The sequence below is a fragment of the Anolis carolinensis genome, chromosome 5 (assembly GCF_035594765.1).
Source record: "Anolis carolinensis isolate JA03-04 chromosome 5, rAnoCar3.1.pri, whole genome shotgun sequence".
Lineage (NCBI taxonomy): Eukaryota > Metazoa > Chordata > Lepidosauria > Squamata > Dactyloidae > Anolis > Anolis carolinensis.
In genome coordinates this window covers 52,977,568-53,038,345 of record NC_085845.1, presented here as the reverse complement: position 1 = coordinate 53,038,345, position 60,778 = coordinate 52,977,568, and the positions used below count along the sequence as shown (strand labels likewise).

Genomic DNA, 60,778 nt, shown 5'->3' with positions numbered 1-60,778 from the left:
AACTAATTTGATTTGACTAATTTGGAATGACTAACATATACAGAATGGATTACTGTCTGAGTTTGAAACATAAAGGTGCTGCTGCTGATGATGAGGAGGAGGAGGGTGCCTCTTGTTTAAAGCAAAATGAAGTTTCCTGTGGTCACCCTAAACAAGTGTTGCTGTTTTAGCATAGTACAGGCCCAGAAGACAAATGACAGACTGTTATGTTATGATGTTTCATCCAGAAAATCAATGAAACCATTAAAATTACGAAGTTATTTGTTTGCAAACAAGGAAATACCAAAAAGTGTTGGAAATAGCAGCCTCCCAAGCCTTTCACTATTTATTTGTTAATGTATATATTTGCTAACTTATAATCTATGTGTATGCTGAATTGCCAATTTGATTTACCTCTTTTGTGTGGGAGGGATTATAGACATGTGATTGTACTGAGCATGTTCAGACTCAGTACTCCATTTTATGTTCAGTTGCTGTTTGGACTTTAGTAGAAAAGTAGGTGTTTGGTCTTCAATGAAAGCAGGTTGCTATCTAGATTTCAGTGGCTACAGTGTGATTGTGGACTTCAGTGTATTAAGTCTGCTTTAGACCTCAGTGGAGGTGGATGCATGTATATATTATGCATTTCAGTGAATACAACTATACCTAAAGACTATGGACTATTGTTTAAGAATGATATCCTGTGTACTCAGCACAGAGAACTACATCCTATCTATAACTGAACTTTAATAAGAAATTTGCCTGTGTGGTGAATTAAGTTAAGTAAACAAGATATGTTACTTTCAAAGAAGACTTTGTTTTTATCTCTGAGTGCATATTTTAGGCTAAAAGATTTTAAAGGGAGTGTATATGTTTTGGGCAAATGCAACAATGATTTTAACTTTAAAGAAACAAACATCCTCTGCTAACCAAATATATTTTTAGAGTGGCATGTGTTTATCCTTGGCAGTTTAAAGTCATGTTTCTTCAGTCTAACAACCAAGTTACCTGTGTGCCATTACATGAATGCTTGTGAATATCACTTGTTCAAAGAGTTGACTTCTAACAAGGTCATACTTTTCTTGACTAGTAGTTTTCAAAAGGTGGTTTCCACGTGTTAATGGAGATTCACATTTGTCAAACAGATGTGACATCATTTTTACCTTTTCAATAAGGTTAGGGTGCAGTTATTTCCAATAGGTTATGGAATTTCCAATAGAAAGAGCATCATTTTTTCTAAAGTAAGGAATAGAAATTTCACAGAAATAGGAAAATGGTAAAAAAAAAAAAAGAATCACCCATCGAACTGAAACAGAGACATTTCAAAAATCAGATTTTCTTAGTTTATTACACCAACAAAGAGTTATCTGGGGAGGACATATCACTTATTGCACAATTGAAATATTTCAGTGTAGTTTTGGTGAAAAATGTCCTGTTCCTAATGCAATCAAAAACTGGAAATAAAATAAAGCACAATTTATCATTAAGATCTGGGGAGGCTCTGCTCTCAGTCCCACGTCCTTTGCAGGTGCAGTTGGTGGGGATGGCTGTGGAACTCCCTCCCCAGTGAAATCAGATCAGCTCTCTCCCTCCTAACCTTTAGAAAGAAATTAAAAACTTGGTGGTGGGACCAAGCCTTTGGAGAGTAATCTGTGAAATAGGTGGATGTGAAAAAAGTGCAATAAGACTGGAATGGCTCCTGGATTATGATTTTGGATCTGTGCGATTTTAGTATTCGATTTTGATGTATTGATGTTGATTTTTTGATTTTTATGTATTTTAAGGTATATGTTTATTGTATTTGTGTGTTTGTTTGTATGGCATTTAACTGTTGCCAATTTGGAAGCCGCTCTGCATCCCCTTTGGGGTGAGATAGAGCAGGGTATAAATGTAGTACATAAATAAATAATTGTCTTCCTAAGTAGAAGAAAAGTTTAAGTAACAACTAATCCACTTTTATGTTAAAAGATAATCCCACTTTGTAAATTCCTGGTATTGTTTAATACAAAGGCACCCCAAATAGCTATTTCTGTGTTGGTTTTAGGAAATCATGCATAAATCAGTGTCTACAAAAACAGTTTAAAAAGTATATTGTTGCCTTCCCTGCTTTTTTGTACCAGGAGCCTCTGATGGCATAGTGTGTTAAAGCCTTGTGACTTGAAAGTTGGGTTGCTGACTTGAAGGCTGCCAGGTTTGAATCCAATCTGGGGAGAGCTCCCTCTATCAGCTCCAGCTCCTTGCGGGGACATGAGAGAAGCCTCCCATAAAGATGATAAAAATATCTAAACATCTGGGCATCCCCTGGGCAACATCCTTGCAGACAGCCAATTCTCTCACACCAGAAGCGACTTGCCGTTTCTGAAGTCACTCCTGACACAAAAAACTGCTTTTTTGTAAAACAACAACAACGTTATCTCATTTCCAAGATGTAGTTTATTTTCAAACACCACAATATTTATACATATCAATAGAAACTGGATATAAAATAACACTGGTTTGTAGCCAAGTTCAAGATACTGCAAAAATCTGTAAACATTAAAGTGCAAGTATGCAACTTTATATACATATTAGGACATCCAGTGTAAACATAAATAACTAATCATGTAATCATCAACACTATCTCCATCTTCACGATGCTTCATCTTATAAGATCTGACTTTGTCAGCTCTAAAACTGAATAACGTAATGCCTTCTCCAAATATTTTAGCTTTTGTATTATACAATGCAATCCTATGCTTGCCTTGCTTTTGGAGAAACAGAGATAGATTTGTATCCTCAAAAAAAGCATTCCCTTGCTTCTCTTTTTTCTATGTCCATAAACTTTGCAATTTAAATATCATAATTGAATTGTCAAGCTACAAAAGCAATTGTTTGACCATTTTACGTCTTTAAATATCCCACTCGTACGTACATTCAACCTATCAGCACATAGGCAGCTAAGAAAAGATTCTTATGTCACCTTAAAAACTAATATGTTGTTTGTAGCTTATTGTTTTAGTCCTCAGATTGTGACGTGTTGTCGCAATAATAACGATCTTTCCTTGTTCTCACCCTCCAGTTCCTGGTGATAGTTTTCCCAGAGAGACTGTTAAGAGATGTGTATCGCTGATTTTTCTACAATATTAAATCCGGAACAGAGAGTCTGTTTTTTAAGAGGCAAAGTTTCCATGATTGGAAAGCCGAATGTGCAAATGTTCATACTTGTGTCTTGCTTGGAATCGGCTTCACGTGTATAAACTCTGGCTTTCTGAGTGTGTTGGCATTGATTCTTCAGAGCAATCTGTATAATGACCAGGTTTGGTCATTTTGGGGGAACCCTTTTCAGTAGGCCACATCTCAACGCAAATAAGTGATGGTCCATAGATTTTTTGACTATCTTTGTTTCCAGAGAACCGTCTTTGCCTGTAATTCTGCCAGACTTGCTCAACCATCTCTCTGAAAGGTCTGGTGGTCAATGTATACAGAAGAGGATTTAAGGCGCTGTTTATTGGCAAGATAAAAATCACAACCCAGGAAGTTATAGAACCTAAAAGGGAAGAAGAATACTTAATTGTGTCAATATATATTAATGAAGCATTTAATGTTGTAATTATGGGCTCTTACACAACCAATTTCCCTTATTATGAGTCTATGCAAGTTTTGAAGTCTTACCAATTTTCTATTAGAAGAAAAAAAATTACTTTTCTGTGAGAAGAAAATTTTGCAGCATTTTGTTGTACTTGATGTTGAAGTGCCCCTTTTGCCCTCTTCTATAATTAAGGCGTCACTAATGTTTCCCCCTTTTCACAGTGAAAAACAGGAGCCCCTGGTGGCGCAGTGGGTTAAACCCTTGTGCTGGCAGGACTGATGACTTGAAGGTTGGGTTGCTGACCTGAAGGTTGTCGGTTCAAATCCAACCAGGAGAGAGCACGGATGAGCTCCCTCTATCAGCTCCAGCTCTATGGGGTGACATGAGAGAAGCTTCCCACAAGGATGGTAAAAACATCAAAACATCAAAACATCTGGGCGTCCCCTGGGCAACGTCTTTGCAGACGGCCAAGTCTCTCACAATAGAAGTAACTTGCCGTTTCTCAAGTCACTCCTGACACGAAAAAAAGTGAAAAATGAAACTAAATAAATTAACAATACCTGGAATTTCCACTTGAAGTAAAGAAAGCAGTTTTAATATAAATATGGGTATCCAACATAGCGCATCTGTAAACACAATGAAGAAAAACCTCTTGGCAAGCGTAATTTCTTTCTTCATATGATTCCGTATTTCCATTGCAGTAATGGCTGTCTGATGAATACTATAAAACATACTTCCATAGGAGAACACTATGATGATGAATGCTACCAAGTTAACACCTGTTGTGGAAGACAAAGATGTATTATTTCTTTTACTGGCTTGCTATAACAAATTGCAATACAAACTCACTAGATTATGACTCTAGCCAAAAGATTATGGTAAGACAATAGAAAATATTCCAAACTGGAATTTAAACAGATTGCACAAAAATCCTTTCACATACAGTTTACTCCTGCTTCTCCCCAAGATTTCTCGATTTAAGTTGCTGATAATTTTAACTATTGCTAAACCACGAAGAACTAGAAATCCTTAAGCTCAGCCAGTAGATCCTGATTTCCATCTTGCCCATGCTGATGTACAAGTCATCAGTTACTATAATAATAATAATAATAATAATAATAATAATAATAATAATAATAATAAACTTTATTTGTATTCTGCCTTATTTCCCCGAGGGGATTCAGGGCGGATTCCAACATACAACGGCAAACATTCAATGCCTCCATAAAACAAGCAAATGCTGACATAATACTCCAGAGGAACTCTGCATATGAAAATAACATTAAAAACTTAACATCAAATTAAAACCTAACACCAGGAAATTAAATCTAACATCAATAATAATAATAATAATAATAATAATAATAATAACAACAACAACTTTATTTTTGTATCCCGCCTCCATTTCCCCGAAGGGACTCAGGGCGGTTTACATGGGGACAAGCCTGGTCAGACATAGATTAAAAACACAATGCAATAAAATTCATAAACAGCATCATAATAACATAGAAGCAACATCATAAAAAACCAATAGCTTGAAATGCTGGTAGAAAAAGCACAGGAGCTGAAATAAATTAGGGCTTGAAGCGCAATGTCATTTAGAAATGCTAGATCTATAGGGCACTGATAAAGTGCATGAGCTGATAATAAGTTATAGTTGGGGGGCAGTTTTCTGGTGAAATTAAACTAGACGTAGTCAAACAAAATTATATAACGGCATACAATCTAAGCAAACATCCATATTAATTTACAACAGCCAACTAGAGTTTACAAAACAGTGTGGGTTGGTTGTATAGTCAAATGATAGTCATTGGACTGGCATGGACTAAAAAAGTCCAAATCCGAAATAGTTCTCAACCAGGGACTCGGTAGTGATTTCTCATTATCTAATCATCTTCCTCGTCATATGCTAGTGAGCATAAGTAGGTCTTCAGCTGTTTTTGAACGAGAGGAGGGAGGGGGCCAGCTTTGTTTCTTTAGGAAGGAAGTTCCAGAGGTGGGGGCGGGGTGATCACAGAGAAGGCCCTCTCTCTTGTTCCCACCATCCATACTTGACATGGGGTGGGACTGAGAGCAGGGCCTCCTCTGCTGACCGCAGTGCCCAGGCTGGTTTGTAAAGGGAGATGTGATCGGTCAGGTAGCCTAGACCTGAGCCATTTAGGGCTTTAAAGGTAATGATCAGCACTTTGTATTTAGCGCGGAAGCCAACCGGGCTAAATAAACTTTTTATAAACTAGTACGAACAAGGATTTACTTACCTAGAAAAATGATAACAGAATAAATCTGTCCTCCAGCACTTTCAGACTTCTCAGAATGAAGAGGGAAGCAGACCCCATTAGTGCCATAGTAATTTTGAAAAAAATCCTTATTGCTTAGTGGAATGAAGGCCACTACAAACCCTATAAGCCATATGAGAACCAAAACTGAAATTGTTCCGTATTTTCCTGGCCTCAAAAATCTAAAAGGGTAAACGATGCAGATGTATTTTTCCAAAGTCAAGTAAGTTAACAGCAAAACAGAGACTTCTGTGGATAAAATGGCTAAAGATCCCACCAGCTGGCAATGGATACTGTCCATCCATAACTGAGCGTGTTTATTGTATTCTCCACGATATTTCAAGTCAAAAACAGCAATCACAAATAAGTATATACCCATCAGGCAATCAGCACCTATTGAAGAAAATGTATGTTAGCATTACTTATTTGTGACTATTGTATTTCATTTTTTGATTACTTCTTGCAAAAAATAGAAATTTCTACAGAAAGCCAGATTGGGCGGGGAATACTTGTACATGTATGATGAAGTGCCACTCAATTGATAGTAAGTCTAAATTTCCTCCTTAGAAATTATATTTAAATATTTGTAAATAGATTTTAACTCCCCAATCCAAGCAATCAATATCTGAAGTTTCATTTATACATGTTTAACAAAAATGTGCCCTCTTGAGCATTTTCTACATTTTCCAGCGTGACTCTATAGAATTATTTGGCTGGAAATCCTTTATTTCAATAAAGTTTGCTACTATCCACTATTTCTCATATCCACAAAACGTCCAGGAGGTATCTTCAATGGATATGGGTGTCATACTATATATTACTGGCAGTAGTTATGTTGGTGTCAGTGACTGATAAAGAGCATTCAGGGCAAAACTTGGAAAATTATTTGATTTATAGCAAGTCTTGGAAAAATGAATGATAGGTGTTGACACCACAGGAAAAAAAGAGTAAATTGACAACAGTGAATTGATACTGGAGTGTAAGGCAGAATTGGATCTTTAGAATCCAAAGACCCCAACTAACTTACAGATGATGCTTCTAAACTACATTAGCACAGAATTGGCATTGTTATCAGGGCCGTAGCCAGAAAAAAAATTCGGGAGGGGTTTTGAAAATTTCGGGGGGGGGGGTTTAACCCCTAGCACACACCCCTCCCCGCTACAAACCTGTCAATATCTGCTTGAAATAGTGCCTGGAGGGACTCTTAATGTTTTGTGTCTCATAGACTTAGCATGGGGATTTGGTTAACCAGTTAAAATTCATGAGTAAACCAGGTTTTTTTTATAACCTGAAAAATTTCCGGGGGGGGGGGGGGTTGAACCTCTAACCCCCCCCCCCCCCCCCGCTACAGGCCTGGTTGTTATCCATTTATTTCAAAACTGCAATAAAAAAAATGAAGCTTCGTTGCATCCCTCCATTTTATCATACATTGACTTCTGATTGTCATGAAACTGTAAACATCAGAAAACTTTTGTCCTCCAAAGTAACTCCTAAGTTTTGTTTCCAGCTTTATTCTTAGTATTATCCTATTCAAATTTAGATGGAAATCATCAGCACCTTTATAAAGCCAAGCCTGAATATTTTTTGCAAGCACATACACAACTTTATTCTGTCTGGGTTTTAGTGGGTATGGTTAGGCATTTGAGGTCTAGGATTCTGTATCTATTTTAGGTTTTATGATTGTTTTGTTAGATTGTAACACAGTAATAATCCTTGTTATAATTTTTAATGCAAGAGAATACTCACAGCAGAGAGACATTATTGATAGAGCATGGAGTTTGTTTTCTGATCGAATGTAAGGTCTCATGCAGATCACAAAGATGTTTCCAAAGCAAGTAACAGCAGACACAACCCAGACAAATACTCTCTGTATAATGCTAGCCAATAGGTTTTCAAAGGACGAGATTCCATCAGTATTTGGTTTGCAACTGCGCACATGTGGAGCATAGCAACAATACTGAAATTTTTTAAAATATCTGAAAATACAAAAAGAAGAGTGATATTTTCAGTATCAACTTAATGTACATAGATTTGTAACAGAAAGATACAAACCTGATGGACAACCTACATTTTTAATGTATACCATATTGTTTATGAGGATCTGTTATACAGAATATTATATCTTTTGCAGAAATTGCTATTACAGTAGAGTCTCACTTATCCAACACTCGCTTATCCAACGTTCTGGATTATCCAACGCATTTTTGTGGTCAATGTTTTCAATATATCGTGATATTTTGGTGCTAAATTCGTAAATACAGTAATTACTACATAGCATTACTGCATATTGAACTACTTTTTCTGTCAATTTTGTTGTATAACATGATGTTTTGGTTCTTAATTTGTAAAATCATAACCTAATTTGATGTTTAATAGGCTTTTCCTTAATCTCTCCTTATTATCCAACATATTTACTTATCCAACGTTCTGCCAGCCCGTTTACGTTGGATAAGTGAGACTCTACTGTACCTCTGAATTCCAATGGAGGTGTGTTCCAGGATTAAAGCATTTAGTTATTTATTTACAGTATTTATATTCTGCCCTTCTCACCCCGAAGGGGACTCAGGGCGGATCACAATGCACACATACACAGCAAACATTCAATGCCATTTTTAGACATACAAGACAGATAGACAGATAGAAGTACAGTAGAGTCTCACTTATCCAACACTCGCTTATCCAACGTTCTGGATTATCCAATGCATTTTTATAGTCAATGTTTTCAATACATCATGATATTTTGGTGCTAAATTCGTAAATACTGTAATTACTACATAGCATTACTGTGTATTGAACTACTTTTTCTGTCAAATTTGTTGTATAACATGATGTTTTGGTGCTTAATTTATAAAATCATAACCTACTTTGATGTTTAATAGGCATTTCCTTAATCTCTCCTTATTATCCAACATATTCGCTTATCCAACTTTCTGCCAGCCTGCTTATGTGGGATAAGCGAGACTCTACTGTATTTCAGTATCTTCAAATTTCTGTGCCTGGAGGTTATGTCCAATTCCAGCCACAGGAGGGTGCTGTTGCTTCATCCACTATGATGCTGAGCCCTTTTGATAATAGTATTTCCTCCTGGTCCTTTGATCGCTGGTATTTTTATGGTGTTGTAAAATACCTCTCCGCTTTTTTTTAAAGCAGTGCCTCATTTCTCTACTCACAGCTCAGCAGTTTTCAAACAGCTTAGTTGGATAGTAAGCTAGGCTTAACAGTTGGGTGCTCAATCCAACTCGGCCTTCGAACTTGCCACCTTCCGGTCGGCAGTGATCTATTGCTGCTGTGCTACAGCACAGCCCATTTCTGTACAAAGAGATTTATATGCTTGTGCAGAAAGAATTGTGTAGCATGAAATGCAGAAGGACAGCTTGCTGATAAAGTTCATATTGGTCAAGTTTGTTTTTCTATTTGCAAGGTTCTAGTAGAAGCTGCTAATCAAATAGAGAATGTTGCCTTATATTGAGTGCTCAAGCAAAGCTCACTATTATTTACACTGTTTGGCAGCAGCTTTCTTAGGGCCCTTCCACACAACCATATAACCCAGAATATCAAGACAGATAATCCACAATATCTGCTTTGAACTGGGTTATCTGAATCCACACTGCCATATAATCTAGTTCAATGTGGATTTTGTTCAACTGTGTGAAGGGGCCTAAGTTTTCAGACAACAGTTTTTTTTCATCCTGGAAGTGCTGGAGAATGAAGCAGGCACTCTTAATGAAGCAGTGTGTATAACAGACTCACCAAAATTACACATTTCAAATCACTAGACAGTAAACCTATGGAGTAGGGATGGGATAACCCTTGGCCCTTCAGATGTTTTGGCATACAAGCCCATCAGCTAATGGTAAGAGATAGTGAAGTTCTAATCTAACCCTTGGACTGGTGTATAGCTAGGCTGGTCTGGGGAGGCAAGGCTTCTAGACTGTGAACGAGTCAGGGACATTAGATGTCATCTGTCCTTCCATAGAAAGAAAAATGTATGAAGAATACAGTGGTGGAATTCAGTCAATGGATGGATGGATGGACTCTGTTAATGAAGCCATGGTCTTGAATCTGTTGGGCTATTGGTGGTTGTGTGAGTTGGAGGTCTTCCATCCACAGGATCACAATACGTCAAAGTCAACTTGAAAGTAGTTCATGCAACATAACACAAAATGCATCTGAATGTAATTGTGTAAATTCAGAGTTAACACTACTTTGTCCCTAGGAATACTTGTGGACTACCCAACTCTCTCTTACCAGCAGAATGACTCCCCAAAACTGACATGTTTGAATAGTTTCTTAGTTAAAGCCTCCTTACAAAGGAGAATGTGTATACTTTTTTAAACAATCCACAACATGGCATTTCTCTCTGTTAGAATAACTTGCTATAGTAGATGGTTAGAATTCTGATAAATAACCATTACATTAAATTAAAACATGTATATAGGTTACTTACATATGAGAAAGCTGTCTAAGTCGGCCAAACATTCTTCTTTGGATGTTTGGAATCTCAACACCTTCTAGACTTCTATATATAGAAAGAAGAAAGAAATTTTAGGTATCTCAATAAGGTGAAAAGTTGGGAAAGAAATGGCAGAAAACATATGAATAATTCATACATTTCAAAGGTATTGCACAAACAAGATAAAGACAGGAAAGGTGAAAAATGTTAATGCAGTAAATAATATTTCAGTCCAGTTAATAATCGAGACAGCTATGTCCACCTGCCTTGACCAACATGACTCAAGATGTGCCTGCTCAGAAATGAACTTATTTGATTATATGGGGCACAAAAACATTGTCTTAGTATGATTTCCCCTTAAAAGTATCCATGCATAAGATTAACATAACAAAACATCATAAGGACAACACATACTTACAGTGACCTGAGTTTTATAAGATAATCAAACTGATCTGCTTGTATATTTTGTATTGGATTGTATGAAAGATCTCTGCAAAAAAGAATGTGGTAAAACAATTACATTATAATTCTATGCAGACAATCCCTGGATTACAAACAAGATATAGGTTCTGTGGATTTATTCTTAAATTGAATTTGTATGTACATTTTTAAGTGTAACTCCCACCAAATATAGAGTTTTGGATAGCAAAGGGAAGGGTCAACACCCTTATAACATTTATTTTGATGTCTGTGCCCTGTTCAGAAATTTTCACCTCATTTCTTGTCTCTGTCACAACTGAATTTTGAAAATTTTGTGTTGTCGTGAAAACAAAGATTGGTGATATAGTTTCAGTGGAGCCAACTTTTTCCCATGATAACTCTTCCAAGAGTGACTTTCCCTTACTACTGTAGTGGTAGATTTTTTTTTTCTCACTTCCTGTTGTTTCACCCCTGTTTGTAATTAGGAGTCATATGTAATTCAGATGCTTGTAACATGTGCTAAATATTACAATGTCTCGGTTACATGATGGATTAAGCACTGCATAACTATTTGTTAATTTTTTGTTACATAGGACTTGAAGGAACTATAGCATGTTAATTTGAAAACTGGATAATTAAAAACAATAGTTAACTAGAAATGTTCATTAAATTCACTTCTCTTCTAAACAGTTCCTTTATTCAGTATATTGATTTTATATGAGTTCACCATTTTCATGAGAAAGAAGCAAGAAATATTTAATGATCAAAATATTGCTTTCAAATGAAAAACATTCTTACAGTTTTGAGAGTTCTTTCAGATCTTTAAATAGTTTTGGAGGAAGCCATTCATTCTTGTTGATAGCCAAATCTCTATGAAAGGAAAAAGAGAACTTTGTTCACAACAATACAGATTGTTTTTTTTTTTTACTTTACCCCTACAATATATACTATATGACAGTAGAACAATAAGCCATAGACTAAACTTCTTCATTTTGTCTCATCCAGTCCCTCACCCCCATCCGAACCATACCCTAAAGCAAAATACTACAGATTGGTTAACACCAAAGTTTATAATTTAAGGATCAACTAAATTATATGTCTTTTCAAATAAAATGAAATGGGTCGCAATTTAAGTAGACATTCAGAGAACTTGGTATGTGAAATGTAAAAGGAGCCAAACTAGACAAGTTATTAAATGAATGATAGCATTTAACAGGAGCTTAGGGTAAGCCCATCTGGGCAGGGTCAGTAATACAGAAGCAGTATTTTTCCAGCTGCCATCGTAGCCTGGTCACAAAAGCTCTCATTTGTGCCAAGGATGGCTTGGCCCTAGCTGATTTGGGACTGGGGCACCCAGAAAATGGATTGCAATTATTTTTGGATGGGGCATCTGGGGCAGTCCCAGATCACTGCAATCGAATGATTAAGCAGACATCATTCATTGCCTCATTCCTTCAGTTAAATAAAGTCTAGAGTACTAAACATTCTTTATGACAGGTAGATAATATACTATTCACAGTAGAGTCTCGCTTATCCAACAGAAACAGGCTGGCAGAATGTCAGATAAATGAAAATGTCGGATAATACGGAGGCTTCTGGGAGTTGAAATCCATATCTCTATCCTGGCAGAGATCAGTGGTGAGTGTGTTCTCTTTCTGTTTGGTTTTCTAGACTCAAGGAGAGACTGCCCACATGACTTTGCTTTGCCCGCCTTTATGGCCTCACTGTCTCTCCATTGGTGTTGTCGTTCCACTCGGCTGCACTGACACTGAAATACTCAAGCTCCTCCATTAAGCTTCACTGGCTACACTCCCTCCTATGTAAACATGACCCCTCCTTCCAACTTGGACTGAACCATTGGTGCGCACGGAGGGGGGGGGGAGTGGCAGAACTGTTATCCTCTGGCTCCTCCTTTGGAGTCTGCACAGTGGTACTTGCCAAAATGGGGAAGAAATAAATAAACTTAAAACATGACCTGTAAAGGGGAAATGCTGGAGGAAAAGGGGGTGGGGTGTTGGATAAGAGCGTCGGATAAGATGGAATGTCGGATAAGTAAAGGTTGGATAAGCGAGACTCCACTGTAACTAAATGCAGTGAATAAAAATTGCTAAGAGAGATAAAACTAGCCTACTTACAGTTCTACTAATCTTTGCAGAGCAGCAAAGCTATTTTCATTTAAAGTGCTGATTCTGTTTCTTCTCAAGATTCTGAAATAATACAAATATATATTCAGTGTATTTTACAAAACAATTTTCAACAACCGAATTCTCGAGACCATTAAAAGAATCCAAGCCCTTGTCTGTGTGCCTCCAGTGGGAGAGGTTGGGTTGACGTTTATACAGACTCCTTTCCAAGATATTCCCATCTGTTTTCTCTATGTAGGGAAACACAGATGAATATTTAAGGATGTTGCTTTCTTTTTCAATAATAAATGCTTCTTACTTACAGCACTGTTAAACTCCTACAGGATATGAAAGTGCCATTTCTTAAATTATGGATATCATTGCCTTCAAGGTCTCTGGAAAAAAAAGTAAAAATACTATATGTCAATTCCTAAAAGCAATGCCTATAGCAGAATATCCTGGTATTCTTGTTGATGTCATCTTTCCTAGGGTCCTTCCACACAGCCATATAACCCAGAATATCAAGGCAGAATAACCCACAATATCTGTTTTGAACTGGAATATCTGAGTCCACACTGCCATATATCCCAGTTCAAAGCAGATAATGTGGGATTTTATTCAGCTGTGTAGAGGGGGGCTGGGTTATCTGAGTCTGCACTGCCATATATTCCAGTTCAAAGCAGATAATGTGAGATTTTATTCAGCTGTGTGGAAGAGGCCATACTTTTAGTAATAGAAACTGAATGTCACCACAAACATCTGGATTTTAACAAAAAAATAACAAAGCAACTGCCATTAAAAACAGTTGCTGCATTTCATTTTGAGCATTGTAGAAGACCTTTGTGAATAAGAATGAAATGTTCATAATTCAGAAAAAACATTCAAGAAGAGGAGGAAAAGGAAGAAGAAGGAGAAGAAGAATGGACTCACAGCCAATTCAGTCTTGGCATATATCGGCAAAGATGTTTGTCAGGCAATTGGGCAAGAGTATTGTACCTCAAATCTCTGGAAAAAAAGAATAAGAATATTATTAGGCTGATGTTGCTGTTTATTTGTTCAGTTGCTTCTGAGTCTTCGTGACCTCATGGACCAGCCCACACCAGAGCTCCCTGTTGTCCGTGGCCACCCCCAGCTCCTTCAAGCTCAAGCCAGTCACTTCAAGGATACCATCCATCCATCTTGCCCTTGGTTGGCCCCTCTTCCTTTTTCCTTCCATTTTCCCTAGCATCATTCTCTACTCCAAGCTTTCCTGTCTTCTCATGATGTGGCCAAAGTACTTCATCTTTGCCTCTAATATCCTTCCTTCCAGTGAGCAGCCGGGCATTTTTTCCTGGAGGATGGAGTGGTTTGATCTTCTTGCGGTCCAAGGCACTCTCAGAATTTTCCTCCAACACCATAGTTCAAAAACGTCTATCTTCCTTCGCTCAGTCTTCCTTATGGTTTAGCTCTCTCATCCATAGGTTACTACGGGGAATATCATTGCTTTAACTATATGGACCTTCATTGCCAGTGTGATGTTTCTACTCTTCACTATTTTATTGAGATTGGCCATTGCTCTCCCAAGAAGTAAACATCTTCTAATTTCCTGGCGGCAGTTTGCGTCTGCAGTAATCTTCGTGCCTAGAGATACAAAGTCTGTCACTGCCTCCACGTTTTCTCCCTCTGTTTGCCAGTTATCAATCCGTCTGGTTGCCAATCTTGGTTTTCTTGATGTTTAACTGCAACCTAGCTTTTGCACTTTCTTCTTTCACCTTGGTTATAAAGCACCTCAGTTCCTCCTCTCTTTCAGCCATCAGAGTAGTATCAGCTGTATATCTAAGGTTGTTAGTGTTTCTTCCAGCAATATTAACTTCAGCCTTGGATTCATCAAGCTCCGCACGTCACATGATGTATTTTGAATACAAGTTGAATAGATAGGGTGAGAGGATACAGCCCTGCCGTAGTGCTTCCCCTATCTTGAACCAGTCTGTTGTTCCGTGGTCTGTTCTGACTGTTGCTACTTGATCATTATACAGATTCCTCAGGAGACAGACAAGGTTGTCTTGGTGGGGATACCACCAAGAACTTGCCACAATTTATTATGATCCACACAGTCAAAAGCTTTAGAAGCTGAAATTGAAATTCCAAATGAGATGCTGCCACACTTGCTCTGAAGTCCTTATTCAAGAGGAACACAAGTATTGCCCCACTTGAATCTTTAACAATCAAGAAATAGCACACTGTTAGAACGTCTGTTGATGAATTTATTCATTAATCACCCGAGTATAGTCTATTTAAGCATCTCAGAGTTTTGCTGGAAGATTGTGATGACTTATGGGCCATGTAGTCCCGTTCCTAGTACTGTTGTGACAGATGAAGAGGAAAACTTGGGTTTCCCACCGTTTCTGCCAGATTTGGAGCCCTTGCAGCTGCAGGATGTTTGTCCACAAGAAGTCAGCCAAACAAGCCTTGTGGAAAAATCTCCCCCATTTTCTCGCCGCCTTTATTATAATCAAGATAGGCACGCTCGGGAGGCGACTCGCCGAAGCGCCCGGATAGCTGCCAGACAATTAGATGATTAAGTCTATTTCCCTTGGGAAAGTTTAAGGAGTCTCGCATCTGGACAGTATAGGTTTCGGTTCTTGTTCCCCAGAGAAAGTGTGCTTTGGCGGGAAAACAAGATCCTATATAGATGTTGGCCACAAAGGATTCCTTGCGGAGTCAATTCGTCAGCTTCGGGAGTAGATTGTGTGTAGACTACGCTACTCCAGTTTCCAGGACCTTGCTCTCGTTCCAGCCCTGCCTTGTTCCCCGGACCTCGCCACGGATTTCGCCACGGACCCTGTTCTTGCTCCTCGCTTCTTGTTGCCTTGAATCAAGCCTCGTTTGCCAAGAATCTAGTTTGCTTCCTAGCCTTGCATTAAGCTCCATGGACTAAAGGACCTTGTCATCTCCCCTCACTTTGCTTGGCAAAGTGTGAGTTTCGGTTATTGGATTACAACTTTGGACCTTAATATTTCATATTGGACATTGTTTTCTTGGACTAATTTTGACCTTTCCTGAAAGGTCTACTTCTGAACTATTTTCTACACTTGCTTTTATTAACTTTATATATTTCCTCAATAAAGATATTAGATAGATTCTGGCCTCTGTGTATGGTTATTGGTGCTCTGCAGCCTGGGTCCTGACAAAGATGGGAACACCATTATATTCCCCTGTGACCAGTCAGATGTCTATGGGAACCCACAAGCAGGATGTGTATGATAAAATCTTCTACTCGTGTCCCTTAGCAGTTGGTACATTGGAAGCTGTGTTGAAACAATAATTAGTTTGGAATCTTTAATATATTGGTTTGATCTTTGTTGGCAATGACAACCTTCTTCAAGCCTTCTCTAGTAATGTTTATCTATGATCCTGTTGCTTACTGTTTCCTGTATATATGTTCAGTTTTGCAGCTTCCTTTACTCTATCTTTCCTGAGAAGTTGTATAAGGGGTTGCAGACCACGTGCCCTCACTCTCTTCTTTTGTCTATATGACCTGTTGATAGCTGTTTTGTTATAAGAGAGATGCCCTTGCCGAATGGCACAGAAAATTATCTCAAAAATATCTGAACTGAACAGAGAAGTTTTTAACTTGTATATGCTGAACACATGAAGGTTGTGAGTAAACCAAATATGTTTTTTTTATTAAAGTCTACTTCATTTTTGTCTTTTGAGTGCATGACATAAAACAAGTTGTTTTATGGGAGAGTATATATAGGGCGCTGAAAAAAACTTCCGAAGAACTGCTGTATTTTTATGCACTGACAAAATCTCTGTTTTCCTAACAGATCAGAAATAACAGGTTATTCAGTCTAACAACTGAAACCATTGCCTTGCATAATTATATCTGGTTGTATACTACAAAAGAAGATTCTACTCTCAAGGGTTTTGGGCTCTCCTCTGAAAGGTCATGCTTTTCTAAAAAGTTTTGATCTCCAAAAGGTGTTTTCCAAAAGTTTATAAATGCCATTTTCCAAAAATCTTGAGTCATAGACAAATACATAAAACAATATGTGGAAATGTATTGTTTGAAGGACACCTATCAATGCATCTATACAGTATAAGTGGTATTATAAAACAGTAGAATTTTAAATTTGTTTTTTAAGAAATACAAACACGGAAATTAATTTGGGTATCTTGGAGCATTTTGTATAAAGAATCCCCTTTTTATAGGCAATACCATTGTATCAAAATTAATGATATGAATGGAAACATCAGTGTGTCTTCAGGAAAGCATACAAATAACAGAAACACAAGGAAGACATTGTAGGAGCAGGAACCCAGCAATGAAGCACAAATTGCACATATTGCTGTATGCATGTTAAGATTCCACAGGGAACCATTCTTTTCCATTATGAGTAATTTCTAGTATGAGCAATTATTAATAAGCTCTAAATTGATTAATCAACTGAATTGTGCTACTTCACATTCTGTTCCCTAGTATTATTTGCTTTAATTATAATCTCATTAAGTTGGAAGAATGGTCAGAGATAATTAAATATTCCTTTTGTTTCTTTAGCAGATGAAATATCAGTAGGGAGAAAGGTCAACTTTTTGATTAAAGCACCTATAATAATGAAATTAAATTCCCAAAAGGCACCAGATCCTATTTGATTTTGTAAATGAAGCAGGATCAGTTCTGGATAGTACTTGGTTTGGAGACTACCAATGAATATCAGGTGCTGTGGGCTATAGAGGAAGGCACTGATAAACCCACTTCTGAGCATTTCTTGCCTAAGAAAACCCTACAAAATTCACAGGATTGCCATAAGTTGACAGATGACTTGAAGACACACTATATTGGCATTTTTCAATCTGAGGGTCGGGACCCCTGAAGGGGTCATGAGGGAGTGTCAGAGGGGGCACCAAAGACCATCAGAAAACTCATATTTTTGATGGTCTTGGGAACCCCTTTGGCAGAGAAGGCTGAAGATCATTCTTCCTGTCCTTCTCTTCCTTTTTGGAAACAGACAGGGAATCTTCCCACCAAAAACCCAATTTGCTCAATTTTATTGTTGGTGAGGTTCAAGAGGCTCTTTTATTGTAGGTGAACTACAAATCCCAGCAACTCCAACTCTCAAATGTCAAGATCTATTTTCCCCAAACTCCACCAGTGTTCACATTTGGCATATTGAGTATTCATGCCAAGTTTGGTCCAGATCCATTATTGTTTTGAGTCCACAGTGCTCTCTGGATGTAGATGAACTACAGCTTCAAAACTCAGGATCAATGCCCACCAAGCCCTTCCAGTATTTTCTGTTGGTCATAGGAGTTCTGTCTGCCAAGTTTGGTTCAATTCCATCATTGCTGGAGTTCAGAATGCTCTCTGATTGTAGGTTAACTATAAATCCCAGCAACTACAACTCCCAAATGACAAAACCACCCCCCCCCCCAATCCCACCAGTATTCAAATTTGGGCGTTTTGGATATTTGTGCCAAATTTGGTCCAGTGAATGAAAATACGTACATCCTGCATATGATATTTACATTGATTCATAACAGTAGCAAAATTACAGTTAGAAAGTAGCAATGAAAATCATTTTATGGTTGGGGGTCACCACAAGTATTAGCGAGTCGCGGCATTAGGAAGGTTGAGAACCACTGCACTATATCCATATCTATAATCATAGAAACCAACATGTATTCTCAGTTTCTGGATAAGAAATTCTCAATTGCTTATCCAGAGCACATGATACAATCATTGCACAACATAGTTTTATAAGGTGTTTTTTTTAAAATCCACTTGTGATGTTTTCAAAATTAATGTTTAATACTTACAGGAGAATAAGTGAGTTCAGTCCATAAAATGTTAATGGAGTGATGCATTTCACTGTATTGTTTTCAATTATACTGTAAATCAGGAAAAAAATACATCTTAGGTTAAAAAGATCGCTTTTGGAAATTAGCATGTTTTCCCCAGAATTTTAATTAGTATCCCTTTAAAAATATAGAAACGGATTGTCATGATATTAATTTTCAGGAAATGACATCTATTGTCATATCTATGGGATTTCTACAGGCTTCTCCAATGCCGAAGAAAAACTCACCAAGTACATAACAATTCCATTTTAATGTCATCTCAGCATTGATTCTGATGAGAATGACCACACTGAAAGTATTTGTATACTTTTGTTGTAAGAGGCAATCTTATTCACAAAATGCTTGTGTGAGTGTGGAGGATCAGACAGCTGGTGGTATTGGCCTTCTGAATAAAGGTGGGGGAGAAGCAATAGAGGTCTATTAATATCCCCGGGTTGTTAAAACCCATTGACAAGTTCTGTTCTTATTTCAAAATGACAGAAACATTACTAACTAGACAGATTAGATTTTTTTTAAAAAAAATAGGGTCACATGAACAATTTTCTTGTCAGTTTATGCAGTGACTTGATTTGCTTTTTGTCACTGCAAAGAATAGTGTCATGAAGTTGCTGTACATCACAGATCCTGCCAGGACAATATTTCATTTGAAAAGACACAGAGGAACAATTTGTCTTCAGAATAGTGACAGGTGACATCTCCTGCTCTGCCTCTTGTTCCTAAATTATGATTACCAGTAAAATGAATTTCTCTTAAGATAAAAATGGTAACAATGTCAAGATTTCTAGCTAACCTAACTCTTCAAAAAGTGTAGAAGCAGATCTAATTATAGTGGCATAAAAGAGGAAAGTCAGACAAAATATTTTCAATTACTTTGCCTGACCAGACTGAGCATTAGTTCAGATCAATTTCTTTAAAAAACAAAACTGGGAGTAAGTATTCACAAAATCAACATGCAATCAATGTTTTTAGTGCTACACCAAATTTTCATGAGTTTCTTTTTCATTTTATAATAGCTTGGGTACCCGGCGATGCCTGGATTATTTGAAAAGGGCATTGTTTGTTTTTGGGTGTTAGTAATATCAGTTTGGTCATATGTTATGCTATGTCATTTGTTATGCTCCCATTAGAAAATACATAAGGATGTGAGTGAACTACAATTTCCCAAAATCTTGGGTCAACCCTCCCCAAACCCCCTCCCCCAGTATTCACAGTTGGCCATGTTGGGTCTGTGTGCCAAGTTTGGTCCAGATCTGTCATTGGTGGGGTTCAGAGGGCTCAAGGAATGCAGGTGAACAATACATCCCAGTCCCTGCAACTCCTATAAACCATGGTGAATTATCCCCAAACCTCTTTAGTGTGTTCAGTTGCTGATCAATTCCTTTGTTTGCTGTGTGCCATAAGAAAGGGGTAAGAAAGGGTTAAGGGAGATGCAATGGGCAGGGTCATGCAAATGGAGAGAGAAAGGAACATTGGGAACTATAGCCTGTTTCTTTGTGAGTTTCACCTGTGCCACATACACACATACAGATTTTCACTTTTATTATGTGTATAGATTTTTTTTTTGAGCAGGTTGTCACATCTAGAATTGTAAAGTCTTTCCAAAGGTGTTAAATGGCAAAACTGAGATCTTGTGGAAGCACTTGCTCAGACATGGGAGAGATTATATTTTAAATTCCTTCATTTGGTTCTTTGGAAATAAGTTCCCCTGAAGTTCAGCCCTCATTAGTGTCATCTTAAACAATGTGATTAATTAAAAGGACATTGTCTCTTTCATTTTGCCCACAGCGAGACATTCCAGAGGATACATCTCTAACCCAGGATTGGTTTCCTATGAAAGAGTGTTATTAAAGTCTTGTAATAATTGAGTTTATTTGCAAGTTTCCACACGGAGCAAATGCAGACATTTGTTGAACAGCCCAACATACAGCTAAACTCCTCTGCTCCCACATCAGGGACCTCATTACATTTGAGGTTTTTAGCATCCTAGGGTGCTTGGAAGACGCTGGAAGGATGGAACCTGCCGGATGCCATCAGATGACACAAAGCTATTTCTGGTGGAGCTCCATCCTTTCAGTGTGGTAGGACACTTCCCAGAGAACACGGGAGGGTTCCCATAGGAAATAATGAGGTGAGCATGGGGATAAGCAGAGGGGCAATGTTTCCCCCTGTGGGATGGATAAGGGGGCAATGCGGGCGATGCAGGGCACGGGGTGATGAGTTCCCACGCTGCCTGCCAGATTTGCCACACTACTTGGCAAGTCGCCTATTATCACCTGCAAATTGGACCTCAATGTGATGAGGTCCCTGGAGAGAGATGGACAGCACTCCATACATTGTTATCTTACAGTATAATTTGAACTTTTCTTCCAAAACTAAGATTTATTTTGTTTATTCTACTGATTACACATTAATTAATTAATTAATTAATTAATTAATTAATTCTACACATTAGATCAATGGTTCTCAACTTGTGGACTGTGGCCCACTGAGAACAAAAATCTGGTCCATGAACCTCCTTCCTTTTTCTGTAGAACTAGCCATTGCATTGGATAGACTACATCAGCTCTAGATTATTAAATATGGTTTTCTGTGGGTGAGCAGATGGCGACTACTGGATGACATATGTTCTGTATCAGAAACTAGAGCTTATGAGGTCTATCCAATGTAATTTTCTGAATCAGCACCTCAAATAACCAAACCAAATCTAAAGTGGTCCAAAAACTGATTTGTAACCCTTTTGATACTAATGTTGGAGAGTGGTCCCTGGTCGAAGTGGTCCCTGGTCAAAGTGGTCCCTGGTCAAAAAAAGGTTGGGAACCACTGCATACAATAATCTTTAGCAGTAATGCTGAGGAAAAATTACATCTTCATTGTACTCAAAGGTGATTGATCTTTTTAGTGACAAGAGGCATATATTTCTACTAAGATAAATGGTTAGAGCTGCATGTAGCCTGTGGTGGGAAGATTCAAAGGCAAGTGTGGATGGGGTCAATCTTTCTCTCGCTGTAGATGTCTCCTTTCCCCACTCATTTCATGCATCCCTCCAGAGAAAGTCAGTACAGTGATTCTAGTGCACCCTCAAAAATGTAGAAACAACATTCTTGGTTTCAATGGGATCAATGCAGGATGAAAAGGTATTAAAGCTCAGTGACATTAAGATAACTGGTGGGAGAGAATTTAAAGAAACTATTGCTCATTCACAATATTTCAAAAGTTCTCACCCCTTATTGCTTATTGCTACATAGGAAAAAATAATCTGTTCCCAGCCATGCAGATAATGAATTGAATAGTGATGGACTAGATAAAACTCATAGGCTGCATAGAGACCAGTCAGGGGATGTGAGCTGCCCATTGTGTCCTTGTCCTTTAGAAGGCTTAAAGAAGTTATTTACTTCCCATGAAAATAGGTCTGCTGTTAGTTTACCAAAAAAGGTACTCAGCAACTTTTCCAGGACAATTAAGAGGGCTCCAACAATACTTCCTGCTCTATTCGCCTCCAAATGCCAAAATTCACAATAAAGCAATTTCCCAGTGAATTTTAGTCCCCCAAAACAGCAGTGTCTAACAAAAACATAAAAGTGGTGATGAAAAAGATATCCCATATTCCTGATATTTGAAGGTGCTCACATTTGATATCAGATTTGAAGGAATACACATGCAGCTTCAAGAGTAAACATGATTACTCAGATTATTTTCTCTGAATCACTTATTCCCCAATCATATTTATTTGGGATTGCAGCATTAATCTAATAGAAAGCTAATACGTACAGCCATTCAAGCTTATGTAGATCTTCAAAGACATGGGGCTTCAAAAAAGTTATCTTATTGTGATTCAGATATCTGAAATAAGATCAAAGACAGCACAATGGTTAATATCTGTCGTTGAGCTACTCCTTGTTATTCATTATTCATTCTTGTTGTTGATGTTGTGCTTAATCCTTCCAGTAAGTTGCTCAGAATGGTATTTGAACTCCTGTGATAAAATTGGATTTCTCATAGCTATGCCAAATGTTCTTGGCATTTATCCCACTGACTTTGTAAACATACTCTTCTTTAGCAGTATACTACAGTTCAACAGTTAACATCTACTTGGTGTCAAAATCACCATTAATTGGATGATTTTGAGAATTTATTAAGAAAGGCAGATATCACGTGACAGTGAAATCCTGAAGTGCTTTCTAAAATTATTTAAGTGATAATGTGTGGATTGTTCTTGTGCTAAACTGCAGAGGCAATACCTACAGCTTTGTCAGATTGTAGAGTCCTCTGAAAGCCTGTCCCGATACGGTGCTTATGTTATTGTTTTGGAGATACCTGTGAAGATAATGACAATATCTGATCATTAAAAATTCTTTACATGGCATTAACTCTTTCATTCATTTTCTCAGACATCCTATGAAGTGTTGTTGGGTGCCTTCAAGTTGTTTCTGACTTATGGTGACACTAACAATATTAATACCAAACAGTAGGGAAAATAAGGGGTTGGAAGGATCAAGACAATTCACACAATCTTATTTATTTTTTGTCCATCCAATAATTTCATACACATGTGTGAGATTATTGGATGAAATGTAACTGTTAATACAGTACCTAAATTACATTTATTTTTAATTTAACTACCTCCTTGGAAAGTGAGTAGTTTTTTTGCAGAAAAACTTTGGGCTTTCACTACTACTGGAGCCCATTGTCATGTTGTGGGAGACAGGAAGCAAATAAGTGCTTCTTCTTGCATGGCTGGTAATGAACTGAACTGACATAGGTCTGACTCCTGTAGGCCAATTAGGTAGCTTTCTGGATATGGAACAGAGCAGAGGGTGAATTTGTTCCATACGAGTTAATTTTCAAGCTAGAAATAAGGGTCTCCACTTAGGATTTCAGCAAGGTCCTTGGTGATGCCTACATCGAGTTTCAGTGCTCATTATGTTGTTATGGGCAAAAGTGTGCTGCCAGCTAATAAGTCTGGGAAGGAACCAGTCATGACTAGGTTATATCTTCTTCCTAACAATATTTATAAGTTGCTTCTATTATCATTAGAACTTCTCACTGCATTGAGTAGGCATACAGGTGTTGATGTTATAAAACTGAATCCACTGTAAGTGGAGATGGGTTTCCTAGTTAAATTAGAGATGAAAAAATATGGCCGATAGAGTGCATGCAGCCTTCCATTTTGTACCCTCCAGCACCCCCCCCCCCCAATGAAACACTTTTATTTTCAGATTTCTTGTGCATAGGCATCTTCCAGTCCCCACCCCAAAAACCAGTGGAAAATGGGAACTGGAAGTGATACTTTGGTCAGATTTCAGGATCTAGAAGACAAGGATCATTGTCTGTTTGAAGACACATGCTCAATATTATGCAAACATTGTGAGCAATAAACAGTCAGTACATAGTAGAGTTGAGCCTGGATACCGTTTCATCTGTTTCTTTCGTGTATTTGTATGGTTCCATCCATTCAGATGGTTGTATGGAATGGTACAACCCACTCTGGAATGGAAAGAGCAGTGAAATGGAAAAAAGGGGGGAACGGTAGCCATTTGGTCGGCCAATTTTCGGCATGCTGGCTGTAGGCCCTGACTGGCAGGGCACCACACTTGACAGCCAAGCACTGTGCTCAAAGCTCATAGTCCCGGCTGGCAGAGCTATAGCCGAGCAATCGATGTTCATAGGCCTTTTTGCAGAAAAAACTATGGCAGGAGCAAGTCAGAAACTCAGGTTTTTAAGCCATAGTCCCAATTATCACATGAGAAATGTAAGCTGTGAGCTCACCTTTAGTCACTACATCACAAAACAATAGGTTTCATGGTTGATATTTGCAATAGAATATTTGAAGTTCAAACAGTGTCTTACAGGTATTTTAGATCCTGATATATCTTGAAGCCATTGGCAACCAGCTTTGTCAGCAGATTCATTTGCAGGGATCTGCAATTAAAATAATAACAATAATGTTAATGGATTAGAGTGCACACTGCATTACATTCAAATACGCCTACAGGTGACTTATGTTGGGCTTCTGATGTAGCACAAATATATGCAAGTGTTCTCAGATGTTGCACATATATAGGCTATATCAAATACAGACACCACCCTTTATTCCTTTTGACTTTATTTCACCATTGTACAACAGGTGAACTTGGGGCTAGTTGTATAACCAGTTTTGCAACTGTGAAATTCAATTTGCCAATTTTTGTGTGGAAACCACCCTGAATCCGTTTGGGGAGATAGGGAAAGTTATAAATAAATAAATACATAAATATTATTATTTAAATGAATAACATTTCTACAGTGGTGTAAGGATCAACATGCTGTTTGGTGACATTTATAGTGATTAAAAAGGCAACTTTTACATCCCATTTTTGTAATGCTTGTTAGCTTGTTAGCTTCTCCTTACCCAGATAGTTGTATAAAAAGAGTAGAAATTATACCGAAGAATGTCAACTTTTCAATTTTAGGTTATATGAATTAATAGCTTCCTGAGTTACCCAGTGACTGAAACATAGTTATCACCATTTCATTTTAGAACATTTTTTACATTCCTCGGGTTCTAAAGACAAGTCATCTTTTCTGTACTGAATCATCATAAACCCTAGAGGGCCGTCCAGTACTACAAATAATTTGGATGAGGTACTCAGTATAGTGGTTTTTAAAAAAAATCTCTTAATTGTTATGTGTGAGACAATTATATTTTCATGACTGGAACAGGACTGCAGTACATCCTGTACTACAAATCCTATACAGCATAAAAATTACAATTAGTTTCTTGTGAAAGAAGAAACATAAAGCCCACAATAAACAACTTCAGCCTGAATCCTTATTACAAAACTGTCATGAATACTTTTAATTGCGTATTTCCACATGATGTAAGCCTTGCAACTCTTACAACCTCATCAGACAGGGCTAGATTCGATGGCAAATGCCAATCTAGCCCCGGTCACCCATGGAGCCAGCCATTTCCATTCAGTTGAAAATGTTTTTCTACTTGTAATTTCTTACAAACTGACCTTTATAACTTTTGATTCAAATGATTTTCTAAATTGTCATCAAGAGAAAAGAAAAATGGCTTAATGGGGAGCTCCAGATTTTATATGGTTTCTGAGAGTAATATTGTGTATAATCATGTTCTCAGGGCCAAAACAGCTCACTTAATATATTCAGCAAAATGTATTTTCCTACTTACATCAGTGTTATATTTGAAGAAACCAAAGGAATGGAGTCCAAACTGGCATAATTACAGTCTAGCTCTAAGCCACGACACAAACATTCTTTCGGCACAGAATCAAGCACTAGGTAAAGAAAATGTCATGGTTAAGGCAGATTTATGAGGAAGGATGGATAGTAGGGGCAAATGTAGAAAGAAAAGAAATAAGGTTATGACATAATGATTGTCTAATACTTGCACCCACATATGCATATTTCGACTTCTAAATCCTCTTTGGTGGTTCTACTGGGAGACAATTCTGCTAAGTGAAACAAGATGATTAGGCCACCAGAAAAGACAATTGCAACAGTAATCCCCCAGCTGCAGTGCTTTTGAAAAAAAAAGGCCCCTAAATTATGAATGATATAAATTACATGAATTGCGAGATGCTGCTCCATTGGAACATACAGTTTCTGTGTGTGCTGTTGTCCTTTACTAATCCTTTCATGAATTATCTTTGAAATGTTGCCTAACAAACCCCGGACTTCAGGAAACCATTCCTCAAATTACCATGGACTGGGAGATAGGAGGGGAACACATAATGAACTTGTGTCAGAGCCTGGGGTACTTTTCCTGTTTTCACCTGATATGAACTGGGAACGTTTTCCTCACCTATGCTCCAAACAAGACCCATTCTTGTGAGACCCATTGAAATGAGTGACTACCAAAAGCACCTATTGTTTATCTTTAATTAACCGCTTTGTGTTCACCAGAGCCAGACCATTAAGCCCATCATGAACTCATTGCCAGTTGCCACATTTCATCCTCTCCAATCACACCCCTTTCTTGGGCAGCTTGAGAAACAGACAGACACTTCAAAATACTCTAATTACAGTTTTATTAAAATTCCTACCAAAGAAAGAGCCAACCAGTAATAATGTCAGAGGAAATCCTGGACCAACCACTGAGCATATCCTAGCTGAACACATCTGGACCAATCAGAAGCTTGTGCGGGAATCCTGAACAGCTGTCAAATGTAATAAATATGCGCTGTATTTGCAAGTGTGGTATGTCAGTTCTTTGGAGTGCTTTCTCCACTGGCATCCTCTCTGGTCAGTGAGAATAAACCTCTGTTCTTGCCTTCCACTGGTCTGTGTCTCATTCAGTCTTCTGGAAAGCTAGATATACCAGGCCTCCAAACCTTCAGTTCTTGCGGAAACTGAAATCACAACAGCAGCACACCCTCTGCAGCCCCTTCCTTGTGGTCTTCATTAATTCCATTTTTTAATATTTGGGCTATTTTATATTTGAAGACACATGAAATCCCCCTTTTCCCCGTTCATTTTTTATCCGAGGAAGCTGTTTCAATACATTTTAAGTTATCTTGTTTATTAAGATACATCTATCTAAAAATTCTAAAAATGAATTGCTGTTTCTTTTGAAACTTCATTCTGTTTCACCATAATTGGGCATTGTTCCAGGGTTTAATGGTTTTAGCTTTTACAGTTTAATGCTTGCCCTTCCTTCCTCCACTCATGCACACATTCACTCACACTACTTACGGCACTCTTCAATTTCCTCTTCAAAAACATATTCCGATAGCTTTTTCTTGTAAATTACATCCAGTTGTTGGGGCCACCCAGTGTTATCACCTATTAAAAATTATACAGAAAGTGATCAAGTGGCCGTTGTTTCATCTTTAAAAATGCACCCTAAAGGCTAAACTACTGGTTCACCTTAACCAGTAGTAAAGTAGTAATGATGCTCATGGGATTGAAGACCCCAAATCTCTAGATCAGCAGGGATTTAGATATCACCTGTCACCCTCTAAGATATTGCTATTCTCTTGATTTAGCTGCAATCCTTGCAATATCTGGAGAAGAAATGGATTTTCCTAGTAATTGTTCTGAACTATCCCTACCGTAATCTAAAATATTTTCCAAATACTTATTTCAAGTAGAAATGTAAACCAATAGAATTTGTTTTCCCAATCCATACACTCACCAGCACAATTAATAAATATTCCACATTTTCAATATATGAGATCCAGGCAGCTTACTGTGAGGTTAAAACAAGCTTCTGTTAAACCAGGTTTAGGATTTCCCATGGGAGTGGTGACATAAAGACCATCCTGGTAAAGGATTGCACTTCACATTTTATTACCACTCCGCCACTCAAAACTAGAAGACGACGATTACATTATTTTGACTTGTTTAATGAGTCTGATATGTTTACTGAATCAAGGCTTCTTGTTTAATCAGCCCTTGAAAGAGTTCCTGTGACGGCGCGAGTGGCGCCATCTATATGTCAAGCTATAAGTTGCAAGATTTGAATTGTTGTATCATGCCTGATTTTGCCCTTACCCTGTAAATGTAGTTGGATTGGTTATTTATATCTGTCAATCAATGTTGTTTGCACCTGTTATATTGCTCACCCAGCTCAACTGTTTGGCTCCACCTCTTCCTGGAGTAGGACAGTGTTTTCCTCCTTTTCATTCCACCAGCAAGCTCTCTATCGGATGGACGTGAGAGAGAGACTTGGCACTAAAAGCCCTTGCAAAGTTACCTCTCAGCACCAATTCTGAGGTTCTTACCCTTGGGACTTACACTTCATGTTCAGGGCCAACCTGAACGATGTTGAGGAGTCTCAAGCGCCTTCACATCAGTCCTTTGGCAACAGAGGAAGACTGTATCTTCAGACATAGGTCATTGGACTGAGGCTGAGTTTGCTCCGGCATTCACAGCCAGAGAAAGAGGCAACTGGAAAAGCTCCACGGACTTAAAACAATCAAAGACTGTAATGTATATTTTCTTTTACCCCCTTTGTGAACAATAAACCCAGTTTTTGAGTTATCTACAGTGTTTTGGTCCTTGGGAGTTCCAGTTTCCCTAAAGGAGGGCAAGAAGCAATCCCCTGGGGAAAGATGTCACGTCCATGCCTCTTTCACTAAGAGTTATAGCCCCAGGCGCGACGGCACAGTCCCATTGATTCAATTGGTTTGCTCTAGATGTGTGTGTAGATGTTTCAAAGCTGTCTGTTAATTTATGCCAGTCCCATTATTTTCATAGGGTCTTTATAGGCAGGGGAGAGGTAGTTTGCTATCTTCTTCTGATAAAATATAGCCTACTGCACCTGGTATTTGTTGGTAATCTCCCATGTAAATACAAACCAGAGCTTTACCCTACTTAGTTTCTAAGGTCAGATGGGATCTGTTGGTGTTGTTAGACCATTGCTCTAAATTGGTTTAACAAAATGTTTTAGCTAAGAGCACGTAAATACTATAGTAGGTGTTGCCAGATTGAAACCTGAAGAGGGCTCAAATATCTTTAATGGTTGTGAGGAAGAAAGAATTCCAGCTGGTATTGTTTGTCATGGACTAGACAATAAGTAACACATGTTGAAACACCTTCATCTACACAATGATTAAAGGTGTCATTTTCACAATGACAACCTACTTACCTAAAATTAAATAGTTTCACTTTCTGCCTCCTAAACTCATATTGGGAGTGTGGGGAGATTTCAAAACAGTAATAAGACAAAATGGATGATGAATCCTTTAAAGAAACTTTGCATGTCCAAGTACGCAAAGGAACAAGATTTCTGGAGCAATGTAACTATCAGACATACAGTAGAGTCTCACTTATCCAACACTCGCTTATCCAACGTTCTGGATTATCCAACGCATTTTTGTAGTCAGTGTTTTTAATATATCGTGATATTTTGGTGCTAAATTCGTAAATACAGTAATTACTACATAGCATTACTGCATATTGAACTACTTTTTCTGTCAAATTTGTTGTATAACATGATGTTTTGGTGCTTAATTTGTAAAATCATAACCTAATTTGATGTTTATTAGGCTTTTCCTTAATCTCTCCTTATTATCCAACATATTCGCTTATCCAACGTTCTGCTGGCCCGTTTATGTTGGATAAGCGCGACTCTACTCTACATTAAAAACCCAGTTCTGGTAGCAACCATTGCAGTGCCTCTATATAGCAAGGTGAATGGCATGAGTACCAACAGAAAGGCAAATGCCTAATACAGGAACAATACACTCCATTCTCATTTATCATATTTGTATGATGTTCTCTGTATTTTATAAAATTTATATTCATATTATTCATTCTGGCATGCACAAGGCTGCAGCTTTGCACGCTTCCCTGACAAAGACAATATCATGAGATAAAGGACTCCTTTTTGGCATGCTGCATTCTTACAGATTTAGGACTGAGTCTACCAAGAAGGCCTTCCACACAAATCTGACTGGAGTAAGTGCTACTCTTCATACTGGATATGAATTTTAAAAGGTTTCAGTCTTATATCAAAATATACCTGGGGGTAAGTTCCATAAAAATCAATAGGACTTAATTCTGAGTAGATACTGTATACACAGTATAGACTTTCACTAAAATATAGGACAATTATAGGTGTTCTTGTGCCCTCAGTCCTCCTCCCTTCTTTGTCTCCTCATTTTCATTCACAAGTCGATTACAGTCAAGATCATAATGGCAACACCTTTAATTTCTTTGCTAGGAATATCAAAAAATATCCAGAGGTAAATGCGTTTTAGCAAATGTATTTGAGGAGAGAACTTAGTAACTGAGGAAATGCATATTTGATCCATAAATCATTATGGTCTTCATTATGTCTGATGTGCAGATGAAGGATGTGATCATACATTGAGTAGATTAGAAAATGTTCTCCCAGTACTGCCAAAAATGAATAATGATCATGCTGGGCTTCTAATTTCAGAGGGCCAGTAGCAACTCAGGTGCCCAAAATGTTATTTCTGCCTAAATTATTTAATTGACTGAAATGCTGGCCAGATATTGGCTTTGATCAAGGAATATCCTAATGCTATTAGAAAACCTTTTCTGCCCAGGGAAGTACTGTTTCCAACTGAGCAGAAGTTCATTACATAGTCCGTTATCCAAGTTCTTGAACTGGTTTTCTGTATGAGCAAAACATTTCATAAATAATTTTTCCAAAAAGGATGGGGCACTAGTTTTATATGCAGTATTGCTTTATTTTGGCCATACAGCACACTTCTTGTGTTATATCACAATTCCAAATGTATTATTGACTGCACTTGAATATGTTTTCTACTACCATTGTATGGGAGCTCTCAGTCCATTAAAGTCAGCTACTCTTCTTTGGATCCAAATGAAGCCGTTTTATCACATTGGAATGTTTCCCCCTGAAACAGGATAAATCTTGAGATGGGACATATTAGTGTGAATTATTTTGAAGAGGGAAATGGCAAACCTTCTTTTAAACATTTTATTACATTTATTTTCAAGAGTACTTAGAATTGCTTTGATGTCCACCAAGAATCACAAAATAATGCATAATAAAACTGCAAAAAGGGAACAAGATAGTTTTTAACACAAGGAAAACAAATGATTTTAAAATCCAGAGTCTGAAAAATTGTAGTAACATTTTGTATTTATATTTATATTGGAAACATGAACCTATGGTAGAAGACAGCGTTTTGATTCTCTAAAAAGATAAAGTGGAAAACTTACATTGCTTCTCACAGAAAATTCACAATTGGTAAGAAAAGAGATAGATAAAAGGCATTATGTGAGCACTGCAGAGGTAAGATAGCAGGTATTATTTGTGATGGAGTCACATGATTGCTGTCTTCCCAGACAAAGATAACAGAAAAACTAATCTTTTGAAGAAGGGAGATAATCTCAATAGGTAAGAAAGAATCAAAAGGCACTAGTACATAGATCTAATGAAAGACAAATGGGAAACAATGCAAGGACTGTCTACTTCCCAGGGAAGGAAGAGCGATCGGAGCTATCCTACTCTGGGCTTCCTTTAAAAAGCCATCTTTTCTCTTGATTTGCACTTCAGGCCCTGCCGGGAGTGGTGCTTCCCCCCCCCCCCCCCCCATGCTTCAATCTTCTTTCTGCTTCAGGTGTAATGTTTCCTTAAAGCTATTTCTCCTTTCTACTCTAGAGGAGAGGTAACTAGGTAGTAGTAGTTTTCTGAGAATGAGGCTTTTCTTTTTGTTTGCTGGGAGTAATGAAAATAATAATCTTTTAGAAGTATATTTTCTGAAGGAGAGGAGGGGAGAAAAGAAGCTAAAAGGGTGACTCTCCAAGCCCCCAAATGTGTGCACACCCCACCCACATGTCCTGCACATTCCCAAGTCCTAGTCAGTCCCACTAAATAAAAAGAATCAAGAAAATAGAGGAAAATAAAAAAGATTCAAGAGAGAGGCCAAGCCAGAGGCCAGGCCAAAAAATAAAGCTGATAGTGAGCAAGCAGCAAGGCAACTGGTTCAACAGGCAGGGCTCACAAGGAAACCAAATAGGAGAGGAGCCATGATCAGCTGCCACGTGGTCCTGTTACAGACAAAAAATGTGATGGCTGGGCCCTTGCCATTATGGCCATTCAACCAAGCCGAACAAGCCGGATTGGCTGAAGTCATCCGACCACTCCGAATCCGTACACAAGCCTACTAAACTATCCCAAGTAGCCACAGTGAGTAAACTGAGGCTAAACTTTGGCCATATCATGAGAAGAGATGAGTCATTAGAAAAGGCAATAAAAATTGGTAAAGTGGGGGCCAATAGGAAAAGAGAAAGACAGCATTCCAGAGCCGGTAAGATTTGTTGATGATTAAGTAACTTGGGTTTATAGGGTCACCATAAGTTCAAAGCTAACTTAAAGGCAGTTAAAAATAGCTATACATAAGTGATGTCTCTTTTCTCAGAAAATAATACAGTATTGTTTGATTTTCAGAGGCACTATACAAAGGGGAAGTGAAAACACTGTTTCCTGAGAGGGAACAGTCAAAGCAGAGCTTAGCCATTCTCCTCCAAGAAAGCGCCCCCTAATTATTCAGCTGCTTGTTTCCACTAAAAGTGGGATAATAAGGCAACAAACATTACTGTAGTGCTTGTAACCAATAAGTGAGGATTGCCATCATCACCATGGCTTATCCCGTTATGTGGCATTGTAGCTATGGTTCTATGGTTTGTTGCAGTTACATCAAGAGATTTAGTTTTCATCCAGGAGTTCAATATTTGTTAGACACAAAACTTTATCTATAATGGAAAGTCTGGACATGTAGCCCATGGGGAAACAATTTGTATTCAACTTTTTCTACTATGCCCTTCTTCGATAACACAATAATTCAAAAGCAAGAATTTGTTATTTTGCCAAGAACAACTGGTTCTCTGGCAAGAGGTAGTTCTGCTGGATTATAATAAAACTGGGATAGTAGCCAGGGTCTAATCATCAAGATTGATTTTGGAGAGTTCAGGCCACCAGTGAACTTTCCCTGGTGCTTCTGTTGCCGAGTTCACTGGTGTGAGCTTTTTGGGTTTTGGAGCAAATGGGTGACATTAATTAGGGGTGAAGACTGAGACTGTGATGTAAAAAACCATAGGGACTAGGATGGTTCTTGAGATTCCATTTGTTTACTTGACAGTGATGTGGTGGTTGTTGCACTCAGATACTGGGAGACCAGGGCTCAAATCTGCACTTGGGAAGGGAAACCCACTGGGTGACCTTGAGCAAATGCCTGGTAGTGCTACTGGATTCCATGTCTGTGGATCAGTAAATCTATTCCAAATTTTACTCTAAATTTTTACGACAGCTATTCAAGGGGCTGAATTCTATTTCAAAATTGCTTTGGCATCTTCAGCAACTTTTCTAAAGTCTCAGACTAAAACTCAGAGTGAACTCAGCATCCCATTGACACAGGACAACCAACCATTCTTGAGAATGCTCCCAAACCTTAAATGCCTCCTGTTCATGTTTTCTAGTTCAAAATTCCTAGGTCAGAGAGGTATAAGCTGCAGGAATTTAGACTACTGTTCTTCCTGGCAGGACAATTCTGGGAACCATAGTTTGAAAACAAAAACTGCTTTTCCAAGCTCTGAGATAAGGACATCTCATGTCCATTTTCTATCTAGAGAAAAACTTTGTGTTGATAATTTACTATTCCCACCACATCAATAAGTATGTCACAAAAAATGAGGCTATAATTTTTATAACTTTCTGGCATTTGTAATGGATATCCTCAATATTTTCAGCACACAGCGGATAGGATGAGCAGTCTGAGACTACTGAAACATGCAGTGAAGTTGTATTAATATGCCTAAATTCATAGCATTCTATTTTAATTCTGAGACTTTAGATGATTCTCTTATAAAATCCTCTTTATATTATATTCTTAATCAGGCTTTATTTCTATTGAAACACTGACCTTTTCTGCAAGCTATCTTCTAGAAATATTCACTCAATCATCATATTTTGCACCAGATTATCTGAAGCCATCATGTGCAATTTTGCAATTCTGACCAATATTAATATTCTAAAAAAGCTATTAATAATGGGAAAGAAATATGCCTTTTATGTTTAAAGTCTAGAACTGAGTTGTTTGGGGATAAATGCTAATGAAGTCACTATATGACACAATTCATAAGGTGAATTCAATACAATGGGATACATCTTCAAATGGATGTATACAGGATTGCTCTCTTGATGTAATGTTTATTAGAAATGTGATGGTCATTGCTTTGGTCTCCAGCATGTTGAGGGAAGTCATGGGGCCTCTCTATTCTACTTTGCTTAGACTTCACCTGAAATACTGTGTCCAGTTCGGGGCACCACAATCCAAAAGAGATATTGAAAAGCTGGAAGGTGCCCAGAAGAGGGCAACTAAAACGATCAAAGATCTGGAGACCATGCCCTAAGAGGAGCGTCTTAAAGAACTGGATTATATTTAGACTGCAGAGGAGACATGATAGCCATGTGTAAATATGTGAAAGAGTGTCATAAGGAAGAAGAAGCAGACTTGTTTTCTGCTGCCCTTGAAACTAGGACTCGGATCAATGGGTTCAAATTACAGGAAAGGAGATTCCATTAGGAAGAACTTCCTGACTGTATGAGCTGTTCAACAGTGTCCAACCTTCCCTTTTTGGGCAAGGTATTGGAGCATATGGTGGCCTCCCAACTCCAAGGGTTTCTGGATGAAACTGATTATCTAAATCCATTTCAATTTGGTTTCACCGTTGGTTATGGAACAGAGACAGCTTTGGTTTCATTGGTGAATGACCTAAACAGACAACTGGACAGGGGAGTGTGTCCCTGTTGGTTCTCCTGGACCTTTCAGCAGCATTTGATACCATCAACTGTGGTATCCTTCTGGGCCATCTTGATAGAATGGGACTTGGAGACATTGTATTAGAGTGGCTCCATTTCTTCTTACAGGGGTGCACCCAGAAGGTGGTGCTGGGGGACCCCTTTTCAAAACTCCTGGTCACTGATCTGTGGTGTCCCTCAGGGCTCTATTTTGTCCACCATGCTGTTCAACATATACATGAAACCACTGTGAGACGTCATCTGGAGTTTTGGAGTGCAGTGCCAATTATATGCAGATGGCACCCAACTCTATTATTCATTTCCACTTAAAACCAAGGTAGCTGTCTTAACCCTAAACCAGTGTCTGCCATCAGTAATGAACTGGATGAGGGCAAACAAATTGAAAATCTAGACAAGACAGAGGTGCTCCTGGTCAGTCAGAAGGCAGATCAGGGAAAAGAGATTCGACCTGTGTTAGATGGGGTTACACCCACCCTGAAGACCCAGGTCTGCAGTTTGGGAATACTCCTGAACTTAGTGTTGAACCTTGAGGCCTAGGTTTCTACGATGGGCAGGAATGCTTTTGCACATCTAAAGCTTGTGTGCCAACTGTATCTGTTTCTTGAGATGCCAGATCTGGCCATGGTGGTTCATGCCAACTCTCATCCCATTGGGTTGGAGGAAAGTGAGGTGAATCATCTTCTTAACATAATGTTTTGTTCTATCACATTTATAATGAAAACAGATAATATATTCACCCCAACACAAGCTATGTACTTTTGTCTATTTCTACAGTAATCTAAGTTATCACCTGGGTAAGTGTAGTCCCTTGTCTATACTGCTTTCTATTTTTTTTTAATTAAAAAAGGAAAACCTCAAAATTGAGGAAGTCCAAAATTTAGGTGTAAAAAAGGGGGAAATATATATTGAAATTGCGCAATTCTTGATGGATAAATTAATTCTAAAAACTATCATAAAACGATCATGCAAGAGGATTACTGGTGGGAAAAGGAGAATTGATGGTTATTGATGATTGTCCAGAGGAAAGCCCACTCTTCAACGTCACTAAAGTGATCTAACATGGGCGAATCTGACAGATCCCATCACATGTTAAATTAAGCACCTTCAATTGTTTCCGCAAAAATCAGGAGCTCTTAAGATGATCCCTCCTCGACTCAATAATCTTCCATTTCTACACACTTTTGAAATAGTTTACAGATGGATTCCCACAGGTGATCGACAGAAGTAGTTTTGTCTTACATGATGTACTCAATCCATAAACCATTTCAAAACTGTATAGAAACTGGGGGGGGGGGGCTGAATCTAATGAGATCCTTAGTTACATACCATTTGGATTATTGTCATGCACTAGGCTGTCTTTGAAGAGTGTTCAGAAACTGCAGCTGGTCCAAAGAGCTGCAGTCAGGTTGCTAACTGGGGCTGGCTACAGACAGCGGACAACTCCCCTGTTGCAGCAGCTCCTTGGGCTGCCAATTTGTTTCTGGACACAATTCAATGTGCTGGTTATGGCCTTTAAAGTCCTGGATGGTTGAGGTCCCAGGCTATTTGGCTGACCACATCCCCTTGTACGAATCTGCCTGGGCCTTGAGATCTTCAGAAAAGGCCCTTCTCTCAGTCCCACCTCCATCTCAAGCTCGGTTGGTGGGAATGAAAGAGCAGGCCTTCTCCTTGACTCTGGAACTCCCTGCCCAGGGAAACCAGAATAGCCCCTTCCTTGCTGTTCTTCTGGTGGCAGGCTAAACCTTTTTATTCAGACAGGCTTTTAAAGAAGGAGGTTTTTAAGATCAAGTCTGTGATTTTAGTTATGAATATGTTTTAATTGGCTTTAAGGGTTTAAATTGTCTATTTTTAATATTGCTCATGTTTAATCCCATTTTAATGTTGGTATATGTTTAGGTTTTGATTGTATTGTATTGATTTATTGTGAGCCACTTTGAGTCTCTTTTCCAGAGAGAAAAAGTGGAATATAAAAAATAATATTAAATTATTTGTTGCTCTGATTATTATGGTCTCTCTAGGTAGTTCTAGGTCCTCCAGTATAACTCTATGGTCAACATCCATTAGACATTAGTAAAGATTCACTGAACGATATGAAGATTCCTAAAGAGGTGTCCTCTCGGGTAAAAAATCTAGTATTTTTTAATTTACAATTTTTCTACTGTCACGGGGTCCTCCTCCTCATCCCAGTGAATGTGAAGGATTGACTGCACATGCCAATAACAGTTCTGAAAACATTATTCAACTCTACAAAATGTTTCTCTTTGAAAACATGAATTGTGCTGATGTGTTGTGAACTCGTGATAATAAGAGTTAGGGGTTTGCTTACCACAGTTGTCTTCATCTGCATGATTCCCACAATCATCTATTCCATTGCAGTGGAGAAGCTGAGGCAAGCACTTTGTGATATTCCCACAGGGGAAATAGCCAAGAGGACATGGGACACCAATTTCTGAATCATGAGTTCTTGAAGCAGCATGAATTGCTATTAAAACAAACAGAAGAAGGCTAGATTTTATTTAAAGAAATTAAAATCAGTCAGATTGAACAATTTGTGAGCAAGTGATTGACTGACGCATTCCTGGATGATTCATCCATTTGCATTAAATTTCTACACAAGAAATGGAGATGTGGTTCCATATTACACATATTATCTCAATCTCTGTGTATCTCCACAGAGATAAATATTCTTTTTTTATGTCCTGGAAGTACAGCTCTGGATGTTCAAGAGTAAATTATTGCTAATAGTGGCAAAGGGTAGTACCATATAAGTGGCACAATTTAGAAACAGATATGTTGCTGAGACCCAAATCCCGGGCCCTCTATTGCAAGTTCATGAAAGGGCTATAGCTCAATGGTAGAATAAGTGCTTTGCATGCAAATTCTGAACATAACTATCATAATTTTCAAACTATGTATTCACTAGTGAACCAGTGAAAGGGAGTATTTGCCTTTGTATACATAGCCTGAGATTTGTATTCTATATTTGGGCATAGGTTTCAAAATCTGCCTTTTGAAAAAACTTGAAAAATGAAACCAAGACAAGAAATCTGGGGGAGTATTTGTTAAAGCCGTAAGTGAGAGCAAACATTTACACATGGAAATCTTCTGTCCCCTGTCTGAGAACTTACAACATTTGCTAAATGAAAGAAGGAAAGATCACCCAGCTGAAGTCTGTTTTGATCTAGCATTTTTCACCTGCATTTTAAAAAAGAAGCACCCGAGAATGTTACTCTGCAAATGTCACCTTTTGAGTAGAGCAATTTAATTGGTGGCGTGTAATTCAAAAGTGGCCTGTGAGAAAGATTGTTTATCCATATAAAAATATCTGATGTGAAGTGTGGAGTCCTATTGCCCAAACAGAGTAAAAGATGAGGAGGTGGAGAGAAACAAAGACATATTTAAGCAGAATGTAATCAGATTGAACAAACAATTTCCTTGGTAATCCATCTGGTAGTTTACACAATTATGAAGACCCTCCGCATAATAACTGGGAACCTACAGAACATTGCTCTTCCTAGGCCAGTGGTTCTCAATCTGTGGGTCCCCAGATGTTTTGGCTTTCAACTCCCAGAAATCCCAACAGCTGGTAAACTGGCTGGGATTTCTGGGCCAGAACACTTGGGAACCCACAGGCTGAGAACCACTGTCCTAGGCCATTTCTCCTGTAGTCAGTAATTCTAACACCTCCTACTCCACCTTCACACTTTCACACATGTTCCCTGCTCATCTCAGTAACTTCTAGTGCTTCTTCCTTGGGACCTCTAAAACAGATCCTAGTTCAGTTAGTATGGCCAGTGGTTGGGGGCTTTGGGGAGTTGTTCAACAATAGCTAGAGATCCAACAATGCTAGAGAAGGCAAATACACATCCACAACTTAAGGGGTACAACCAAGGTTCTTGTCAGGAGCAATGATATCATCACAGCTGGAAGAAAAGGATGGTGGGAGGAATCATAGCCCTCCACATCACCTGCAACAATGGCATTACTGGCAGCACACCTTAAGGACAGGAGGTCTTCTCCACCCCCTTTCTGGTTTGTGACAAGGCAGTTGTTACAGTGGAAACTAGGGAGTTATTTCCTTTCATGTTCATTTGCTGGTGTTTGGCTTCCATCAACCAGCAGAACAAACTAACAGCCACTTTGCATATCAAATTACATTCCCAGGGTTCACTCCATTGCCCCAGCTCATTATGATGACTGACCTCTTTCAATTAACTTTGCGAACATCCCATCATTGTCTGCCTTCTTTGTTCCTTTACCTTTTAAAATATTTTCTTCCCCTCTTTTCTAATTTTTCCTTGACAAACTAGTTATTCATAGATGAATCCTATCTGTTCACTCCAGTCCCAAGTGAGCAAATTCTTAATTTCTTCCTTAGGATCAAGCAGTACTTGTACTCGAAGCAATATTGCAGACTTTCCACAAGAATGATTAAACTAATCTCATTTAGAATGAAGAATGAGCAATCATGGATTGATTTGTAGAGGTTTTTAATTCTGTTAAAGAATTCCATTCAGTGCTTTTGATTTTATATCATATGCTTGTATCCTCATCTGGTTCTTTTTAAACCAAATAGTTTCTAGTTACTTTACCAGTTTATCCTAAGCTATTAAAAGCTCTAGTTGAATGACAGCTCAGTCCAAATAGAATCTCGTCTATAAATTAATTGTGGATGAGATAGCAGATTTGGTATGTATTACCAAGATCTGATTTGTTCTCTCCAGTTGTCCTCTCCTGGATACTGGGTATAACATCAACAAAGACTCAAAGGTCATAAAGAGGGATTTTGTTGTGCTACAGAAATTCCATCTCCCACTTTAGGTTTCTTGTTTATTCCTGTGCCTGTTTTAATCACCAACATTAAATATTGCCATGTGTAATATCATGTTGGATGAAAGGAACATTAAAAAGCTTATTTTTGATGCCCTAGCAAGCTTTCCTATTTGTTCATTTAAATTATATTTCTCTTTCACCAGGGAAGTGACATTTGTGAAGATGTTTTATGCTTGATTTCTTGATTTCCATTGCATTTCTTTAGAGCGTTTGAGTAAATAGACATTTGCATAACATAACTTTTGCCATGCAAATGGATAAATGAATCATTTGAAAAAGTGGCTCATGGACCTGTAGAGAAAGCTACCTTAACTAAGAAGAATCATGAGGAGCAAAATGAATAAATGTGCATGATTCATTGCTCAAAAGATCAGTTTTAAATTTGTTATGCACTTAAAAAGTGCTATCTAGCATTTGTGGAGGAAAAAGCATTGAAGTCTCTCAACCTACTCATGGTAAATACTCATGTTCTTACATGCCTATATATTGAAATATGTTCAGTTACATCACCTTGATTATTTGGATTCCATATGTATGGAGTCAACTTCAAAATACAATAGCAAGAGATTGTATCTCAAGTGAGGAGAGCAATGTTGTATTTTGCCAAAATGTGAAGGAAATAACTTTAGTGAAAATTAACTATAAACATGGTGTAAAATCTCAGACAATTTTCTAAACCATTGTTTATTTCTTCAGAATTAGGGATTCTACATTTAGATCTCCTCATTTGGAATAGTTTTAAGACAGGGAAGTTGTAGGGCTTCTTCACCCTAGGTCAGGAACCATCTTTTTATTTTCATTCAAACATCTTCTCTCAATTCTTTTAGTAGTGAAAGGATAGTTGATGGGTATCCAAACTAATAGTGGCATTGCCTAGTCCACATTTGACTAGTTTGCTTGCAAGAAAGTAATGGGGTACTTTGTCAAAGGCCTTACTGAAATCAAAATATGCTACATCCACAGCATTCCCTGCATCCACCAAGCTTGTAACTCTATCGATAAAAGAGATAAGATTTGTCTGGCATGACTTGTTTTTGAGAAATCCATGTTGACTTAGTAATCACAGAATTCCTTTCTAAGTGATTGTAAACTGCCTCCTTAATGATCTGCTCCAGAATCTTTCCTGGTTTTGATGTCAGGCTGACTGGACGATAATTATTTGAGTCCTCTTTTTTCCCCTTCTTGAAGGCAGGAACATTTGCCCTCCTCCAGTCTGCTGGGACTTCTGTTCTCTAAGAATTCTCAAAGATTATTGCCAGTGGTTCTGAATTGACTTTTGCTAGTTCCTCCAATACTCTTGGATGTAGTTCATCTGGCCCTGGAGACTTGAATTCACTTGGAGTTGCCAGGTATTCCGGGACTACTGCTTTGCTTATTTTAGGTTGAATTTACCCTATTACCTTGTCTGCTCTGTATTGCTCCAGTTGAACACCGATCTTCTTTTGGGAGAAGACTGAGGCAAATAAGATGTTGAGCAGCTCTGCCTTTCCCCTATCCCCTGTTAGCATTTCACCACCTTCTCCATGCAGAGGCCCTACTATTTCTTTTTCTTCCTTTTTCTACTGACATAACCAAAGAACCCCTTTCTATTGGTTTTAATTTCTCTGGCAAGCCTGAGTTCATTTTGTGCCTTACAAACCTTTTCCCTACATAAGTTGTTTATTTGTTCGAATTCCTCTTTGGTGATTCCCCCCTTTTCCATTTCTTGTGCATGTCTCTTTTAAATTTTAGCTCAGCAAAATGTTCTTTGGACATCCATACTGGTTGTTTCAAACTTCTCATTTTTTCTCCTTGCTGGCACAGTTTGCTCTTTGCATGTTTGCTCTTCTTTCCTCATGTTTGGTCATCTGATCAAGGAAGACTTCATCCAGTTCTTCTATCTGGCTTGGAGGTCTGTAGTAGACCCCCACAATTACATCTTTTTAAATTGTTGTTCCCTTAATTCTTATCCAGATCATCTCAACCTGGTTTCCAGGACTGAAATCTTGCATCTCTTCACATGTGTAAATATTTTTGATATATAATACTATTCCACCCCCTCTCCTGTTTGGTCTAGTTCTCTGAAATAGGTTATACCCCTCCATTGCTACACTCCAATTACAGGACTCGTCCCACCAGGTTTTAGTTATGCCTATTACATTGTAATTGCTTTGTCGTGCTAAGAGTTCCAGCTCATCTTGTTTATTTCCCATGCTCTGGGCATTAATGTAAAGACATCTACAGTCATGGGACATTCCCCTTAGCTATTTATTTGAGATTATTGTCCCCTCACTTCTTGGTGCTTGTTGTGTTTGTCCAACTCTCTCTTTAGTCTTTTGTCTGTTCCCAAGGATAATGTCGCCCTCCTCCACACAACCTAGTTTGATAAACTACTTGATAAACTACTGTTCCCAAGGATAATGTCACCCTCCCCTACACAACCTAGTTTAAAGTTTGCCTGATCAGGATTGTCAGCCTTTGAACAAAAACATTCTTTTCTACTTCCGTGAGGTGCAACTCATCCCATGCCAGGCCGTCTTCCTGAAAGAGTTGACCATGGTCCAGAAAGCCAAATTGTTCTTCCTGACAACACCTGTCGAGCCAGTTATTCACCTCTATTATTTTTCTAACTCTTCCTGGGCTGTGTTGTACAACGGGAAGGAGAGCTGAAAAGACCATCTGCACATTAAGATCTTTTAGCTTTCTTCCAAGAGCTTCAAAGCCCTTTCTGATGTTTTGAAGACTACGCCTTGCAGTATCATTGGTTTCTACATGAACTAACATGAAAGGGGGAAGGTCAGAGGGCTTGCTGAGTCTTGTCAGTTGCTGAATTATGTAGTGGATTTTTGTCCCAGGGAGGCAGCATATTTCTCTAGACATCCTATCAGGTTGGAAAATCATTGCTTCTGTTCCTCTCAGGAGGGAGTCGCCTATGACCAACACCCATCTACTGTTACAGGAAAGGATTTCTTTCCTGTAAGGTGTTCTGTAGATCTCCTGAAAACTGGCCCTATTGCTGAACTGGATTGTGTAGCTCTAAACTGGCCTCCTCCTCAGAGATATCCCCCCTGCAGTCATCAAGTATAATGCAGTCAGACATGTGCAAAAAACCCTCATTCTCCCTAGTGTATTCTTGTTCTGCCTCATCTAGGATTGGGGAAAGAGCCTCTGCTTCACTCTGTGATTGCAAATTCCATGTTTGTAAACTATTCTCCCTCCAGAGACAACCCCCATACATTGATAAAGGACGGTCCACTCAGCTGTATCTAAGAACTGCTCATCCTCCCCAAGGTGTTGTATGACCTCATTATCGGTTACAGGTGAGAGAACTTGAAATCAATTGTATAATTCCAGATTAATAGAAGGATTAACAGAATGATGCCTGGTCCTCTTTCTCTTTCTAAATGTTAATTTTTTCCAAGTATCAGCCTTCTCCACATTTGAAGTGACTTCCCTATAGCCTTAACCTGAATGTTGTTCTGATGTGAGTTGTGTATCTAGAATAGCCTGCTGGGCTGTGTCTAGGAAAAACTCAAGTTTCTGTTGTAGTGCTGAGGTTTCTGGGCCTGTGTCTGATGACAATGGGAATGATAGTTTTCCTGACAGGCCTGGCTCCGAAAGGCCTGAGGTGTCTCTTGAACAGAGTGTGGATGCTCACAGCCAAATTTCTGAGAGAGGCCCCACAGCAGTCGTTCTCTGAAAATCAGTCTTCTGAGGATGATTTGTCAGGTGCAGAATTTAATGAGCTTGAAGATAGAAGGGAAGGATTTTCTAAACAAAGAGATTTCACAGGTTTGGTGAAGGTCAGCCCATCTGGGGGGGGGGGGGGGAGGGAAAATAAATAATTATAGGGCGGAAAAGTGAAACGGAATTTGTTTTTTTTCATTGCATAAGACAGGAAAGGCTTTATAAGAGACAAGGGAGGGCTTTTACCTCAGTCTGGTCAATGTTGGATTTTCATGAGTCTTTCAAGTGCATTTCTAGTTTCATGGTTCCTGTTTTGCCAAGTTCCTGTTCTTGTGGATTTTTCAACTTTGTTTCTTGTGTTTTGTCTTTGTACCAGGAAATTCATGGACTAATTCATGCCTATTGAAGATAGCTTTTTAGACTAAACTGTTTGCATCATTTTCATTGCTTTGCTCTCATATATCCTTCAATAAACTGCTCACAGTTATACTCAACTGGTGAGGTGTCTAAGGTCAGAGAGGTTTCTGCTCCAGGATACAACAGTTTCCTAATGTCCTTAAGTGTCTCTATATGAATCTTAAGTTGCTGGATGTTCTCTTCCATTAAAATGAGTTGTTTGCATTTGCTGCAGATGTAGCTCACTAGATATTCTGTCAAGATGATGTACATCCCACAGCTGCTTCATGCAATTGGAACAGCTTGCCCCCACTCCATATCCAGGTGACCAGGTTACCAAACAAGAACTTTTACTGAACTTTGGCCCTTCTTCTCAAAACCCCATAGTTCTCATGTTCATTATTTTTCCAAAGATTAGTGTTGAACAAATTGCATGCATCGCTGAAGCTCAATTACTGGCTCTGCCCCCAGAAAGGTGGGATGATCTAGCTGAAGCTCCACCCCTTGAACATATTTCAAACGCAGAACCAAAGCTCCACCCCTCTTAAGCACAGAGCCTTAAACACAAGGCCTCAAGCAGAGGGATCAATTCCGTAGACACCAGAACAATCCCAAAGCCTTAACAACACACTCACCAACTTATAAACAAGTGCCCAGCCTTTAAATAACAAAAAACAAAAAACACTCAGCTTTTTTCTGCAAGGTGAAGAGTACCTCTGGCTAGATGGCTCCCCACTTTCTTCTTCAGCAGCTGGAGCTCAACTGCTGGCTTTGCTCTCAGAAAGGTCAGATGACCTAGCTGAAGTTCCACCCCTTGAACATGTTAGAGAAAGCTACCCTAAAATTAGCAGAGTATCCAAAAACAAAAAGGATAAAAAGTTGAGCATTCAGCTCATTAGTGAGCAGAGCATGAGATGCCGTGTGATGTGGCTGTAAAGAATTCAGAGCTTAGGCAGGCAAAAATGCAGAGTCCAATCTTAAAAAAATCACAAAACGGTTTATTTACAGTAATAAATAATAACTGCATTTCTTAATAGTAAATAACTGGGTCTGTGCTACTCTAACAGTCATTTCTTCTAAGGTTTCAAAGAGGGGAAGAGAGGGGAAAATCATCCATCACTATATCTCTCTGTCACACATGCAGTGAGAGATCGCAAAGCACACAGCTCATACTCTCCATACTAGGATATAAGAAAACTTAAGTCAGTCAGGCTTGTAGTAGAAAAGTATCAATTCTACACAGGAGACATGGAGGAAGGGAAATCCTTACCCTATTCTAAGTTAACCAAACTGTTCCTTATTGAGAACTTGAGACTTGGGCACTGTGGGATTGAATTCCAACAGAACACACCTCCACTCCTTGAACACACCTAGGTAGCTTTGAAGTTCAACATTAGCCACATCATCAGTCTCCAACTGAAGCTAGTCATCATTGACTTCTCTTATGTCTGCCATTCATGTCTCTATTTGTGTGATATTTCTGTTTTGTTTTTACTACGTTGCTAGAGTCTATTTACTGAAATCTTTTTTCCCCATAGTGGTTCAGTAGGCAGAGAAACACTTGGAATTAAGGAGGAGCAAAGAGTACTCTGAGCCTGAAAATTAGTCCAAGAATTTGTTTCCAATAAGAAAACTGTGCTGTTTAGCATAAAATGTACCCTTAATTTGCACCCAATTTTTTAAAATGTCAGCAGTCAGAAAAAGCACAGCTTCTAGTTGTTGTTGCTGTTGAAAAGTCAGAAATGTCGGGCAGTCTACTATCAGTTACCAAGAAGCCTGATGATAGATTCTGATCCAATTTTTGCCCACGCCTGGACAAAATGAGAAGTACACAATGTTTGTGATATACTCACAGAGCAGATTTCATTCTGCTATTAATCTACACTTTCCAGGCATTTCTCCTGCCTTTATCTCTGATCACGTTAATGCTATGCAAAACAGATACAATGAAGTCAATCCAAGGTTTTATATGGCACTTCAGAAAACAGCCTTAATAAGCAAACATTTTGTTTCATTGTGCAAGTCGTTGTTGAAGGCTTTCATGGCCATGTTCCAGAAGTATTCTCTCCTGACGTTTCACCCACATCTGTGGCAGACATCCTCAGAGGTTGTGAGGTATATGGGAAAAACTAAGAAAGGAAGGTTTATATATCTGTGGAAAGTCCAGGGTGAGAGAAAAACTCTTGTCAGTTGGAGGCCAGTGCAAATGTTGTAATGAATCACCTTAATTAGTATTGAATAGCTTCATCCCCTGGCTTCTTTCTGCCGGGGGAATCCTTTGTTCAGAGTTGTTAGCTGCCCCTGATTGATTCGTGTCTGGAACTCCTCTGTTTTTAGAGTGTTGTTCCTTATTTACTGTTCTGATTTTTGAGTTTTTTTAAATACTGGTAGCTAGATTTTGTTCATTTTCATGGTTTCCTCTTTTCTGTTGAAATTGTCCACATGCTTGTGGATTTCAATGGCTTCTCTGTGTAGTCTGACATGATAGTTGTTGGAGTGGTCAAGTATTTCTGTGTTCTCAAATAATATACTGTGTCCAGGTTGGTTCATCAAGTGCTCTGCTATGGCTGATTTCTCTGGTTGAGTTAGTCTGCAGTGCCTTGCATGTTCTTTGACTCGTGTTTGGGTGCTGTGTTTTCTGGTCCCAAAGTGATGTAACTGCCAAAGCACTTCTGAGTACCATTGAGCTCCTGGTGGCACAATGGGTTAAACCTTTGTGCCAGCAGGACTGCTGCCCGACAGGTTGGCGGTTTGAATCTGAGGAGAGTGGGTTGAGTTCCCTCTGTCAGCTCCAGTTCCCAGTACGGGGACATGAGAGAAGCCTCCCACAAAATGTTAAAACATCAAACATCCAGGCGTCCTCTGGGTAACGTCCTTGCAGACAACCAATTCTCTCACACCAGAAGTGACTTGCAATTTCTCAAGTCTCTGAGTACTTGAGAAAAAAACCCCTTGAAGATCAATAGGTACCGCTCCGGCAGGAAGGTAATGGCGCTCCATGCAGCCACATGACCTTGGAGGTGTCTACGGACAACGCCGGCTCTTCGGCTTAGAAATGGAGATGAGCACCAACCCCCAGAGTCAGACATGACTGGACTTAACGTCAGGGGAAAACCTTTACCTTTTTAAAACCTATTGTGGTAGTAACACTCAGCTCCTACCTTAGTGAAATTTCTTTCCTACTGGGACATTCAATGATATTTGAAAATATATTCCAGAGTTTTTCTGAACCCCCTGGACTTGGTTTTGAGATGCATGGAAAGGATTTCATGGTACAGAGAGATTCCCCCATGATGTCACATGAAGTAAAACAAACATAGTTTGTGTTTCTGCACTGTACCATTGATGTTGACAGTACCAACATTTATTGGCCCAAATCCTATTTTAGTTCTGAATAGAGTAGACCTATTGAATCAATTAGATTGGATTGGGAAATGGGTGGGTGGGGATGTCAAAGGTCAATCACATATAACAATAAAATTAAAAGGAAAGGACTGATGGACATTGTGAACAATTCATAGAGCAAGTTCTTGCACGTACACAGAGCAAGAAAAAAAAAGGGAGATGGTAATCTGGAGAGGAAGCACAGGATGATATAGAAATATAAAATGGACATTGGAATAATTTAGAAAGAGCGATTTTAAAGTGATCTGTGCAGATTCCCTTCTTTTCTTGCTTTGCATGTTTCTATCACCAATTGAATTTTCATGTAGTGTTGTCCCCTCCAAATCTATGTCTCCAAATGGATAGCATAGCCCATTCTAATATTTCCAGATTGACATTTTCAAATCTTTAGAGAAGGGTAACTTTTCTGTAGATACATGTTTCAAGTATAGCTACAAATTTATAGCAGTCTGTCTGATTTTAGAAAAAAACAGATGAAATAAATTATATTCATTTTAACAATAAACCTGAATGCTGCAGGAAGTGTCTAGACGATATATATATATACACACACAAACATACATACACATATACATATACCAATGAAGCTTTATAAAAGTGATCATGACACATTTCATCTGCTTCTCTTCATTTACTATTACATCCTGCAGTGTTTCATCCTCGAGAGCTTCAACCAACCAAGCAAACACATTACTATACTTTGAAACAGAATATTACTATCACACAATGAAAAAGTTTTTCAAGAAGGAATGAGTTAAATACAAATCAATCTAGAAAACCACCGTAGTATGTGTGTGTGTGTATGTGTGTGTAGATATATATATCTATATATGGCAGTTCAAGAAGGAAGCCTGCATACAGCTTGCCAGTCAGTTTTAAGTCATTTTTAAAGATTCTGAGCCAAAGGTATACTTTCACATCATGGAAAGGATGCAATATATTGACATCCTTGGGTATAACAGCTGCCGGACATATATTTGCATTGCTAAGAGCTCTGAAATGTCATTATCTCAAAGAACCAGGAATTTGTCAGAGAAAAAAAATCTTTAAACAAAATATCACAAAGAGAAAATTAGTTTCTAGACTCTATTTCCTATATATTTCAAGGCAGAAAACAGAAAGGATTACTCACCGCTTGTTTCAATAGCTAAGAATATGCAGAACAGAAAATCAAGTGGCATCTTTGTAATGTGACAGACAAATAGAGAACTAATACTGTCCCCCAGATTCCATGCAATGCCTCAGCAGTTTCTGTTGTTGGCTAGGCAAGTCTTCACGGAAAGCATCATACACGTTCCTTGCTTCCCTGGTCTTTCTCCTTTGCAACTTCCCTCCCTCCTTTTCCCAGTGAAGAGAGGCATAGGCTCAGATCAACCAGCACAGAAAAAAAAGAAGGAAGTGGGGGTGGAAAGTTTCAAAGAACAAACAGTCTCTTCTTGTTTATTCTTGGTTTTTCTTTCTGTGCCCCTGACCGCTTAAAGACGGAACAGCACTGCTAAAAAAATTATACTTTGATCAAGGTTACCATGATCAAAATATTCAGTCATTTGATTAATAGAGCTAAGGGTCTCTTTCATTGCTACTGCTGCTATTACTAAATACCAAATGGAGTATTTAAGAACAACAACAATTATTTAAAACATGATTTCATTTAAGCGGGACCATTATTTTTTTAAAAGCAGGCTTTAACTTGCACAGAAACAATGATTGGTCTCTCCCTTTTCATTCATTCACTTATTTATTTCACTCGTATGCTGACTTCTTCCCAGATTTTATTTTATTTATTTATCATATCAGAAGCGAAACTGAGGAAACAGTTGTAATGTGTTTAGAAATATAAAGTTTAAAACTTGGCATTATACCAAATGTCCTTGAACCAGAATCTGGCCACTTGGAGTGCCTCTGGTGTCGTTGCGAGAAGGTCCTCCATTGTGCATGTGGCAGGGCTCAGACCGCATTATTGCAAGTGGTCTGTGGTTTGCTTTCCCTCACATCGCATGTCGCAGACTCCACTTTGTAGCCCCATTTCTGAAGATTGGCTCGGCACCTTGTGGTGCCAGAGCGCAGTCTGTTCAGTGCCTTCCATGTTGCCCAGTCGTTTGTGTGCCCAGGAGTGAGCCTCTCATTCGGTCTCAGCCATGGCTTGAGGTTCTGGGTTTTGGCCTGCCACTTTTGGACTCTCGCTTGCTGAGGTGTTCCTGCAAGTATCTCTGTAGATCTTAGAAGGCTCCTTGGGCTCTTCCCAGACTGGAGCTCAAGACGCCTTCCAGAAAGAGCTGATTTAAAAAATGTGAACAATTTAAAACAATTACAAACAGAATATAAAACAATATAATCAGATGGAAGATAAACAAAATACCCCAGTAAAAGCTATCCTGGCTGGGGTTGTTTATTTGTTTTTGTTGGTTTACGACAGCATTGAATGTTTACCATTCTTTTTTTTGGAAACCGCCCTGTGTCCCCTTTGGGAGATACATGAGGGATATGAATAAAGTTTTATTATTACAATAGAAGCTTGCTTAAACAAAAATATATTTGCCTGCAGATGGAAGGAGGGCAGGGAGCGGCTGGCCAAGCTTACCATGAAATAGAGTTCCAGGATACGGGGGCAGCCACTGAGAAGGCTGTCCTCACCAAGTGAGACTGTGATAGCTGTAGAACCAAGACAAAGCCTTTTCCTGTAGATCTCAGAACCCTGGCAGGTTCAAATGGAGAGATATGATCTTTCAGACCTTCTGAGGTGAAGGGTAATTAAATATGTAATAACTCAGTTCCCATGGGAAGAGCCATTCTATAGAGACGAAGAAACAGTTGGAAACCTTTTTTTCCCCTGCACCCTGTTGATTCACCCAGGGAGGGAAGAAAATATATCCATGTTCATGTTTATGTGGTAAGAGCCCTTTGTTATTTTTCAGAAATTGTATATATTTTTTGCCATTCCTGTTGTGTTCAATGAACAATATTCTTTGCTGAATTTCTTAGCCATCTTTGATATTCTAGCGTTCTCAAGGTCATTTTAGAATTTTAAAATGCTCTGAGGCTAACAAGATGTCCTTTAGTAGTGGTTTTTCATCATTGTTGAGCAGTAGGAAATGATACACAATATATCTTTGAACTTGTTAAGCTTGGTAGGATACTGACGGCGTGGAGGTCAGGGAGGTGGTCAGGGCATGTGCTGGGTGGGTTTCTCCAAACTCCATCAATCATCTTCTCCAGCACCCTGATGAATTGGTTGCAATTGTCTGCCACATCAATTCCTCTTCAATGTCAGACTCAAACACATCAGTAGTCTGAAGTCCAAACATTTATTCAATATCTATAATACATTTTTACAAAGCATAGCAAAAGCCATCGCTCTGAGCTGGCATTCTTCTATAGCCTCTTGCCTCGGCAAGCACCAGCTCAACACACACAGAGATAAGAAACACATTCCTCAGTACGAAGGAAGTTCTGACCTCCAAAGCTGGAAACCATGCCTGATAGGTCATAGCAATCACAACAGGCTGTCAGTCAAAACTAGCCTGCTGTTAACTGTTTCATTACTGAAACACACACTCTTACAAAACAGCAGAAACACTTGATTTACATTTCATACACATACAACCATAATCCAACAGATACTTGACACTAATAACACTACATAACATGATTTTTGTTCCTGGGTTATAAATATAAACTTTTAATTGGTTCTATCATAAATACAGTAGAGTCTCACTTATCCAACACTTGCTTATCCAATGTTCTGGATTATCCAACACATGTTTGTAGTCAATGTTTTCAATACATTGTGATATTTTGGTGCTAAATTCATAAATACAGTAATTACTACATAGCATTACTGCGTATTGAACTAATTTTTCTATCAAATTTGTTGTATAACATGATGTTTTGGTGCTTAATTTGTAAAATCATAACCTAATTTGATGTTTAATAGGCTTTTCCTTAATCTCTCCTTATTATCCAACATATTCGCTTATCCAATGTTCTGCCGGCCCGTTTACGTTGGATAAGTGAGACTCTACTGTGCATGGAAAAAGTTTATTCAACTGCTAAAGCTTTGTTTTTTCAGGACATCCTGCAGTACATTTTGCTATAGTTTTTCAATGAAGCTCTCATGAAGTCTCAACCAATTCAACATAGTTTGTGGCACCACAAAAACAAAATACTTGGAGTATAGCAACTACTTTCAAAGTAAGTACTGCATAATTAAACAGGAATAACACTTTCAAAACAGGAAAAGTAAATGTTTCAAATTTTGTTACATAGTGTAATGAAGCTCATTGAGATGCTCTGGAGTTCTTTCAAAGAATGTAATACAGTAAAGTCTCGCTTATTTGACATTTCGTCGTATCCGATGCTCTTATCCAATGCCCCCCATCCTTTTTTACTCCAGCATTTCACCTTTAGAGGCCATGTTTTTCATTTCTTTCTTTCTTTCTTTCTTCCCCATTTTGGCCAGTACCACTATGTGGAATCCAAAGGAGGAGCTAGAGCATAATGGTTCTGCCTCCCCCACCCCGGTGTGTAGCAATGGTTCAGTCCAAGTTGGAAAGAGGGGCCTTGGCCACGTGGGAGGGGGGGTGGCCAGTGGAGCTCAATGGAGAAGCCTGAGTATTTCAGCATCAGCGCAGCTGAGTGGGGCGACAACACCGACGGATGGGCAGTGAGGCCATAATGGTGGGCAAAGCGTCGTCAGGTGGGCAGTCTCCTTGTGTCTGGAAAACCAAACAGAAGGAGAACTCACTCACCACTGATCTCTGCCAGGATAGAGATAAGGACTTCAACTTCCAGAAGACTCCGTATTATCTGACATTTTCATTTATCCAACGTTATGCCCGCCCATTTATGTTGGATAAGCGAGACTGTACTGTACAACTTCCTTCTTTCTGGAGGAAATTATTTCCTTTTAGGAAATGAAGAGAACAGTGGTAAAGGAAGTGGAGCCTTTTCCTTTTGCTGGTATGGTTACTCCATACAAAGGGGTTTGGGGATGAGGAATTGGTAAGGGAGATGAGCTGAGGAAATATTTCATACGCAATTTCTTCATTTTTTAAAGGAAAATCTTCTTGTCACATAAAGGTTGCTTTTAAAGGGAGTGCTGCAGCTACTAATGGCCCATGAGGTCTCTTCCAACTCTATGATTCTTTTTTTTAAAGAACAACACTCAGAAAGCAAGGGAATTCCAGACAAGAAACAACCAGGGCCAGTCAACACCTCCCAACTCTATGATTCCATGATTCTATCAAAAGAATCTATAGATTCTTTGATTGCTTGTCAACCACATTGGATTTGCTTAGACCTTTCGCCTAATTTCCTTGATATTTTACAAACTGAACAACTATTGTCATTTTAAATATCCTCCAAACACCCTAAAGTCATTCGATCCCCTTTTTGGCCCCTTTCAAATTTCTTAGAGTTCATCTTTTGAGAGGTTCCCGTTTTCTAAACATATGTGATCACCTTGGAGTTTATGGGCAAAATAAATAACACAGATTTGTGTCATGCTTTACAGAAAAGCTGGATAGTTTCTTATTTCCAAAACTTATCCTGCATTAAATCAGATAAGAATACAATCTCCCTTAAGCAACTTCTAATCTCATTTTGGAATCTAAGTTTCAAATTCATACATATTTTAGTGAGCTTATGATATCCTTAAAAAAACCTACAACACAGCAGAGACTTTGTAGGTTTAATAGCTTCATAAGAAGTTCTGTTCTGTGAAAAGGTTCACCTTTTTGACATTTATGGAGTTGTTCAAATGTCCAACAAATATGTGCATGTTCATGTTATTTCAAGAAGTAAATCTTAATGAAACGAAATGAAATCCCTGTTCTATTATCATTAAATAAAGACCCTAGAGCCAGTCCCCGCATGCATCAGAAGCAAATCTGAAACAAAAGTTATATATTATGAGATACTCAGTCATCTATAGGTAGGTCTGGTGACTGCCATCACCTATCTTCTTTACAAACTGGGTTCTTGAAAAAAATAACTGACTATGTTGTAAAGGATTTAAATGTATTTATTAGATCTGGCTTTTAACTGACCACATTTAATTGTTGTTACATAACCCCAATGAACATTTAGTCTAGTGCGGGTCCAAAAGAGACGAGTTTGTTTTGAAGTAAAGATCAAATTATATTTAGTATGAAATTGGAGGTTTAGCATTTCTTCAGTTATAAATGAGGAATGTAGAGTATTCGCTATTAATCATCATCATCATAGGCTATTACTCATGGTCGAGTATGAGTGTCCTCCAGGGGTTGAGTCTTGGCGGTGGATCCATAAGTGACTAGAGACCTATTATGGATCTGCATGGTCTTTCATAGTGAGGACATTCCTTTCCAGATGAAGGTGGTCCCAACGGGTTTGTTTTACGCGCCTTACTCTTGGCACATTTCTTCCTTTAACCCATTATTCATGCCTCTTCAAAATCCACAGCACTGTTGGTAACAACTGACCACCAGATAGAGTGTTCAAGTGCCAGAGCTTCCCAGTTCTCAGTGTTTTTCCACACTTTTAAAAGTTTGTTCTAAGCTCATCTTTAAATCTCTTTTGCTCTCCACTGACATCCTGTTTTCCATCCTTGAGCTGAGAGTAAAGTGACTACTTTGGGACACAATGATTGGACATTTGGACAATGTAGCCAGTCCAGTGAAATTGGTGGTAGAGAATCATTGCTTTGATGCTTCTTCACTATTAATATGATGTGGCAGCAACATAATGGCTTTAAAAAGAAGCAATTTTGAGCTTTCTAGAACTGTGGAAGATGAATATTTAGAAAGCCTGTTGACATTAAATTAAATTGAGAATTGTCAGCTCAAATTACTATTAGTCCTTGCTGTTGATGAAAAGTTAGTTTACTTTTTGATTGGCGCAAACAGTACTAGATGCAAACTGGAAGAAAATGGATATCTTTGAAATTTTTATTCTTCTTCAAATTTAGCCGATGGAGGCAGGCAGCTGGTGCAATTAAGTTCCATCTCCTGTGCAGTTGGGGGTGGGAGGGGCTTTGACCCCACCAAAGAGGAGACCAAAGAAAGTACCTCCAGCTGGAGCTACTTTCTGAGGGTGTCACGACCCAGGCTGCAGAGCACCAATAACCATACACAGAGGCCAGAATCTATCTAATATCTTTATTAAGGAAATATATAAAGTTAATAAAAACAAGTATAGGAAATAGTCCAGAAGTAGACCTTTCAGGAAAGGTCAAAATTAGTCCAAAAAAGCAATGTCCAATATGAAATATTAAGGTCCAAAGTTGTAATCCAATAACCGAAACACTCACTTGCCAAGCAAGTGAGGGGAGATGACAAGGTCCTTTAGTCCATGAACTTGAGCAAGGCTAGGAAATAACTTGATTCTTGGCACACAAAGCTTGATTCAAGGCAACAAGGAAACGAGGAGCAAGAACAAGATCCGTGGCAATCACTTGGCGAGGTCCGGGAAACAAGGCAAGATCCGGGGAGAAAACAAGGCTGAGAACGAAGGCTTGGAACAGGAACAAAGGCTTGGAAGCAGGAGTAGCTGTCCACACACGCTGCTCTGGTAGCTGACGAATTGACTCCGCAAGATTCCTTCGGGAGCAAGGAACCTAAATAGGCCTCATTTTCCCACCAGAGAACACTTCTCTGGGGAATCAGAAACGAAAGTCAATCTCTGTGTCCAGATGTATGACTCCCTAAAATTTCTCATGGCAGCAGGCTTAATCATCTGAATGCTTTGCTGCAATTCTCAAGCTCCTGCGATTAGCTTGTTGTACTCCTTTCTGCTGGAGATAATAATTACGGCGAGAAAAAGGGGGAGATTTCGACTCAGGGCTTGTTTGGCAGATTTCTGGAAGACAAGCCTCCTGCAGGTGCAAAGGCTCAATTTCTGGCTGGGATAGTTCCTTTTCTGGCTGAAATGGTGGAAAACCCAAGTTTTCCTCTTCATCATTCACAACAGCACTAGGAACGGGACTACATGGCCCATGAGTCATCACACTATCCCCCTCCTCAAGCCCCCTCTCAAACTGGGACTCTCTCCCCGAGGCGCGAGGCCGCGGCTTGGCGGGATAGGTCAGATGGAAGCGGCGGGTTAAATCGGGGGCATGGACTGTGGAAGCGTCTTCCCAAGAACGTTCCTCGGGGCCAAAACCCACCCAGTCAATGAGATATTGTAGGCGGCGGCGGTGAAAGCGAGAATCCAAAATGTCCTGAACTTCGAACTCCTCCTCCCAATCCACCAAAACAGGAGTGGGGGCCGGCCGGTCTGCATCAGGGCGCACACCATCCGCCGGAAGGAGCAGGGAGCGATGAAACACTGGATGAATGCGCATAGAGCGCGGAAGTTGGAGTTTGAAAGTCACGGGGTTAAGTTGCGCCACCACTGGATAGGGGCCAATGAAACGGGCATCTAACTTCTGGCAGGGACGGTGGGAGGGCAAAAAGCGAGTGGACAGAAGAACCCGGTCTCCTACCTTGATTTCGGGGCCCGGCTGGCGATGTTTGTCAGCGTGGCGTTTATAGTCCTCCTTGGCTTGGTCCAGTTGCTGGAGTAAAAGTTGTTGTACCGCTGTGAGTTCCTGCAGCCAGTCTTCCGCTGCGGGAACTTCTGAGGTTTCAATGACAGGAGGAAAGAAACGTGGATGGAAGCCGTAGTTTGCAAAGAACGGGGTTTCTTTAGTTGAAGCCTGGACCCCATTGTTGTAGGCAAACTCTGACAGCGGTAACAGGGAAGCCCAATTGTCCTGCTGGTAGTTCACATAACAGCGAAGGTATTGTTCCAAAGTGGCATTGGTGCGCTCAGTTTGCCCATCCGTTTGGGGATGATGAGCCGAAGATAAACGAGAGTCTATGCCCAATAGTTTTTGTAGTGCTTTCCAGAACCGAGAGGTGAATTGGGACCCACGGTCTGTGACCAAACTCTTGGGCAATCCATGCAGTCTGAAAACATGTTGAAGGAATAGATCTGCAGTCTCTTTGGCCGTGGGAAGGCCATCACAGGGAATGAAGTGGGCTAACTTGGTAAAAAGGTCCACCACCACTAGGATCGTGGTGAATCCACAGGAAGGTGGTAGATCAGTGATAAAATCCGCAGAGATTATTTCCCATGGATGGGATGGGGTAGGAAGGGGATGCAGAAGCCCTGAGGGCTTTTCCCTTCTTGTCTTGGAGCGCTGGCATACTGGGCAGGTGTTGACATATCTTTCCACATCCTTGCGGATCTTGGGCCACCAGAAATCTCTTAGGATCAGATGCATGGTTTTAAATAGTCCGAAATGCCCTGCTGGCTTGCAGTCATGACACAGACGAAGTGCTTTTTCCCTGCCCGGTCCTGGGGGAATATAAACATGATTTCTATAGCAAAGTAGCCCATCCTTAAGCGAGAAAGGAAAATGTAGTCCTTGGCGAAGTTGGTCCTGTGCCCAGGCATCTGCTTGCTGGCTAGCCCTGATTTCCTGAGCACAAAGGGGCCCTGAAGTAGAGGGAGTTGATTCAATGGGAGTGGATTTGGTGTTTCCCACTGTGAGCGTGGCAAAGTTCTCGGGTTGTAGCAGCTGGGACTCCAAGGTTTCCTTACGCCCTGCAGCGTATTCCGGTTTCCGTGACAGAGCATCTGCTTGCTTGGTCTGGGCTGGGGTTACATAATGGATTTGGAAGTTAAAACGTTCAAAGAATAAAGCCCAGCGTTGTTGCCTCTGATTTAGCTTGCGGGCGGTTCTTAGATGCTCTAGATTCCGATGATCAGTATGTACTTCAATGGGAAATTTGGCCCCTTCTAACCAATGTCTCCAAGTTTCAAAGGCTGCCTTTATGGCCAAAAGTTCCTTTTCCCAAATAGTGTAATTTCTCTCTGGTGCGGTCAATTGACGGGAATAAAAGGCACAAGGATGGAGATGATCTCCCACTGGTTGTAGGAGTACAGCCCCAATCGCCACATCGGAGGCGTCCGCCTGCACGACGAAAGGGGTTTCAGGGTCTGGATGCTGAAGGATTGGCTGGGACGTGAATAATTTCTTTAGTTGCTGGAACCCTTTCTCTGCTTGATCTGTCCAGCGGAAAGGCTGTTTCCCACGGATGCAGCTGGTGATTGGGTCAGACCAGCGGGCAAAGTCTGGAATGAACTTGCGGTAGTAGTTCGCGAACCCCAAGAATCGTTGCACCTCTTTCTTGTTGGTTGGCGCCCGCCATTCCAATACTGCTGCAACCTTTGCCGGGTCCATGGTGAGCCCTAGTGGCGAGACACGATATCCCAGGAAATCTACCTCTTGTAGATCAAAAGCGCATTTTTCCAACTTGGCATAAAGTCCGTGGTCCCGCAATCGTTGTAACACCATTCTGACGTGATTCTCATGTTCTGATTGTGATCTAGAAAACACCAAAAAATCGTCCAGGTAGATAATCAGGAACCGATCTAGATAATCCTGAAAGATATCGTTGACAAAATGCTGGAACGTTGCGGGAGCTCCACATAAACCGAAATTCATAACCAGGGTTTCGAATAAACCGAATTTTGTCTGGAAGGCAGTCTTCCACTCGTCCCCTTCCCTGATGCGAACTAGATTATAAGCTTTTCGAAGATCCAGTTTGGTGTAAACTTTAGCCCCTCGAAGCCGGTCTAAGAGGTCTGAGATCAAAGGCAGGGGATACCGGTTTCGTTTAGTGATATTGTTCAATGCTCTATAGTCCACCACCAAGCGTAGGTCCCCTGACTTCTTTTTCACAAACATCACTGGGGAAGCGGCTGGGGATTGAGAGGGTCTGATAAACCCCTTGCGGAGGTTTGTCTCTAAGAACTCCCTGAGAGCTTCTTGCTCTGGTTCAGTCAGGGAGTAGAGGTGTCCTCGCGGAATCGGGGCCCCCTCCACCAAGTCAATGGCACAGTCATAAGGTCTATGTGGGGGTAGTCTCTCGGCTTCTTTTTCATTGAATACATCCCAATATTCTGAGTACTTCTTGGGCAAGGTGATGATGGGTTCAGCGTCTGTGGCATGGCATACCTTGGCTACAAGGCAATGGTTTTGGCAATATTTTGAAGCAAACTGCAGTTCTCTGTTGGACCAGGAGATGCTTGGGTCGTGGAGTGTCAGCCATGGAATTTCCAAAATCACAGGGAAGTGGGGAACCTCGGTAACAAAGAAGGAAATCTCTTCCATGTGTTCCCTTATCCACATTCTGGTGGGTTCCGACCACTGGCTTACTGGACCTGTCTTGAGGGGGCGGCCATCGATGGCTTGCACCACACGGGCGTTCTTGAAGTCGTGATATTGTAATCCCAGAGAGTCGGCATACTCTCTGTCAATGAAGTTGTTTGTGGCTCCTGAGTCTATCATGGCATGGACCATGACGGGTCCTTTTTTTACTGACCACAAGGTGACCACTAGAAGAAATAGGACCCCGGTTGGCGGCTCTTGAGTGGGTTTTTTGACCAGGTTGGCGAGCCTCTCTACGCCCGGTCGCTGGCTTCCCCCGCCGGCTGTGCGCCAGCCGCCTCAGACGTCTTCGTCTCCATGGAGGACGCCGCCGCCAGACGAGCGGCGGGCTTCCCTTTGGCTGGACACTCTCTGGCAAAGTGGCCCCTGTTTCCGCAGTACCAACAGAGATTTAGGCGTTGGCGACGGGCCTTCTCGGCGGCATCTAATCTGGGACGCACATTGCCCAACTGCATCGGCACCTCCTCGCTTCCTCTGGGGTATGGGGCTGGTGGCGGGGGTCTCCACACTGGGCGCGGCTGGACGCCGGTGGGAGCGGGAGGTCTCGCTCCGGTCCTACCGCTCTGGCCTCGGATCCATTGTCTTCTGTTGGCAATCATGACTTCAGCTCGTAAACATTGATCAATGAGTGCTTCAAGAGAGTGTGGAGGATCCACCTTGGAGATTTCCTCCAGCATCTCGATGTTGAGACCCTCCCGAAATTGTCCTCTGAGGGCTATATCGTTCCATCCGGTGTTATGGGCCAGCACTCGGAACTCGGCTATGTACTGGGACATGGGTCTGTCCCCTTGGGAGAGGCGCCGGAGTTTGTGGCCGGCTGCCTCCAAATTGTCCTCAATCCCCCAAGTTGCCTTAATGTGATCCAAGAATTGTTGCGCTGATCTTAGATGTGGGGAGTCTTGGTCGAACAGTGCCGTCGCCCAGTTGGCCGCTGGCCCGTCTAGGAGACTGTAGATCCACGCCACCTTGATGTCTTCTTGGGGAAACTCGGCATTACGGGCCTCTAGATAAGCCTGGCATTGGCGACGGAAAACATGAACCTTAGAAGCTTCTCCAGTAAACTTGGTTGGCAGCGCCAGGGCCGGGAGACGGATTCCGCGTTCCTTCAATCCCCTTATTTCTCCCTCCTGCGCATTGAGCTTATCACGGATGCGGTCCACTTCATCCTTGTCGATGGTGTAGCTGAGTGGCTGGGCCCCCGGTCCGGCTCTGGTAGACATTCTGGCCTAGGTTAATTGGTGCTTAGGGTGGCGGAGTCAAACTGTCACGACCCAGGCTGCAGAGCACCAATAACCATACACAGAGGCCAGAATCTATCTAATATCTTTATTAAGGAAATATATAAAGTTAATAAAAACAAGTATAGGAAATAGTCCAGAAGTAGACCTTTCAGGAAAGGTCAAAATTAGTCCAAAAAAGCAATGTCCAATATGAAATATTAAGGTCCAAAGTTGTAATCCAATAACCGAAACACTCACTTGCCAAGCAAGTGAGGGGAGATGACAAGGTCCTTTAGTCCATGAACTTGAGCAAGGCTAGGAAATAACTTGATTCTTGGCACACAAAGCTTGATTCAAGGCAACAAGGAAACGAGGAGCAAGAACAAGATCCGTGGCAATCACTTGGCGAGGTCCGGGAAACAAGGCAAGATCCGGGGAGAAAACAAGGCTGAGAACGAAGGCTTGGAACAGGAACAAAGGCTTGGAAGCAGGAGTAGCTGTCCACACACGCTGCTCCGGTAGCTGACGAATTGACTCCGCAAGATTCCTTCGGGAGCAAGGAACCTAAATAGGCCTCGTTTTCCCACCAGAGAACACTTCTCTGGGGAATCAGAAACGAAAGTCAATCTCTGTGTCCAGATGTATGACTCCCTAAAATTTCTCATGGCAGCAGGCTTAATCATCTGAATGCTTTGCTGCAATTCTCAAGCTCCTGCGATTAGCTTGTTGCACTCCTTTCTGCTGGAGATAATAATTACGGCGAGAAAAAGGGGGAGATTTCGACTCAGGGCTTGTTTGGCAGATTTCTGGAAGACAAGCCTCCTGCAGGTGCAAAGGCTCAATTTCTGGCTGGGATAGTTCCTTTTCTGGCTGAAATGGTGAAAAACCCAAGTTTTCCTCTTCATCATTCACAACAGCACTAGGAACGGGACTACATGGCCCATGAGTCATCACAGAGGGTGGAGCTACATGGGTAGCATTCTGCCCCTCAAACTCATTCCGGATCTTCAAGCTGACCCACCTTCCCACCCATTAACAAGCCACAAAAGCCTGACCAGATGAGTCTAGCTACAAAAAATAGCTTTTGGTCAGGAGATAACTTAAATACCGGTTGGAAAAGTAATGCTTTTTATGTGC

General features: G+C 39.8%; 1 protein-coding gene across 1 annotated transcript; it reads right to left on the bottom strand.

Moving 5' to 3' along the window:
• Positions 1-2,401: 2,401 nt before the first annotated feature.
• Positions 2,402-48,626, bottom strand: rxfp1 (relaxin family peptide receptor 1). The gene is made up of 18 exons (XM_008111922.3): positions 48,357-48,626; positions 37,251-37,406; positions 27,358-27,447; positions 25,835-25,940; positions 24,508-24,579; positions 22,903-22,974; positions 22,429-22,500; positions 18,619-18,690; positions 13,750-13,824; positions 13,143-13,214; positions 12,832-12,903; positions 11,495-11,566; positions 10,695-10,766; positions 10,271-10,342; positions 7,570-7,799; positions 5,806-6,216; positions 4,108-4,326; positions 2,402-3,505 (listed from the first exon to the last, which is right to left on the bottom strand). Exons 1-18 carry the CDS (start codon positions 48,403-48,405, stop codon positions 3,204-3,206), a joined length of 2,286 nt encoding a protein of 761 aa, XP_008110129.2. The 5' UTR covers positions 48,406-48,626; the 3' UTR covers positions 2,402-3,203.
• Positions 48,627-60,778: the final 12,152 nt, after the last annotated feature.

Bases quoted from the DNA above. Each gene is read 5' to 3' on its own strand.
- rxfp1 (XM_008111922.3), bottom strand. From the start codon at position 48,405: ATGCCACTTGATTTTCTGTTCTGCATATTCTTAGCTATTGAAACAAGC. The intron at 13,825-18,618 runs GTAAGTATTAAA...CTTTTTTTCCAG, and splicing joins CTGAACTCACTTATTCTCCT to AGATTTGAGGTACAATACTC. The intron at 13,215-13,749 runs GTGAGTCCATTC...TTTTTTTTCCAG, and splicing joins ATGCCAAGACTGAATTGGCT to AGACCTTGAAGGCAATGATA.